At 39.0% G+C, this 72,089-nt stretch overlaps 3 protein-coding genes and 1 non-coding gene across 4 annotated transcripts; 1 reads left to right on the forward strand and 3 right to left on the reverse strand.

Moving 5' to 3' along the window:
* Window positions 1-32,359: 32,359 nt before the first annotated feature.
* On the reverse strand, window positions 32,360-33,111 carry LOC113272165. The gene is made up of 3 exons (XM_026522055.1): window positions 33,073-33,111; window positions 32,742-32,847; window positions 32,360-32,559 (listed from the first exon to the last, which is right to left on the reverse strand). Exons 1-3 carry the CDS (start codon window positions 33,109-33,111, stop codon window positions 32,360-32,362), a joined length of 345 nt encoding a protein of 114 aa, XP_026377840.1.
* Window positions 33,112-55,164: 22,053 nt separating this feature from the next.
* Window positions 55,165-55,686, reverse strand: LOC113272166 (uncharacterized protein DKFZp434B061-like). Its single transcript, XM_026522056.1, has one exon. The coding sequence runs from the start codon at window positions 55,684-55,686 to the stop codon at window positions 55,165-55,167; it is 522 nt and encodes a 173-aa protein (XP_026377841.1).
* Window positions 55,687-57,541: 1,855 nt separating this feature from the next.
* LOC113274931 (probable ascorbate-specific transmembrane electron transporter 1) lies at window positions 57,542-59,261 on the reverse strand. The gene is made up of 4 exons (XM_026524343.1): window positions 58,855-59,261; window positions 58,509-58,557; window positions 58,073-58,272; window positions 57,542-57,972 (listed from the first exon to the last, which is right to left on the reverse strand). Exons 1-4 carry the CDS (start codon window positions 58,996-58,998, stop codon window positions 57,673-57,675), a joined length of 693 nt encoding a protein of 230 aa, XP_026380128.1. The 5' UTR covers window positions 58,999-59,261; the 3' UTR covers window positions 57,542-57,672.
* Window positions 58,362-58,433, forward strand: TRNAQ-CUG. The gene has a single exon. It is a non-coding gene; the product is annotated as a tRNA-Gln (tRNA).
* Window positions 59,262-72,089: the final 12,828 nt, after the last annotated feature.

Raw genomic sequence — 72,089 nt, forward strand, 5'->3', positions numbered from 1 at the left:
GAAGGTTGGAGAAACGTAACCTTTGGGGAGTGGAATCCTCTGCGTAGCGGCGGGATAAGGATGTTGATGACGATGGAAGTGCGATGTTTTGTCTTTTCCAAGGTTCTCCAAAAGGTGCTCCAGATCCTCGCGAGTGATGAAATTCGATGATCCATTCGCTGATGAGTTGTCTGCAGCAGTTTTGTGAACTTCGTCGTCTTCTACTGTATGGATTGAAATTACTTCAGGATCGTCGTCTGAGGATTTCTCCTTCTCCTTTCCTTCTCTTGAGTCTTCTCTGACATCATGTCAGTAAGAGTTTTGAGATAATTACACAGCTCCTTCTGTGTAGCAGCCATGTCAGTCTGATTCTTTGCAAGAGTCTCATGCGCTTTGATAAGATCAGCAATGGTAGGTGGTGGATCTCCTCTGAATTCTTCAGGGTGTCGTCCAGACAGTGGATGACCTTCGGCGTGAGGAGGAGTAATGTTACCACCATCAGTGTTGGAGGTCGGAATTGTCTCCGGGATATTCTGATTGTTGTTGTTGTTGCTAGTGCTAGCACGATTTGTGTTAGGATTCATAACTGAACCCGACCTGAGATCAACCATCTTGTGAAATTGTGAGATTGAAACCGAGAGAATGATCTCCCACTGTGGTCGCCAATCTGTAGATGGGAAAAACGATTTGCTGGTTTTTAAGGAATTAAGGAGACGACCGTACGGAAGACTCCTCGAACCGAGCGAAATGTTAAACCTCACACAGATGCACCGCTGCAAAGGGGGTGCTTTAGATTCGAGAGATCAATCTGTATTACTCCGGCCTAAATCAAGACAATGACCGTTCCAGAGTAAATTCGGTCACAAGAGAGGATGGGTTGATCTGTAGGAGGGAAGCTGAGAAATGTGTGGAATCAATGATAATCAATGATAATCAAAGATTGTGGGTGTGTGAATTCTGAATATGATAAGCTTTGAATGATTGAAATTGCTCAATTGAGAGTAGTTGCTCAATTGATGAGTTGATGATCTCGTGTTGTCAGTTTGACGTGAGATTGATGATACTGATGATGCTGATAATTCAATCATGATTCAGAGACTTATTTATATTGCTGGAATTTTAGACACCATGATTCCAAGAAGTGTGACAGTTGATGGAATCAAGCATTGGGGAAGTGGAGATCGTGTTTGAAACCAGTTGCTCAACGTGTGGAGACTTGGTCGATTTTCCACCCACTACCTCGTGAATTCCTTCAACTGATTGCACGACTTGCTCACATTCCATCGTGTGTTTGAACACACCTTCCATAGACCGCCAGACCAAAACCCTAAGTGATATCCCTCCAAGTGACACGATTGACATCTCGTGGTTTGTTAGTCAATTGATGACTTCGTGGTTTGATGGGAAGATGAGTCCATGTAGTTGCTGAGTTCAACATGATGTTCTGAAAGTCATGAATTGAACATGTCATGAGACAGGGGTATAGTTCTTACGATGAAGTGAGCAAGTATTGCTCATTCGATGGATCGTTGAATATTGATTGTTGAACCAATATTCCTTGGTTTGAGAAAATATTTATCATCTGAGCAAGTGTTGCTCATGTGATGAATTGTTGAATATTTTATCGTCTGAGCATGTGTTGCTGGCTTATTGGAAGCGTACCAAAAATATTAATTAGAACACTGGTGTAGAACCGAGCATAATTAATAAAATTAATGACCATGAGGCCGTCGTAAAATTATTAAGGTTGGAATCTGGAATGATGATCCTTGGATTCAGAAACCCTAATTTGATCAATTGATGATCAATTCATGGTTCATCAGAAGTTTAACCATGGGACGAAGGAGGGAGCGACTACATGGGACCGTGGATCAACCATGTAGTGTCCATATGCTCACGTGAGAAAATACGAAGAACTCCTGAAGAGTTGACGATTTGTTGGTGGAAGAATGATTAAATGCTGGCTTAATCATTTATTCAAAATACTCCTTTGAGCCTTAGGTGAGAAAACCTAATAATTATGACGAGGCGAGGGACCGACCATGGAGTCATGAAACCGACCCTGGGTTATCACCTGACCGCCTGACGATCACTTCATGAGAATCCAAAGTGTTTGGAAGAGTTTTGGACCTAATACGAGCAATTGTGCAAATTAGGTCAAAACTGTGAAAATTGATGGGACCGGCTTCCGTGAGCCAAAGAGCCAATCTTGGTCGGTAAAGATAGCGTGCTCGTGTCCCTAAGGCGTCCGCGTCTCAGTCCTGAGAATTTTGATATTTTCTGGCGTGCAATTGATCATCCATTCGAGAAAATATGTCAAAATTAGGTTTTCGACGAAACTGAGGAAAACACCATGAGATGATGAAAAATAATTATAAAATAAGGAATGAGGAGGCGTGGGACCGCCGTGGTCAAGGCATGATCGTCCGGTCGTGACCACAGTCCCGTGGGCCGGCCGGCTATGGACCGGTCCCACGAGTTTTTCATAATTTTTTAATATTTTTAGGTATTTTTGATGATTTGAGGGAATTTTTCCTAATTTGAGAGAAATACCATAAAATCAAGGAATTTGATGAATTAAAGGAAAATAGGATACATAATAATAAAATAATAAAGCAAAGGGCGTGTGGGACCGGCTAGGGCGTGGCCGGCCGGCTAGTGGCCCGATCCCACAAGTTTTCATTATTTTATTTTATTTATTATTATACGATGATTTGTGCAAAACTACCATGAAATCAAGGAGTTTTTCATGAAATTAGAGAAATAATAATAATAAAAAAAATAATAAGGAACTATGGGGTGTGGGGCCGGTTGGGACCAAGGCATGGCCGGTTGGCCAATGGTCACGCCCACACTTCTTTTCTTAATTTTATATTATTTTTTATGGATTTATGGAAGTACCATGGAACCGAGGAGTTTCCTCGAGACGAAGGAGATTTGATAAAATGAGAGAATTTTCATCAAATCATGGAAAATAATAAAAATGCATTAAAAATATAAAACTGGCGTGGGATTGACCACGACACGGTCGGTCGGTCGTGTGTCCGTGCTCCCAGCACACTGGTCAATATTTTTAATTATTTATTATTTTCTTCTCTATTTTGCATAGGTTCATCGTTTCGTTGTATTTTTGAAATACTCGTTCGTGCGGTGACTGTTAGTGTATCGTCGTTGAATACACCTTGACCATTTGAATCGGGGCTTACTTAGAGGTAGCTCAGACGCCCGGTTGTTGATTATTTATTACTAATTGTGGAATTTGGTGGAGAATAATTCACAAAACTGAGCAATAAGATGTTTATTATTAATTCTTCAGATCAGCTGAGGATTCGACTACGAATTCAGAATAATAAAGTGAGCATTACCATTCCATAGGATCGTAGATTCGACCATATAATCTGAGTAATTAAGATTTATCTATTACCATTTATGAGACCAGTTGTGGATTCGATCATGAAATCGAAGTAATGAGATAATATAGTTATTGTTATTCTTTGAGATCAAGTTGTGGATTCGATTATAGAATCAGAACAATTGTTTATTGCCATTCCATGGGACCAGTCGTGGATTCGACTATGGAATAGGAGCAATTGTTATTGCCATTCCATGGGACTAGTCGTGGATTCGACCATGGAATAGGAGCAATAATAGATTATTCTGGGAGTTCAGTAGTGAATGTCACGACAGAATTAATCTTAATTAGGAATAATTAGCTTTGTGGCTCTATACTAGCAGAGCAAGCTATCTAGGAGCATTAATTATCCCGATATGAGCTTGTCGGTAAGTCATATCCTTTATATAGTCAGGGTAAACTTTTTTTTTGTTCCAGAATACGCTATCGCTCTATACTAGCATAGCAAGCTGTCTAGGAGCCGTCCATCTCGTTATACTATATAGAAATAATCACTGAAAGTATTCAGTATTCATGAGATATGCCGTTGTCCAGTCGTGACACTACATATCTACATGTACTCTGAGAGAAAGTACTCTCCTTTAAGAATTCGATAAGAGACCCGTGTCTCGATACTCACGTCTGATTGCTGAATCAGAGCTTCGTATAATTATGAGTTTACGATTTTAGCCTTTATCGAAAATCCACCATCTACAACCATATAACGCCCAAATGCTCGAATGAGCAAAAATACCAAAGTCTCTTGAGGACCAGTTGGTGAAAGAATGATTAAATGTTGATTTAATCATTTACTGAAATAATGCTCGTGTGAGCGACAAATCATAAAACCTGATGTAGAAAATATGAGGGACCGACCAAGAGGTCATGAGACCGGATCTTGGTGGTCTTGGGACCAGTAGATGGTCGTTTGAGTGAACTTCCAATTGTTTGTAAAGAGTTCGAACCTAATATGAGCAACTGAGCAAATTAGGTTAAAATCATTAAAACATGCGGAACCAGCTTTTTGCAAGCCTCAGGGTCACCCTTGGTCGGTCAAGGGGATGTGCCCGTGTCACCATGATGTTCGTCCTTCATTCCTGAGAATTTTGATATTTTCTGGTGCACGTTTGAGCAACATTTGGAGAAAATATGAAAAATCCATTGTTTTGCTGAAACTGGGAAAAATACATGAGATGATGAAAATAATAAATAAACAAGGAATCACAAGGTGTGGGACCATCCACGGCTAGGGAATGGACGGCCGGATGACACGCGGTCCCACATGCTTTTCCCAATTTTATTTGATTTTATGTATTTTCCCTGATTTAAGGGAAATTCCATGAAACTGGAGAGTTTGGCGAAATTAGGGAACTTCCATGAGATGAGAGACATAAATTAAAATATAAAATAGGGAATGGGAGTGTGGAACCGGCAATGGCCGTAGCATGGCCGTCCGGCCAATGGGCGCGGGTCCCAAGGCACTCTTCCCAATTTTATGTAATTTTGATGATTTTAGATAATTTTCATAAAATCAAAGGGATTTGTTGAAAACCAAGATATTTTGTTGAAATCAGGAAACAAAACACCAAATAATAATAAAATAATGGGCGTGTGGGACCGGCTAGCACCCGGTCCCACAAGTTTTCCTAATTTTTTTAATATTTTCCATGATTTTAGAGAAAAACATGAAATTAGGTAATTTTTGGGAAAATTCATAAAATCAAGGAATTTTCATAATTTGAGAAGGAATAATAAAATAATGGGATGTGAGGTGTGGGACCGGCCACGACCAAGGCATAACCGGTGGTCCCGCGACACCTTTCCCTAATTTTATTATTTTTGATAAAATCATGTGATTTAGATAAAAATACATGAAATTAGGTAATTTTCATGATTTTAGGGAAAATTCATAAAATCAAGGAATTTTCACAATTTGAGAAGGAATAATAAAATAATGGGACGTGAGGTGTGGGACCGGAAACGGCCACGGCCACGGCCAAGGCATGACCGGCCGGCCGGCGGTCCCGCGACACTTTTCCCTAATTTTATTATTTTTGATAAAATCATGTGATTTAGATAAAAATACATGAAATTAGGTAATTTTCATGATTTTAGGGAAAATTCATAAAATCAAGGAATTTTCATAATTGGAGAATGAATAATAAAATAATGGGACGTGAAGTGTGGGACCGGCCACGGCCAAGACATGGCCGGTTGGTGCTCGGTCCCGCGACACCTTTCCCTAATTTTATTATTTTTGATAAAATCATGTGATTTAGATAATTTCTATGAAATAAAGGAAATTTGCTCGAACAAGAGGATTTCATGAGATCGTGAAGATAGTAAAAATATGATAAAATATAAAATTGGGCGCGGGACTAGTCACGGCATGACTGGCCGGCTGGTGATCCTAGTCCCTTGGCGTTTTTGCTTAATATTGTGTTATTATTATTTTCCCTTCCTATTTTGCATAGGTTCCTCGTTCGTTCGTATTTTTGAAATGCTCGTTCGTGCATTCAAAATGCTGGTCTGTGCATTATCTGCTAATTACACTTGCACCATTTTTGTCAGGGATTATTCGATGCTCAGATGCCTGTTTTGTTGAATATTTATTACTAACCTGTGGAATTCTGCTGGGAAGACCCACAGATTGAAGTAACGAAATATAACGAGGAATCGTAGAATATTGTTGGATATTAAGGCGATTAATTGACGACTCGTAGAATATTGCTGGATATTCAGACGATTTAAGATAATTAATTGCTGGCTCTATACTAGAAGGGCTTCCTGTCTAGGAGCATTTATTATCTGAGGGTTGAGCAATATGAACTTGCTGGAGTGTCATATTCCTCTTGCATAGTCGGGGAAAACTTCGTTACATCCCGAAGACGTTGTCGCTCTATACTAGCAGACATGTTGTCTAGGAGCCGACCAATCTTTCGATTCTATACAGTATGAGATGTGTCGTGGCCTCAGCTGAGAGACTACACATCCACTTCTTCTCTGAGAGACTTTCTCCATCATAGGTGGTATGAGCTTTCATGTATAGATACAAGAGTCTCGATACTCATCCGATTGACGGATCCGGAGTAATTACTGAAATTGCTCAGTATTCATGAGATGTGTCGTTGCCTCAGCTGAGAGACTACACATCTACATGTACTCTGAGAGACAACCTTCTCAGTCAGAGATTTTATGGCATGAGCTTTCATGCTTTGATGAGAGACATGAGCCTCAATACTCATCCGGTTGCCGAATCTGGAGTATAGTTTTACAATTCTACCCTTTGTTGAAAATCCACCATCTACACATACGGCTAACTATTTGGTTGACTTGTTGAACCAACAAATGTTAATGTTTGGGTACGGTTCATAAACCCAAAATTGGACATTTCATTTGTGTGTGACAATCTAAGTTTTCGATCTAACGGTTGAGAAATATTAGATTGAATCTAATCAGGTTTTCATCTAACGGTGAATATTAAATACTTTGTTACTAAGCTAACATTGGTTGCAAACCCTGATTTGAAAGTGTATATAAGGGAGAACTCTAGCAACTGGGAATCCTAATCCCCACACCTTACGTATGATACTAGTTGTGCTAAGCTAGAGTCGATTCTCCTTTAACCTTTGGTTTCTTCTTCTAAATCAGGTTAACGACTTAAAGACTTCATTGGGATTGTGAAGCCAGACCGATACTACTTTTCTTGTAGTTGTGTGATCTGATTTGCTGTTTCTATCGTTACAAGTACGATTGTAATAATTGGCTTGAGATTTTATATTTCCGATAGGCAAGATAGAAAAGTAATCACAAACAAACTTCGTCTCATCGTTTGTGATTCCGCAATATATTTTTTCGCTGCGTCGATTAAGATTATTGAGAGGTGATTGATAATATTAAGTTGTTCTTCGGGAATATAAGTCTGGTATTATTGATTGGTTCATGTTCACCTTGATTTATCAAAAGACGGAACAAAACTCGTAGGTATATTCGTGGGAGACGGATTTATCTATTACCGTAGAATTTTCTGTGTGATACAGATTTGTTTATTAAAGTCTTCGACTTTGGGTCGTAGAAACTCTTAGTTGTGGGTGAGATCAGCTAAGGGAATCAAGTGCGCAGTATCCTGCTGGGATCAGAGGCGTACGAGCATAACTGTACCTTGGATCAGTGTGAGATTTATTTGGGTTCAACTACAGTCCAGACCGAAGTTAATTTGGAGTAAGCTAGTGTACGTAGCGGCTTAATACAGTGTATGTTCAATGTCCCGGGGTTTTTCTGCATTTGCGGTTTCCTCGTTAACAAAATTCTGGTTTCTGTGTTATTTCTATTCCGCATTATATTTGTTTATATAATTGAAATAATACAGGTTGTGCGTTGTTCAATCAATTAGAATATCCGACCTTTTGGTTGTTGATTTAAATTGATTGACACTTGGATATTGGTCTTTGGTACCATCCAAGTTATCTCTCTTTGATAAAGACTCGCATATTTCTATTTGCTTGAGTAAAGATCAAATCGAGAGATTGAGATATAAACTCTTTGATGTACTTTTAGTTGATTGAGTCTAACTGTCTAGTTGATTCTCGTAAAAGTATATTGGAGTTTGTCCATACAGATTGCTAAGCGAAATATTGGGTGTGGTTGTTAGACCCCCGCTTTTTCAATTGGTATCATAGCTGGAAAACACGTTCAAGACCTTACAACTCTGTGTTTGTAGCGATCTGAGGATGGACGATAATATCTCTGATAAATGCGTCATCAGAAATAAAAGCTCTGTCTTGTCTAATTCTATTAAAGATAAAGATTCCTCAATCTCGAATATAGACGAACCATGTGTTCTAACAAGACAGACAGGCTCCGACATGAGTATTTCCGATTACCCTTCAAAAGAGTCTATCTCTCTAAATGAACGGTAAACAGCTGAATAGAATGTCTTGATTCTAAATCTTCCTAGAATCCAAGCTGATAGATTTAGTCGGTTAATACACCATGTCGATGTTCTGCTTGGTGTAATAAGATACTGCAAATTCAAAGTAAATACTGAAGATCATTCTTCATGTGTGACTCATAAGGCTCGCCTCAAAATTGAACATCTCTTGAGTAAACTCTCTATTCAAGGATGCTATAAGAAGTCTATACCAAGTACTTCTGCTACGCCTGAAAACCTTCCAGCTCCAGAAGTAAAATTGGAATCCCTTCCTGTTAAAGAGAATGTGGCTGAATTTCCCATTGATCAAGGATGTTCCACATCACATGGAAGGAAGAAATCTCCTAACGAGGTTGTTAAGACTACCTTGCATAATCACACTTGTGATCAGAAAGTATGCCTCTTTTGTGATGCAAAAGGCTCTGCTAAACAAAAAGGAAACTCTAGGTTGAATAAAACCTCATTGGTTCAACTTCAACACACCTTAGACTTAATTCTCAAAGGTGTAACTGACATTCGTATGTCTAAACCAGTTGGTTTTTGTACCTATCCTGTGTACGTTACCAGGAAGGTCAGTTCAATGAGTTCCTCAAATGCTCTAAAGCAGAATAGGAGTCTTAACAAGAATCGTCCAAGGAAAGATCATGTTGTTTCCTCTGGAAATAAAATTTCCCTTAATGTGAACAAAATTCCAGAAGAAAGAAGAAAAATTGATGATATGACAAATTACCTGGTGGAGATGATTGAAGGATATAAAGAAATTGTCGACAGGTTGTCATCCTCCTCAAGTAAAAATTCTTTTGGTAAGAACTCTAACTATGTCTCCTATTTTGATGACAACACATTTTATGATAATTTCTCACATAAAAAGGGATCTCTTTCTAGATTTAGAAGGAAAAAGAGACTTGATCAGAAACACAATTCTCTAAATGAGCTCAGTGCTCATACTTGTGCCAATTAATCACAAGAGTTGAGAACTTGCTCATAAAAATCATGTTGAGCAAGATGTGTAAAATTCAGGTATACTGTGGCGATTTGATGTTCTGTCTAGTTGAGCTATCCTCTTATCGTTTATAGATAAACTAGTGTCTACAGACAATACTTACTAAAAAGTATTTGTGTTTTCTAGCATTGTTTCTCTGTTTTGATGCAAGACTTTTTGTATTTATGGTCTTCTACACTTGTGTTCTAGATTTCTTTCTGTTATGAAATTTATTGAGCCATTTTTGTAGCAAAGGGTTTTTGTTAGTTTTTCTTTGTTGGTCTTGTTGTATTCCTATGTGTACGTGCGTTACCATCATGTGTCAACAGTTTGTAAATCCTAAAGGTCTTCTTCCCTAAGAAAATATATAAATACCAAACCACTGAGTCACGTTTGCATACTCTAGGTTATTTTGGTTTATCAAGAATGTCGTCTTCACAATCGAGTGGTTTTGCTAAAGGCTTTCTTGATAAAGGTATTGGTTTTGAATCCGAAGGGAGGAAGAAAAGAACCCTTGTGGATGAAGATCATCCTAATGCCTCGTGTTTCTATGCATATAATCATGAGAATATTGAGAAGGATGATATAATTTCTGCTGAAGTGGTTCATGACTTTCTTAAGTATTTTGAGGAAGCAAAACTGCAGCTCGTTGATACTCTGAAAAATCTTGATGTGTTGAAAACTGAGTTGAAAAAGGTTTCATCTGACCTTGGTCTCATAAAATCTCACATCAATGATCTTCACAAAGAGAATCTCTTCCCTGAAGATGGAATGGATGTTGCTAATCACAAGCTCAAAGACACCAAGACTCGTGAGGATTCTGAACTGTCTATTTGACCTTAGTTCGTGTTGGGACATGGCACTGGAGTCTGTGTTTGTTCCCTAGATTGTTGATTTCTTTTATTTGTCTAGTAAATCTTCTATTTTCTTGCTTTTATTAAAAGAATAACTAGAGTTTGGAATAGCTGTTATTGTGACTACACATAGCTATGTCCAACGTTTTCATCTTCATGTTTTTTTAGATTTATTGGTTTAAATCCTAAACTTGTTTGGAAGATGATTTTTGCAGTATTAATATTTATGGTTTTATATATTGCAATTGTTTATAGGATACGTGTGTTTGCGTCTGTGAACTTGATTGTCCCATATTTTGTCAAAAGTAAAGTCGTTTATGATCGATATTCATGTATTGGTTAAAGAATGAATGGACTTTTGACATGTACAAAAGTTAAGCCTATACTGTCAATTATTGATAGAAGATAGGTTAAAATCTTTTGTTTGCAAGGATTATGTCTATTAAATGTCGTTATGCGAATAATGATGGAAAATATAATGAATCCTTGTATATTCCGCAATAATTGATCTTCCCTGATCCATATTTTATGTATTACTGTGAGGCTCCGTAAAGTATCTTATGTTGAGCATTAAACATAGGGCTGCACATGGGTCGGGTTGGGTCGGGTTTGGCCTCACCCACCACCCGACCCACTGCTGGTGGGTAATTGAACTTTTCACCCGCAACCGACCCACCATAACAATGGGTCGCTTTTCACCCGACCCACAATAAGGCGGGTTGGGTCGGGTCGGGTGGTGGGTTACCCGTCATATTTTATATCTTCCGGGAAATTGAAATCAATTTCAAATGAATCCATAAATTTATTTAGAAAGTCAAGAACAATCAACAATACACAGAGTTCAACTAGTTGGGAACAAGTTTTAAGTTGATTCATACCTTCAGTTCACTAATCAAGACTCAAGAACAACGAATTGACGAAGGAAGAAGAGTCTCCGTGACTCTGTCTCTGAGAAGGAGAGAAGAAGAGGCCGAAGTGATAGGTGTGGGCTGCGAGTGCGATGCTTAGTTAGGGTTAGGTATTTTATTTTTTCAATCCAATGGCTGAGATTCATTCTAGGATAGAAAATCTAAGGGGTAGCACGCTAGGGAATATTGGGCGGGTTGGTGGGTCGGGTCGGGTGAAGGAAATTCCTACCCGCAACCGACCCAACATACATTGGGTTTTCACGTGCCTCACCCATAGTCGACCCATACCTAGGTGGGTCGGTTCGGGTACGGGTATTTTTCAACGGGTGTGGGTCGGGTCGGCGGGTCGAGTCGGTTATGTGCAGCCCTAATTAAACAACCAAGTTGATTATCTTTATGATTAGCCTTGTTGTTGTTCCGTAAGGTACTTTATGTTGAGCATTTTGAACTAAATTAATCATCTTGTTTGGTTATTTAGTTATGACTCCATAAGTCTTCTTATGTTTGAGCGTTCATGACTGGGTTGATTGTTTAACTTAGTCATTGCTCCATAGACTCTCTTATGTGAGTATGACCAATTAAATTGATTACTTTTGTGGTTAATTTGGTTATGTATTTTGATTAGATTAATTATGAGTTTACTTGTGATTAATCTAATTGAGCTCTTTTAAGTCTCCATAAGTTTACTTGTGTTGAGCATTTTTGGTTAAATTAATCATGAACTTCTTATGGTTAATTTAATATTTTGGATTCAAATTCATACTTGTATGTGATTTGTTATGTCCAAAGAAATCCTTCTTTTCTTTCGAAATTAAGGTCGCTCTTTGATGAGTGCTAAAAAGTGCATATTTCTATATATTTTTCTTGGCATTTAACTCATCTTTTGTGCATTAATTCTACATTTTATCCCATATTCTGTATTTTCATTGTTTTCAAGAATAAATATTTTTCTTACTTAATTTTGCATTTTTAGGTAATAAATAAAGTCTGGATGACTTGCGGAGCGGAAAAGAGCTGAAGAGTGATGAAAATCTGGAAGAAATTACGCAAGGAAGCCGCGAAGAACGTTGTGCACAAAACCAAGAGGCTAGGAATGGTCTTGAAGAAGAAGAATTTTCCTTAAAGAAGATATGGGCTTGGCATACCCAAGGCCCAAAACCCTTACTCAAACACATTTCCACTATCCAAGCCCGTCTCGGATTTCAGCCGTCAGATCGAAGCATTTCAGCATCCTACGGTCGCTCCATCATCGCACATCAAACTCCGAAGCCCCCGCTTTACATCGCAACGCCCATCTCCATCTTGGGTCGTCCGTGTTGCTACATCCCTTCATCCGACGGTCGCTCCACGCTTACCTCCGTATCACCGTTGGATCCACCTACCATCTTCCCATCCATCGCTCCTTGTAGCAGATCATCAAACCTCGCTGAACCCGCTCAACACCTAAGCATCAAACCCATCGACCCAAAACAAACACCCACTCTCTTCTTCCCCAAATACACTTCCCCCAAATTTCTCCTCTTCCCCCGACCATGGCAGACACTGCCATGTCTGCTCCGCCGTCTCCATCTCCACCACGACCACAAGGACACCACCACCATCGCCTACCTCTTCCCTAGTCGTGTCTGTCTTGTTCTTAGCATTGATTTTTGATGCTACCAAGAAGACAAACATAACCAGGGATTCACCACAGTGAAGAGAAGACAAAATTTGGGAGAAATTCGAGTAGAGGATTAGCAGAGGAGGAGAAGTACAAGCATGGGTCGAGTCTATTTGCATCAGAGGGTGAGTTAATTTTATTTATCGAAACCCTAATCCTGCTGATTTGGGGATTTTCAAATTAGGGTTTGTAGAAATTTAGGGTTTTGTAAAAACTATAAATTGATGTTATGGGTGTTGTAGAAATCATCTCTGGGCTAGCCAGTGAACAATATTTGCAATCAATCTTCATTTTCCAAATTCCATTTTAGTTACAGTTGATTGTGTGCAACCTGTGTTCATGTTGTATCTTAATTTAGCTTATTTGATGAATACTGTTGTTATACTCATGTCTAGCATGAGCTAATTCACTGCAGCTAAGGCTCAGTTGAAGCCTTATGCACTGTCAAATGACAAGTTGCTAGGATAGTTAACTCCTTGCCCTGTTTTGCTTGAGCATTGGGAAGAGATTAATGCTCATAGTGCCTGTGATTGATTGTTCTGTCAAAAGACAGTCAATGCTAGGGGCAAACTAGTGAGCAAATTAGTTTTCCTCCCATTCTAGATGTATGCATAGGATTTTCAACTCAACCTAGAAATATGTTGTTTGATTAGGACACAAGGTGGATCCTAAGCCTTGGCTTAACCACAAACCCCTTGCAATCACTTATAATTTCAGTTCTATTTTGTTCCCTGCTAAATTTACCTTCCTTCACTGTTTTTCTTGCATTTTGAAGTTGTTGTGCACTGAAATCAGTGCACAAACTCCCCCTGCCCTTGGCTTACAGCCTTGGTTCCCTGCTATTGTTATTTTATATCCTCTGCCATTTAATCTTTGCTATGCTGCCATCTTGTGTTAACTGCTTTGCTTTGTTAACTGTTTTAGTTCTTTGCATCTGCCACATTACCTTGCTTTGCTCACTGCCATAGTGCTTTGCACCCATTGATAGCTTAGGAAAACTTCTTGTATGCTCCCACTCCCTGTGGACTGATCCCTCTCTTACCTTCTATACTAAAACTTGGCCTTGTATACTTGCAAGTTTTGTGTGCAACCCCATTTTCACACCAAGTTATTGGCGCCGTTGCCGGGGAGTGGTGCTGCCATCTGCTGAGTTCCTTTGCTGTCCTTCCCTGCAATCATTGCACAAGATCATTGCAGAGTTGTCTGAGATCATTGCACTCTTGTTCACTTGCAGGTGCCACTGAGTTGCTGCTGCTGCTGCTGTTGCTGGAGCTGGTGAACCAAGCCTGCTGCTGCCAAGCCAAAGCAACTGGGCTGCCAACTGAAGCTGCTGGGCTCTGCCTTCTACTGGTGGGCTTGTACTTCTCTGAACTGGGCTTCACCAACTTCAACTGAACTGGGCTTGCCAAGTGCTGCTGGGCTCTGCCTTCTTTTGTTGCTGGGCTCGTGGTCTTCTGTGAGCTGGGCTTCGTTGCTGCTGCTGCTGGGCTCTGTTCCACCTGTTGTTGCTGGGCTTGAGCGTGAGCTGCTTAGGACGATCCTAAAGCCCAACTGGGCTGTGCAACTAAAAGGGGACCAAAAGCCTATTTTTGGGCTTCCCTCCAAAAACAAGTAAGCCTAACCCATGAGTTAACCCACTTGGGCCTCATTTAAATTCAAATTCGGGCTTGTAATAATTAATTTAATTATTTATTTGGGATTGTAATAATTTTATTTATTTTCCTTTATTTTCTTTTTTTTTTTTTTTTGGGACTGTAATTATTTTTTTTTTTTTTCTTTTTTTTTTTTCTTTTTCTTTTTCTTTTCTTTTATGGGCTTGTCTTAATTATTATTTTGTTTTTATTTTCTTTTATGGTTGTGCTAATTTATGCTAGGTTTAGTTCAAAATTTTCCAAAGCCCAATTTTAAACCAAAAACCAAAATCCCTTGTTAGTCCAACACCCATTCAAAACCAAATCTTCGTAACCCTTGTGGGCCAAATTGTTTCCGATTGCTCTGTCTGACCAACATGTTAGTTAGGTACCTACAGGACATGATTGTGACCTATAGAGACCAAACAAACAGACTTGTTAGAATTAACAGAAACCTATCGAAATTCTAGTTCTGAGGTAGACAGTCCAGATCAACCGAAACAATGGGAGAACCCCGTACCCTCAAGGATTATATGTACCCAACTAGAGCCAGTCAACCTTCTTGTATTGTGCTACCCGAGGCTAATGGCCATTATGAGCTGAAATCAAGCACAATACAGATGCTTCCTATTTTTAGAGGTGTTGAGAATGAAAACCCGTACCACCACGTGAGAGAATTCGAGGAAATTTGTGGAACTCTGCGTTTCACTCAAATGTCCGACGAAACCCTAAAGTTAAGGCTCTTTCCTTTCTCCCTGAAAGATAAGGCAAAGGCCTGGCTTTATGCTTTACAGCCTCAATCCATCATGACATGGGATGACCTCATAAAGGAGTTTTTCAAAAAGTTTTTCCCGAATCACAAGACTGCGACAATTCGTCAAAGTCTGAATAGCTTTGTGCAATTAGAGGGTGAGACCTTAGCTAGATACCTGGAGAGATTCAATGAATTATTGCTCCAATGTCCCCATCATGGTTTTGAAAAATGGAGACTTGTGCAAATTTTGTATGAAGGTCTAGATGTGTCCACCCGAACAACGGTTGAGTCGATGTGTAATGGTCTATTCGTAGACAAAACTGCTGATGCGTCTTGGGACTTCTTGATTGAAGTAGCTGAAAAGACGCAACAGTGGGAATCCATCCGTGAACCCAGAAAGACTACATCCGAAGCAAGGCTTTTAGGATTGAAGCAGATTTCGAGGGAAGAGCAAACATGGCATCAATAGTTAGGAGATTAGAAGAGTTAGAACTACATAAAAATTCAAAACCTTCCACCACTACTCTCCGAGAACATGTCGCTTCGTCTGTATGTGCCGCTTGTAACGATCCCAACCATCAATTCCAAAATTGTCCCGATTTGCTTGCAGTCCAGGAATCTAGGCTTGAACAGGCACATGCCATGTTTCAAAAACAAGAGCATAACCCTATTCACAGACCTACAATCCAGGATGGAGAAACCACCCTAACTTTTCATGGTCCAAAGGACCCACTCAGGGAGGACCATCTCAACCCAATCAGAGCTATCAAAACAATCAGGGATCAGAACAATCAAGGTTATCAATACCTAGGAACTCTCAACAATCATATCCTCAACACAATACCGACAAGAGATTATCCACCCTAGAGGAATGTTCCAGAGTTGTGCAAAGTCAGAAAAATTGATCAAAAGATGGTCAAATGTGATTCCTGTGAGAGAGAAAAGGGTAAACTTCCTAGCCAACCCCAACAAAATCCAAAGAGGATATTTCAAACAGGCACAACATCCTGCACTGAAACCTCACCCGATCAAGTCCATGCCATTACCACCCTCCGAAGTGGTAAAGTCATCGAGAACAACGTGGGCGAACCTAATGAATCTGATACAAATTCCACGCTGTCTCCACAACCCCAGAAAACCAAAGAATCTGAGCAAGTTGGAAAGCCTGACAATTCTACTGCTGTGAATGTCCCTTTGCCAACTCATTCTCCTGTTGCCCCATTTCCTCAAAGATTGATCTATCAACAGAAAAGTACCCATTATAATGAGATGTTAGATCTGTTCAAGAGAGTCAACATCAACATTCCTTTTCTTGAAGCAATCAAGCAAATCCCTGCTTATGCCAAATTCCTCAAAGACTTGTGTACTCAAAAGCGCAAGCTCAATGTGCACAAACGTGCTTTCTTAGCTGAGCAGGTGAGTTCCATCATTCTGAACAAAACTCCACCCAAGTTTAGGGATCCAGGATGTCCAACAATTTCTTGCACTATAGGAGAACACACGGTCAATAAAGCGTTATTAGACCTAGGTGCAAGTGTTAACCTACTGCCATATTCTGTTTATGAGCAGTTAGGTCTTGGGGAGTTGAAGCCAACATCTATCACTCTACAACTGGCAGACCGATCTGTCAAGATTCCTCGTGGAGTGGTCGAAGACGTTTTGATCAAGGTTGACAAATTCTATTTTCCCGTAGACTTCATTGTCTTAGACACTCAACCTGTACAAAACCCAGACTGTCACATTCCTGTCATCTTAGGACGTCCTTTCTTGGCTACGTCCAACGCGATCATTAATTGTCGTAATGGAGTGTTGAAACTGTCTTTTGGCAACATGACGGTAGAATTGAATGTGTTCGATATTAGTCAACAACCTGTGAATCTTGATGATGATGATGTGCATGAAGTTAATATGATTGAAGGATTAATACAAGATTCGTTGACTAACATTCTATCCGTCGACCCCTTTCAAGCATGTATGGAGAACTTTAACTCAGATTCCTATGATGATGCATACTGTAGTGACGTCCTATCTCTGCTCGAATCTGTACCTCAAATGGACGTCACTGAAAGGAAATATGAAGTGGAACCACCCTTACTCTCTGATTCCAAGCTCATTCCATCCATTGTTGAGCCACCCAAGCTTGAATTGAAAACATTGCCTAGTACGTTGAAGTACGCATTCCTAGGTTCTTCTGATACTTTACCTGTCATTATTTCATCATGTTTAGACACGGAACAGGAAAGTAAGCTTTTAGAAGTACTTAAGGAACACAAAGAGGCCTTAGGATGGACCATCTCAGATCTCAAAGGAATAGCCCCACCATTTGCATGCACCACATTAACCTGAAGAGAATGCCAAACCATCTAGGGAAATGCAAAGGAGACTTAATCCTAACATGAGAGATGTAGTCAAAGGAGAATCCTGAAACTACTTGATGCGGGTATCATATACCCAATACCGATAGCAAATGGGTTAGTCCCATTCAAGTTGTGCCTAAGAAGTCAGGCATTACTGTAGTTCAGAACGACAAGAATGATTAGTCCCTACGTACAACCACAGGATGGCGAGTATGCATCGACTACAGAAGTTGAACACAGTAACAAGGAAGGATCACTTCCCGCTCCCTTTCATGACCAAATGCTAGAACGTGTGTCTGGACACAGTCACTACTGTTTTCTAGATGGCTTTTCCGGTTATAACCAAATTCACATTGCTCCAGAAGATCAGGAAAAAACTACTTCACGTGTCCTTTGGGACGTTTGCTTATAGACGCATGCCCTTGGGTTGTGTAATGCACCTGCTACTTTTCAGCGTTGCATGATGAGCATTTTTTCTGACATGATAGATAGTTTTCTCGAGATCTTATGGATGATTTCTCGTGTTGGTTCTTCGTTTGATGAATGTTTAAGACATCTTACCCTGTGATGTCCAGATGTAAGAAAAGAACCTTGTTCTAAATTGGGAAAATGCCATTTTATGGTGAATTCAGGAATAGTTCTAGGACACATCATCTCGGAAAAAGGAATTGAAGTAGATAAAGCTAAAGTGACCTCATCAACATTACACAACCCCGCTCTGTGAGGAAATCGATCATTTTAGGTCATGCTGGTTTTTACCGGCGATTCATCAAAGATTTAGCAAAATCTCAGACCTCTGTGTAGTCTCTCCAAAGATGTTGCCTTCAATTTCGATGATGCTTGTGTGAAGCATGGGAGGAATTAAAAACCTTCTCACCGCCGCTCCTATAGTCCGACCACCCAACTGGAACTACCGTTTGAACTCATGTGTGATGCCTCTGATTATGCTGTTGGTGCTGTTTTAGGACAGCGTGTTGATAGACTACCATACGTGATATACTATGCTAGCAAAACCCTTAATGACTCAACTCAATTACAACTACCGAGAAGGAATTGCTTGCGTCGTTTTCGCATTAGACAAGTTTAGATCTTATCATAGGATCTAAGATCATCATATACACTGACCATGCGGCTTTGAAGTATCTTCTTTCCAAGAAGGATGCTAAAGCTCGCCTTATTCGATGGATACTCTTATTACAGGAATTCGATCTCGAAATCCGTGATAAGAAAGGTTGTGAGAATGTGGTTGCTGATCATTTGTCTAGATTAACTTTGAGTCTATTGATGTGAGCTGATAGAGAATCATTCCTGATGAGCAATGATGTCTGTATCAGACCTTCCTTGGTTTGCGACATTGTTAACTACCTCGCTACAGGTAGGATGCCCTCACGTTGGTCGAGACAAGACCTCTATAAGTTCTTGGCTGAAGTTAAACATTTCCTTTGGGATGACCCATATTTGTTTAAGTACTGCCCGGACCAAATCATTAGGAGATGTGTCCCCAACACTGAACAGAAAGATGTGATATCTTTCTGTCATGACCAAGCATGTGGAGGCCATTTCAGTGCCAAGAAAACCGCTGCAAAGATCTTGCAGTGTGGATTCTATTGGCCATCATTGTTCAAGGATTGCCATGATTATTGTGTTGCTTGTGAACGCTGTCAAAAGCTAGGAAGCATTTCGAGGAGAAACATGATGCCATTGAACCCCATTTTGATTGTGGAGATTTTTGATGTTTGGGGGATCGACTTCATGGGTCCATTCCCTATTCTGACGGTAGATTGTACATCCTAGTCGCAGTTGATTACGTTTCTAAGTGGGTAGAAGCCATAGCAACCAGAACAAATGACCACAAGGTGGTACTTTCATTTCTAAAGGAAAACATATTTGCACGTTTTGGTACCCCTAGAGCTATCATCAGTGACGGCGGTTCACATTTTCGTAACAAGTACTTTGAGTCTTTAGTACGCAAGTATGGCATAACTCACAAGGTTGCTACTCCGTACCACCCTCAGACGAGTGGACAAGTAGAAGTTTCTAATAGGGAAATTAAGCACATTCTCGAGAAGACGGTTAACCCGTCTAGGAAAGATTGGTCATTAAGATTGAATGATGCTTTGTGGGCCTATAGAACAGCTTATAAGACACCAATTGGCATGTCCCCCTATCGTCTAGTGTATGGAAAGCCGTGCCATCTACCTGTGGAATTAGAACATCGTGCCTACTGGGCAATCAAAGAGCTGAACTTCTCTCTGGACGAAGCTGGAATTCAAAGGAAACTTCAACTCAACGAGTTGGAAGAATTGAGAAATGAGGCTTATGATAGTGCCAAGTTATATAAGCAGAAGATGAAGATGTTTCATGATAAGCGTATTCTGCGCAAATCCTTCACTCCTGGTCAGAAAGTTTGCTGTATGACTCCCGATTACATCTTTTTCCAGGAAAACTGCGTTCCAGATGGAAGGGTCCGTACCTAGTACGCACAGTTTTTCCTCATGGAGCTGTAGAGCTGGAGATGTCCCAAGAAGTTTTCAAAGTCAACGGGCAGAGATTAAAGCCATTCCTTGACCATTCCACCCGACATTGAAACAACCAACCTGGAGGACCCAGTCTATGTGGACTAAACTGGTCCACCTTTCCCTAAAACCGTTTTCTTTCCCTAAAAACCAAAAGTTTTCATTCCCGACAAAACCAAATTTTTCCCAAAAAGTCCAATCCCATTAAAAACCAAATTTTCTTGTAGATAATATGTTAGTAAATTTCCTTTGTATATATTTTGTGCTCATCCATTGTGACTCCTAATATGATGGATTTTTGCCTTGAATAACGGAGTTTTAATCGAGCTTTCGCCGTACAATCGGGTATTCTCTCTCCTTTTACTCTACTCAGCATGTTCCTCTTCATATATTGTTTTATAATTCTTTCCATATTTTGAAACATTGAGGACAATGTTTAGTTTAGGTTTGGGGGTATAGAGTAGATACCACGATAATATGCCATAATTGAAAACAAAACTCCATCTTTTTGAAAAAATTGAAAAATTCCAAAAAAAATAAAATAAAAATAAAAATTAAAAAAAAAAAAAAAATCATAAAAATGGAGCTCATTTACCTTGAAATGTTGACTCTTGTGCAAATATGTATTATTAGGAGTCTTAGTCTAGATATTTAGGCACCCTGATTCTAGCACAATTCACATAGTGATAAGAAATTTGCACGCGCACGATCTACCAATACATGTATGGCCTCGATCTTCAAGGTGTTTGATAGGAAGTACGATTGCCAATCACTTTAGAATACTGAACGAAACTTGACTAGCTTGTTCTTTGGTTGGTTGGGATAGAAGGTGGAGGTTACATTAAGAAAGACAACCATCGAATTTAACTGGGTGCATCAAAAAGGGCTACCTCTTGCAAAGTGTCATGTAATTTTTGTTTCTTTTGTTATGTATCAAAAGGCTACCTTATGTAAAATCAATTTCATTTAAAAAAAAAAAAAAAAAAAAAAAAAAAAACGATGTTATTCAAAAAAAAAAAAAAAAATATCAGAAAAATACAAAAAATCAAGTATTTATCAATTCCATCTCTCTTGTTCCAAAAATAAAAAGAGAGTAGTCATGTAAATAGTCATTTTGTTGTTTCATTGTAATAAGCAAGGAGGGTGTATGCCATTGATGTACAACGCGAGTAATTGTGAAATACCTCCAACTCATTCACAATTCTCGTAAAGTCCGGACAGCTAGCTAGATTTCGACCTCAGTTCTTAGCCTGAGAAACTATCTCTTGGTAATTAGTAGTCATAACTTCAGATCTTTCTTTACACATGTGTAGATACACTTTACACTCTTATCACATGTCTTTTTTTGTTATCAGTGCTAGGATTGTGCCTTCGATAGCTAGATTGACATCTCCATTTTGTTGTGAGCTTAAACTGTTTTGCACATGTCACATTTGATGGAATCTGAGCTTATATTTTGACCTAGAACTTTGTAGGTACGTTCTAAGCAAACCTTCACGAGACTTCAACTCGTCCACTAGGGACACTTAGTGGTTTAAAAGGCTTAGTGCATACGCTAAATGCATTCGAGAGACCAGCGACAGTGGTATAGGTAGGATTTCCTTAGTTTTGTTTTACTTGAGGACAAGTAAAATTCAGGTTTGGTGGTATTTGATGAGTGCTAAAAAGTGCATATTTCTATATATTTTTCTTGGCATTTAACTCATCTTTTGTGCATTAATTCTACATTTTATCCCATATTCTGTATTTTCATTGTTTTCAAGAATAAATATTTTTCTTACTTAATTTTGCATTTTTAGGTAATAAATAAAGTCTGGATGACTTGCGGAGCGGAAAAGAGCTGAAGAGTGATGAAAAGCCGGAAGAAATTACGCAAGGAAGCCGCGAAGAACGTTGTGCACAAAACCAAGAGTCTAGGAATGGTCTTGAAGAAGAAGAATTGTCCTTAAAGAAGATATGGGCTTGGCATACCCAAGGCCCAAAACCCTTACTCAAACACATTTCCACTATCCAAGCCCATCTCGGATTTCAGCCGTCAAATCGAAGCATTTCAGCATCCTACGGTCGCTCCATCATCGCACATCAAACTCCGAAGCCCCCGCTTTACATCGCAACGCCCATCTCCATCTTGGGTCGTCCGTTTTGCTACATCCCTTCATCCGACGGTCGCTCCACGCTTACCTCCGTATCGCCGTTGGATCCACCTACCATCTTCCCATCCATCGCTCCTTGTCGCAGATCATCAAACCTCGCTGAACCCGCTCAACACCTAAGCATCAAACCCATCGACCCAAAACAAACACCCACTCTCTTCTTCCCCAAATACACTTCCCCCAAATTTCTCCTCTTCCCCTGACCATGGCAGACACTGCCATGTCTGCTCCGCCGTCTCCATCTCCACCACGACCACAAGGACACCACCACCATCGCCTACCTCTTCCCTAGTCGTGTCTGTCTTGTTCTTAGCATTGATTTTTGATGCTACCAAGAAGACAAACATAACCAGGGATTCACCACAGTGAAGATAAGACAAAATTTGGGAGAAATTCGAGTAGAGTATTAGCAGAGGAGGAGAAGTACAAGCATGGGTCAAGTCTATTTGCATCAGAGGGTGAGTTAATTTTATTTATCGAAACCCTAATCCTGCTGATTTGGGGATTTTCAAATTAGGGTTTGTAGAAATTTAGGGTTTTGTAAAAACTATAAATTGATGTTATGGGTGTTGTAGAAATCATCTCTGGGCTAGCCAGTGAACAATATTTGCAATCAATCTTCATTTTCCAAATTCCATTTTAGCTACAGTTGATTGTGTGCAACCTGTGTTCATGTTGTATCTTAATTTAGCTTATTTGATGAATACTGTTGTTATACTCATGTCTAGCATGAGCTAATTCACTGCAGCTAAGGCTCAGTTGAAGCCTTATGCACTTTCAAATGACAAGTTGCTAGGATAGTTAACTCCTTGCCCTGTTTTGCTTGAGCATTGGGAAGAGATTAATGCTCATAGTGCCTGTGATTGATTGTTCTGTCAAAAGACAGTCAATGCTAGGGGGAAACTAGTGAGCAAATTAGTTTTCCTCCCATTCTAGATGTATGCATAGGATTTTCAACTCAACCTAAAAATATGTTGTTTGATTAGGACACAAGGTGGATCCTAAGCCTTGGCTTAACCACAAATCCCTTGCAATCACTTATAATTTCAGTTCTATTTTGTTCCCTGCTAAATTTACCTTCCTTTACTGTTTTTTTTGCATTTTGAAGTTGTTGTGCACTGAAATCAGTGCACAAACTCCCCCTGCCCTTGGCTTACAGCGTTGGTTCCCTGCTATTGTTATTTTATATCCTCTGCCATTTAACCTTTGTTGTGCTGCCATCTTGTGTTAACTGCTTTGCTTTGTTAACTGTTTTAGTTCTTTGCATATGCCACATTACCTTGCTTTGCTCACCGCCATAGTGCTTTGCACCCATTGATAACTTAGGAAAACTTCTTGTATGCTCCCACTCCCTGTGGACTGATCCCTCTCTTACCTTCTATACTAAAACTTGGCCTTGTATACTTGCAAGTTTTGTGTGCAACCCCATTTTCACACCACTCTTGTTGTTCCCTTGGGAATGACATTTTATGGGGGAGAGTTCTTTTTGAACTTGCGCTAAATTTCAAAATCTTTGTGGGGAGTGCGGCTGTGGAATATTATAGGGGTTATCTTGTATATTTAAACTCCTTAGTGAATGCATTTATCTTCGGCTTTATGATTGCATATAAATAAGATGATGTGTGTTCTTTCTTTTGGTCATGAAATGTCTCTTTCGGAAATTTCATTAGGATCCCGTTCTTGTACCTTTGCCAATTTTATTGACAAAAAGGGGGAGAATTAATATGTAGTTCACACTACAAATACATATGGTTTTCGGATCATTATGTAAGGGGGAGTGGTTTCCATGTGAGATGGAGTATTGACTAAGGGGGAGTGATACATATCACCATAGTATTGTAGTTGAAGTTGTGATACAATTGGACTTTGACGCTGTACAATGATACTATGACACTATATAACAACGATTGAGAACTTTGTTTTCTTGTTGTTAAGGATATTCAACAACGATGATACTAAACTTACAACCTTTGGGATCATTGGAGTACTTGGAAGTGATGAAGATTTCGAGTAATGTTGAAGATTAGGCATATGGAATAGGAGCTACAAAAGTTAATTTATTTATTGTATTCCATATGTATTAATAGTTTTGCCACTAAAATTGACAAAGGGGGAGATTGTTAGAGCATTGCTCGGTCGAACTCGCATGCTTGCTATATCAAGCATGTTTGTCAATGTTAGTGATCAAAACTATAAGTCTTGATTTGTAGCCTACATAGCTAAAGGTCTCGGACTAGGATAGAAAGTGTAGTTGAGCTCAAGAACTCCATGGAAATCATCATACAAGACGAAGGAATACTCAAGGAACTGGACTAAAAGGTATGTGGAGACTTGAACTTATCTGTCACTCAAAAGTCTATCTATTCTATCTCTTATGCTTGAGAAAAAAGTCGTTTTGATATATAGACTTTCATTATACACATTTGTTATTTCGAGCCGAGTTTATCTCGCCTATTTATTTCTCGAAATATGTGTTGGTAAGCTTTCCCTTTAGCCGAATTCATCTTTACCTAGTGACGAAAGTCATGTTATGTTTCAATCACTTTGAAAATTGCTCTGACGAAAAATGGTATGTGAATAACGGCTATGTCCGTCCTCTGAGAATGTTTCAATGATTGAAATGGGAGTTTAGATTACATAACCATTGGTAGGATATAAGCATTGTTGTGGAAACACATATATGTATAAGTCCTTATTCTTTGAACCAAAGTTTGCGAACTTTGTTGATCAAGATAAATGGAAGTGGTATGAGCCAAGTCCGCGATCTCAGTCCGCGAACTGGCGGAAGTTCTCGACCCGAGAATTTCTGCTGGATTTTGTGAACTCCTTCCATGAGCTTAAGTCCGCGAACTTGAGCAGGTTATATCTAAAACCGGTTGTTCTTGAACTCATGTTTATTTAAACTAAGGGATGCTTTTGCAAACCATGGCTATAAAGTTCATGAACCGATTCGAGTGAATCAAACCGTTTTTGCTTCTATTGTGTCTTGTGTAGTTACATAAGATCTAAGCAATTGAACAACTCTCTAACTAGTTCATTTGAGTCATTTGAACTAGTTATGGTGAAGAAGAATATGGTTGATATGAAAGTAATCATATGGATAACCATTTGGTTGACTTGTTGAACCAACAAATGTTAATGTTTGGGTACGGTTCATAAACCCAAAATTGGACATTTCATTTGTGTGTGACAAGCTAATTTTTCGATCTAACGGTTGAGAAATATTAGCTTGAATCTAATCAGGTTTTAATCTAACGGTGAATATTGAATGCTTTGTTACTAAGCTAACATTGATTGCAAACCCTGATTTGAAAGTGTATATAAGGGAGAACTCTAGCAACTGGGAAACCTAATCCCCACACCTTACGTGTGATACTAGTTGTGCTAAGCTAGAGTCTATTCTCCTTTAACCTTTGGTTTCTTCTTCTAAACCAGGTTAACGACTTAAAGACTTCATTGGGATTGTGAATCCAGACCGATACTACTTTTCTTGTAGTTGTGTGATATGATTTGCTGTTTCTATCGTTACAAGTACGATTGTAATAATTGGCTCGAGATTTTATATTTCCGATAGGCAAGATAGAAAAGTAATCACAAACAAACTTCGTCTCATCGTTTGTGATTCCACAATATCTTTTTTCGCTGCGTCGATTAAGATTATTGTGAGGTGATTGATAATACTAAGTTGTTCTTCGGGAATATAAGTCTGGTATTATTGATTGGTTCCTGTTCACCTTGATTTATCAAAAGACGGAACAAAACTCGTAGGTATATTCGTGGGAGACGGATTTATCTATTACCGTAGACTTTTCTGTGTGATACATATTTGTTTATTAAAGTCTTCGACTTTGGGTCGTAGCAACTCTTAGTTGTGGGTGAGATCAGCTAAGGGAATCAAGTGCGCAGTATCCTGCTGGGATCAGAGGCGTAGGAGCATAACTGTACCTTGGATCAGTGTGAGATTGAGTGGGGTTCAACTACAGTCCAGACCGAAGTTTATTTGGAGTATGCTAGTGTATGTAGCGGCTTAATACAGTGTGTGCTCAATCTGGACTAGGTCCCGGGGTTTTTCTGCATTTGCGGTTTCCTCGTTAACAAAATTCTGGTGTCTGTGTTATTTCTATTCCGCATTATATTTGTTTATATAATTGAAATAATACAGGTTGTGCGTTGTTCAATCAATTAGAATATCCGACCTTTTGGTTGTTGATTTAAATTGATTGACACTTGGATATTGGTCTTTGGTACCATCCAAGTTATCTCTATTTGATAAAGACTCGCAGATTTCTATTTGCTTGAGTAAAGATCAAATCGAGAGATTGAGATATAAACTCTTTGATATACTTTTCATTGATTGAGTCTAACTGTCTAGTCGATTCTCATAAAAGTATATTGGAGTTTGTCCATACAAATTGCTAAGCGAAATATTATGTGTGGTTATTAGACCCCCTCTTTTTCAATATGGTATCTAACTTATATGTGTTGCACATGTCCATAGGACCGGTTCCCTTTTTCCTAAAAACGTGTTGCACATGTTCATAGGATCGGTTCCCCTTTCTGCTATAAACCTTGTTGCACCTCATACAAGGATCGGTTCCCCTTTGTGATGTTGCACATCTTACTAGGATCGGTTCCCCTTTCCCATATTTGGTCAGACATAAAATCACAAAACCCGATCATACCATCTCAGGTGATTACTTAAGATCAGTTTCACTAATAAAAGTTGAAAAAGCGGGGGTCTAACAACACCACCCAATATTTCACTTAGCAATCTGTATGGACTAACTCTGAAATACTTTGCTAGAGAATTAACTAGACAGTCAGACTCAATCGAGATAAAAGTATCTCAAGGAGTTAATATCTCTCTCTTGATTTGATTTTTACTCAAGCTAAAAACAATAGCGAGTCTTTATCAAATACAAGGAATACTTGGACGGTACCAAGGACCAATGTCCAAGGATCAATCAATATCAATCAACAACCAAAGGTTGGATTTCCAATTGATGATCACGAACGCACAACCTGTATTATTTCAATTATATAAAATATAATGCGGAAAAGAAATAACACATACACCCGAAATTTTGTTAACGAGGAAACCGCAAATGCAGAAAACCCCCGGGACCTAGTCCAGATTGAATACACACTGTATTAAGCCGCTACAGACACTAATCTACTGCAAACTAACTTCGGACTGGACTATAGTTGAACCCCAATCAGTCTCCCACCGATCCAAGGTACAGTTGTACTCCTACGTCTCTGATCCTATCAGGATACTGCGCACTTGATTCCCTTAGCTGATCTCACCCACAACCAAGAGTTGCTGCAACCCAAAATCACAGACTTGATAATAAACAAATCTGTCTCACACAGAAAAGTCTATCGAAGGATAAATCTGTCTCTCACAGATAAACCATAGGTTTTGTTCCGTCTTTTGATATAAAATCAAGGTGAATAGGAACCAATTGATAATCCGGTCTTATATTCCCGAAGAACAGCCTAGGTTAATCAATCACCTCCCTACAATCCTTCCTGACTACACAAGCGGATTGTCGAGGATCACAAACAGTGAGACGAAGATGTTTGTGACTTCTTTATCTTTTCTATCGGAGTACTCTCACGATCTCAAGCCAATCAATCGATTGTACTCGTACGATAGAAGATGCAAGTTCAGATCACACAACTACGATAAAGTAGTATCGGTCTGGCTTCACAATCCCAATGAAGTCTTTAAGTCGTTAACCTGATTTTAGAGAAGAAAATCAAAGGTTAATGGAGATCGACTCTAGCGGGTGCACTAGTAGCACACATACGTGTGGGGATTCTTTTTGCACAATGTTAGATGTCTCCTTTATATAGCCTTCAAATCAGGGTTTTTCCTTAGTTACAAAGCAATCCTTATTCACCGTTATATGAAAACCTGATTTAGATTCAAGCTACTATTTCTCAACCATTAGATCGAAAACTTAGCTTGTCACACATAATTGGGTAGACGTTTACTGGGTTCGTGAAAACCATGCCCAAACGTGTACGTGTATGTTGGTTCAACATAGTAACCCAAAAGGTTAACCATATGAGCATTTCATATTAACCTTGTTCTTCTTCACCATAACTAGTTCAATTGACTCAAATGAACTAGTTAAAGAGTTGTTCAATTGCTATGAAATCTTATGTAACTACACAAGACACAATTGAAACAAAGATGATTCGATTTGATTGAATCGGCTCATGAACATTATAGCCACGGTTTGCATAAAGCATTCCTTAGTAATTTAATGTTTCATGTTCAGAGCACATCTTTATATCATAACCTCTTAAGTTCACAAACAAGTTCGCGGACTTAAGTTAATCGGTTGAGTTTTCCAAACTCAGCAGAAATTCTCGGAAAGAGAACTTCCGCCAGTTCACGGACTGGGTTCGCAGACTTAGCACACAAACGAGTTTTGGAAAATCCAGCAGAAATGCTCGGTCGAGAACTTCCGACAGTTCGCGGACTAAGTCTGCGGACTGGGTTCGCGGACTTGGCAAGCCAATTCCACAATCCTCCCGATTTTTCTTGATCAACAAAGTTCGAAAACTTCGGTTCAAGGAATACATGATTATGTAATCTAAACTCTCATTTCAATCATTGAGACATTCTCAGAGGACGCTATGTAGCCGTTATTCACAGACCGATTCACGTCAGAGCAATTCTCAAAGTGATTGAAACTTTTCATGACTTTCATCACTATGTGAAGATAAACGTGATCAAAGTGAAACGCTTTACCAACACACGATTTCGAGATAAAAGATAAGCAATAAATGCTCAGCTCGAAATGTCAAATGTGTATGATCTAGTCTATATAGCATACGACTTTTGTCTCATAAGAAGTAGGAGAAGAGATACACTTTTGAGTGATAGATAAGTTCAAGTCTCCACATACCTTTTTGTTGATGAAGTTCCACGGTTTCTTGTATAGATCTTCGTCGTTGTATGATGAATCGCCATGAAGTCCTTGAGCTCAACTACACTTTTCTATCCTAGTCCGAGACTTAGCTATGTAGGCTAGAAATCAAGACTTATAGTTTTGATCACTAACATTGACAAACATGCTTGAGATAGAAACGCATGCGAGGTTGACCGAGCTATGCTCTAACAATCTCCACCTTTGTCAATTTTAGTGACAAAACTATTAATACATATGGAATACAAAAAAGATAAACTTTAGTGGCTCCTATTCCATACTCTAATCTTCAACGTTCCTTGAAATCTTTGTCCTTCCAAGTACTCCAATGATCCCAAAGGTCGTAAGTTTAGCACCATTGTTGTTGAAGATCCGTAGCTATAACAATGAGAGAAATCGAGATTCTCGATCATTAATATACAGTGTCATAGTATTATTATATAACATCAAAGTCCAATTGTATCACGACTTTAACAATAATACTATGGTGATATGTATCACTCCCCCTTAGTCAATACTCTATCTCGATCATGGAAACCACTCCCCCTTACACAATGATCCGAAAACCATATGTATTTTTAGTGTGAACTACAATATTTCTCCCCCTTTTTGTCAATAAAATTGGCAAAGGTACAAGAATGGGATCATAATGAAATTTCCACAAGAGACATTTCATGACCAAAAGAAAAATACATACCAACTTAATTTAGATGCAATTTAATAAACGAAGCTAACAACATTCATCAAGGAGTTTTAAGATACAAGATAACCCCTATAAAATTCCACAGCCGCACTCCCCGCAAGATATTACCATTAAGCACAAGTTCAAAAGAACTCTCCCCCATTTGATATCATTCCCGAGAGAACAACAAGAGCGACCTTAATTTCGAAAGAAAGGAAAAAAAAATTATTGGACACCAGAAACCATAGGAATGATTTTCTATATCCAAAGCTCAACCAAATTAACCACAAGTAAACCCATGATTAATTCAATTGGAATACGCAACTAAATCAAACCACAAAAGTGCTTAATATAAGTAAATTCACGGAGCTACGACTAAGTCAATCACACGGAGATGACTTACTGAACCGTTCAAATACTCAACATAAGGAAAACCTTACGGAATATATGACTACATTAACCAAAGAACATGATAGTGTAGCCTTTCATATACTCAACACAAGAACTTGTGGAATATATGAAAACTCAACTAGATTAATAATAAGAGAACCTATAATTAATCTAATTGGAATACAAACAACCAAACTAATCACCGAAGTAATCAATTTAATTATTTTGGGCTCAACATAAGAGAACTTATGGAACCCCGACTAAGTTCATCATAGAATATGACAACCTTAACCGTACATGTACTCAACATAAGAAAGAAGACTTATGGAGTACTAACTAAATAACCAAACTAGTTGATTAATTTAGTTCCTAATGTTCGACATATAGCATCTTATGGAACAACCAACAAACCCAAGGTAAATCGACTTAGTTGTAAGGTGCTCAACATAAGACACACAATGGAGCCTTCACGGTAAAACATAATAAAATGGATCAATGAAGATCAATACCGTGGATAACATACAAGGATCTATTCTATTTTCCATCATAATGACATAATAGACTTTATCCTTGTTGAACAAAAGATTTTATCCTATTTTCCATCAAATACATGACTGCATAGGCATAACTTTTGTAAATGTCAAAAATCCAGTCGTCCTTTCATCAATACGAATACCGATTCATGAACGACTTTACTTTTGACTGCAATACCGGACATTCAAGTTCTCGACTTTTCTTTTCGAGATCTGCTTGTTAATTTGTTCCTACACGTGGCGAAGATACATCCACAAAACTAGCTTTAACTTCAGGGTAGATCAAGACGGAAGAGAGAGCAATTAGTGAGCCACAAGAAGAGGTGAAGTGGGGGATTCTAAATCAGATGTCGAGGATGTAGCTTGTGCAAGCAAAATACGAATGCCTTATTGCACAAAGGCTGTCCTCCATAAATGTCGGACAAAAACTTATTCTTAACATATCTGAAATTGTCATGACAGTATATTGTATTATTAGATATTTAGTAGCTTCATGTGAATCTTATCTAAACATTCATTTCTTAACTCTTATTATTATTTTATTTTATTTTCATTTTTAATGATGAAAACTTCATTTTTTTTCTAGTCAGTTGTTTTTTTCGGTTTTTATCGCTCGGCAATTATTTTGGTCCCGCACTGCTGAATCATTTTTGGCAAATGATTTGCAAAACAGTGCTTCTTCCTCATGGCATGAAAGCTGACCCACACCTCGGCAAGACAAACGAACTACTGGGAATTAACATTGTTGATGTAGTCTTTGTTTGTATACGGTATCTTGAAGGTTTAGAGTGATGTGACGCTGATGCTGTCCCTAACAAATGAAAGTGATGAGGCCACTTTATAACTGGGCTAACTAATGTGACAATGGAAGTTTTGCTGATTTTGTTAAGCCCACGACAGGTACTTGCTATAGAACTTCATGCACGTTGGTATGGTTGGTTGTGAAAGAACACTAGTTATCTAATTCAGCTGTTTAAATATCACCATCGGATTCTAGTGTTTTGATTGTGGAGGGCAGAGGGTAGTTTGTTCATAAATTATATGCATCCGCTGATTAGTAAGTAGTAGCCACGGCGAAGCCACAAGAAGGTTACATGAAAGCAGTGGCCAAAACTAGCTCCATTTTGTGTTTCCTTTGCTCGCCTAAGGACATTTCTAGGAAAGTCATCCCCAAAAGTTACAGCCAAGAGTTAGAAGAGATGGTAGGGTTACAGGACATTAACTATGAAAACAACAAAGGCCACATCGTACATACGCAATTTGTCATCAAACAATACATTATTACATGGGAAGGACGGTGGTGGCGACTTGAGACAAGAAAGAAAATAGACGAGCTGCAAGAGACCTCTAGCGTAAAGCCAACTGTGGGATCAGGACATCTCTCTCTCTCTCTGCAACAAATTCAAATACAAATAATCAGATGAGCAGCAAAACAGTTAAAAACCCAGCAGAAGCCATGATTACTTGCGGCGTTCATTCCCACAGACCACACAAACATCATGGTACACACAACTTGGGCTACTGTTTGTTTCCTTTAGTTTTGCTGTTTCTTTAGTTTATTCATCTGCGCAATCTTAAATTGTATATGGTTGGATCTTATGCAGGTAGAACAAGATAATGTAAGAGATAATTAATTCACTAAGCTAAGGATCAAAGACAGACCAAGAGAGGATGATTATATGGAATAAGGAGTACTTAATTATGTTCGTTTTGATCATTTTTATCTTGAAATCCTACGGATGATCCACAACTGGCCGGTGAGGAAGCAGATGACTCGGACAGCATTTTTTGGATCTTTCGGGTAGTTTCTGATTCAGACATTCGGTCTCCTCTGTTGTTTCTTGCATAATAGGCCTCAAAGAAATCCTTGTTTTCTTTCTCCAGTTCCTTCCACACTGCAGAATGTTATTATTGAATGCAAGTTACGTAACAAGAATACAAAGAGACAATATGGTCAGGCAGTAGTGAACTAAGTATAGTGTTTTACGGTGCTTTCTAGAGAGATGATATGCATAAAATAATATAGAGACAAAGCGAGAGATACAAGCAAGCAGGCAGGCAGGGAGATAGTACGCACCAGTTGAAGTAATGACAGGTTTGATATTTGCATGCTTAAAGAGAGCTTCCATACACTCTTCCTTTGTCATGTGGAACAGTAGACACTTCTCAATCAATTGATGCACCTACAAAGCATCATTATCATGTGTAATAACTAAGGTTACATACTGTTAAAACAATATCATCATCATTACTCTACAAATTAAAGCCATTTCTTAAAAAACATTTATCAGTCACTCAACTAGAAAAAAAAACAGCCATCACTACTAATGTTACATGCATGCATAATTTTCTTCACATTTACTTTATCTATCTCTTCCGCATCAGGAAAAGTTAGGCACATTACGTACCATGTGGATGTAAGAAGCAAAAGAAGAAGAGTCCACCATGATTCGATCTGTTGGGTAAAGCGGCACCCCGCGCGCAGGGGAGCACAGATTGCTTGTCTCTAAAACACAATTTCGGCTCGTTTCTCTTGTCTCTAACTGTATAAATTAAAGATACTTCAGGTGTCTTAGCCTGTGAGTATGTAAATAGTTACAGAGATACTGAAAGGTGCTGTTAAAGCAAATGCATGCTTTCTTAGGATCACAATATTTGGAAGTAGAAGGAGAAGGTTTCTGTTTTTGGTTAGTACTGTATATATATGTATTAGGATTTTGAGGGGGTGGGGGGATGACGTGGGAGATGGATGATCATTGGTTGAGAATGGAAAGGATTACAAAGAATATCTGTTCTTTGCATAAAATGTCAATCCCTCCTTACTCGTGGGTCCTGCCATTTCTAATTCAGACTCAGCAGACTCACTTTACTTGCCCTTCAATCAAATTCACCCAACGGTTCTCCGAGAAGCAGCCGTATACTTTCTCTTTGAATGATTCCTTTCGTGCCATCTCTTTGATATTCTCGGCCCTGCTAGAAACTGGTCATTCACTTGATCAATAACATGCTCTGTGCTGAATAATTTGGCCTTCTCTTCTTTTCTCTCCTCTCATTCAGTCATTCTTGATAAGTTTGATCTCTTCTTATCTTTCTACCCTGTGTTAGTTTAGTTACTACATTGGTAGCCTAGTACTTTTCTCGAAGACTATCTGATAAATAATAATAACAAAACTACACTATTTGCAAGGCCTACTATGATATGATCTGCCTCAAAGTGGTGACGCTACGGAGTTTACCAGTACCTTTCTTCTCCAAAGCAAACCCGTTTGTGATAAAACCAGCGTCAACTGAGCCAACAACAACCAAGAGTAAAAACAAAACACCATCAAAGAGGACAATACAAAGAGCAATTTCAAGCGCGGCCTGAGATTTCCATGCCCCCATCCCATGCCGTCTATAGTATCTGGACTTATTTCTACACCCAATGGCGTTTCCTCTAAAAATATTTACTTAAACTTGAGTATCAGTATTTGAGTTTTCCATGGCGCGAGTGCTGCTCTTTTGTTAAAGATTCCCACTAACTACACGATAACAACTTCTTATCTCTAAGTCATTTCCTAACTCTTTTTATGAAAACTTCATTGCTCGACTCAATGTGGGACTTGGTTGTACTTTACATCACTTCATTTACAAATAAAAAATGCTTTGAATTAGTAATTAGTTGAGTTGATGCAAATCATATATATTCTGAGTTATAATGCAAATTCAGTCTCGCGATAGATTTTTCCTTGCAATGGTCAATTAACAAACTTTCAGTCACATGACAAATTTTGAACAAAATAGTTGCTTTCGAGTCACTTAATAGATATTTTGAATCATGAAACAAATTTGAGCTCACGGTGATAGTTTTGATTTCTCAGATTATTTGCGTCATTTTACTGTGCATTATACATTTACCTCCTTAGAAGTTAGAATTCTGGTATGTGGTAATTTAGGGGATTCACGTAATGACGTAAAGATCAAATGGTTAATTAACATATCCAACAACGTCGAGGAAAGAAAAAATTCTTATAACAAAATCATTGTACCATAAAATACTATACCAAGGTACAATAATTGAAGTTCTGAAAATGTATGGTACAATAATTGTCACGCATGACTGTCTACAGTTTGGAGCATATGGGCATAAAATGCCAAGATGAAAGAAACCTTGTAGTTGTAGATCAAAAATCTGAAACTAAGTTGCCTAAACTATGCGCCACTAAAACTTAAAGAAAGGAAAATCAAGTGATCAAAATGAAAGATATGGAAGCTGTTGGAAGATATATTAAGACATCTGAGTTTGTTTGGTTGTTGATAAATTAAAGGTACTGGTCATACGTAAGAATAATTGGTATGAAATGGAACAGTATGAAGAAGGCTGAAGGCCCATGGCCATCACCATCCTTTAATCTTCTGAAATGTCCTCTTTATCAACTTCTTTATCGTCCGGGCGTTCATGTGTCCCCTTCCATGTACACCTCCTCAAATTTTCTCGAATTCTTTAATTTCACTCTTCCTAACCATCTCAGCAACATAGTATTCCTAAATGACCTTCGGTATGAGAATGAGAGGACTCGGAAATGGAGTTTCAAAGACGAGTTTCGGTTTACGGAAGTGCTGTATCTAGTAGATCTTGCATTGGATAGTAGGTTTGTAAGTTGTTTTTGTATACACATAGTTCATCATCCACCACGTGTCAAGAAAATCACACGTGGACGACATGTGATCCAGACGCATCAAGATATGATGTCACATCCCAACACCCAAGGGGCATCTATCATCTACACGTGTACATCATCAGACTGATCCAACGACGAATAATCAAGGAGCACCCTAGGGGTAAGCTATCGAGAAGCATCGAAGAATAGCCAGAGAACTACTTTATCCCATCCCAAGAAAGATCCAAGATCAAGGGCTGAGAAGAGTCTCGCCGACAAGGACGTGATAGGGGCATCAAACATCTGTATGACGCGTGCAGACCACCCCAACCACCCGCATTAAACACTCTAGGCATAGGTTACGTGTCAAACATCCCGTGGAGAAGGAGGAGCTTCGTCTTCGTTCATGCATAATATTGTTGGAAGATGTTGGGGCAGAAACGAAAATAGCAGCGGGATGACACAATAATCAAGACGATGAGGATATAGTTGTCTCTGATAGCGGACCCATGTTCAGTCCCTATAAATACCCCTCTCCACTTAGAGAGAGGGGGTCGACCAATTGAGGATTAGAGTGAGATATAGGAGCATAAGTGAGAGAAGTAGTAAAGAGTAAGTGGTAGATTTATCTTCGTTCTAGCTTCGTTATTCATTCCAAAGTCATTCGACTATCATTGTAACCCCCAAATGCATAGTGAAACAACTACCCCCGTGGACGTAGGCCTTAGTGCTGAACCATGTAAATCATTGTCTCATTTACATTCAGCACTTTATCTTCTATTTTATATGCTTTACCTAGATTCGTCGTGATATATATATGATTGTATGAATAACTTGATTTACTCTACATTGACCAGACTATGACGAGCCCGAAGGCTCAGAGTCTGATGGGCATCGAACTTGCATCATTTTATATATGTTTTACTCCCTTTAATGATTTTGTATATAAGGCGAATGTTGTTTGCGAACACTTTGATACCATCGTTATTTCTGTGTTCACAATCTGGCGCTAGAATTAGGGACTCTGTCCCGGTAAAAGATTTATCTTATCCTGTGATTTTACCCGTTTTTTGGTTCTCAGCGCTATTCTCTGAATAATGGTGTTCTGAGTAACTAAACACTTTATCTACCTTTCAAAAGTTTTTTTGTCTATCACTAAAACTCCTTAGATCTGTGCTCATTTTTTGAAATTATCTTCGGATCCAAGGTTTCTTATACAACAAAACCTCCATACGTAGCGGATCTACCTTCAAAAATCGGTTTTAAAATGTATATTTCGTGTGCTTGCTGACAAACGAACACCAGATCTACGTTGTCGGGCCTTCATATTTAAAAACCCGTGGATCTGGGGTCTATCCGACAACTTTTTAGATCCGCAGGTAGATCTATGTCTTTGATTATTGGATCTGGCTTTTAAAGAATTTCTTTCTTTAAAATAACCTCCCCAAAAACCTTTAGACGAACGTTTTATTTTTCTACCTTTATATAATGATTGCATTTAAAAAAAAAAAGAACTTTGTGCAAATCTATGCTTGCAAGGACCGGATCTGCACTTTGTTAACAGAGTTTTCCCCGAAGCCTCGTTTTCCTTGAGCATCTTTGAGTGTACGTTGAAATTTATGTTTATCTTTTAACCTTGCTAACAAAACCAATGTGGATTTTGTTTCTCCGACGACGTTTCGTTTTTGCAGAGAATCAAAGATGGAGAAAACAAAGGATGTGGGAAAAACCAAGTCGTCCAAAGAGATACCGAGGACGACAGCAGTTATGACACGCAGTAAACAAAAGGGTGAAAAGAAGAAGGCACCAAAACAGAAGCCAGATGCAACGGAAATCACTTCACTCCTAGATGTCAACGTTGTAGCAGCGGCAGCACTCAAAGCTATGGCGGCTAAATCTAAAGCAGCAAAGGCAGCCGCGGCTTCCCGTGCTCACCAATAACGAGAAGGATTTGCAGAATCAACAATGCAACAACCAGCCCTTGGAATGCCGACAACGAACGATCAGAACCAGACTATGCCGACTACACAACCGACGCCCCCACGGGTGGAGTTGCAGTTGTTGATTTCCGAACCACCCCACCCCGTAATCCAAACAGTTGATGAAGATCATATTGTGGCCATTGGGGGGAAAGGGCGGATCGGAACTCCGAACCAAGGATCGAATCATTCCCCCCAGTTGATAGTAGAGCTTGAAGAATTAACGAAGAACCAGAAGATATATGCAGAGGCTGTGGCATTATTAGCTCGAGAAAATCAGGAGTTCAAGGACAAGATTTCCCAAAGCATTGGAGCAGCGCATCAGCACGATGAAGCAAATTCTAAAGCACCAGAGCCGAACCATGACCGAAGGCTCGTCGTGACAAATCCTGAGCCATTAAACCGAGGAGCAACCAGAGGAAATAGGTCACCCGACCCAGATTACGCGCCAGAGAATTCAGATTATTTTGATAGTGAGAACCGAAGATCAGAGCGATCAGCAACCCGAGAATACCACCAGCGGGAAATGGAGGACCTTCGTGCTGAAATGATGGTTGAAATCAAGCAACTGAAATCAAGACAAGGGGGAGGAAGACTAGAAGAGGTGATGAAAAAAGTTAACACCACCCCACTGGTACCGCATTTGGCCAGAGCTCTCATTCCTCAGAAGTGCCATATCCCAGCGTTAGAGTGTTACAATGGATCCAGTGATCCCGCGGCACACCTTCGGTATTACAATCGCATGCTGGCACGATGGGATCAAGATGACGCAGTCCTCTGCAGATATTTCCCTTCAAGTTTGAAAGGATCGGCCCTATCCTGGTTCGATAACCTTCCACCCAACTCCATCGACTCCTACGATCAGCAAACTGAGAAGTTCTTAGGAACATATATGTACAACAAGGCTGTTAACGCAGGGATGGACAAGTTATTCTCGTTGGAGATCGCCTACAAAGAAACAACCAGGGAATATACTGACAGATGGCACAAGATTTTCCAGGCAATAGGGAACGTATATCCGGTGGTCAGCATTAACTGCTACAAGTGGGGATTAGATAGGATGAGCCCGCTATTTGTCGAGATTCATGGAAGTGTTCCCACGACCGAAGGAGACCTTCGAGTAATCATCGAAAAGCACGCCAGGCTAGAAGAGATCCAGCGGGAAAACTCCAGAGTCCAGATTCAAAGATCTCATCGGACACATTCGATAGAGCAAGCCAGCGGGTCAAAAATAAGCGGTTCAACTGAACGTCCTAACGAATATAGGAGAGGACGAAGAGACGATCGTCGGCGTGATGACCGAAAGTTCGAAGACCAAGTTTACACAAAGCTGAACACCAACTACACTCGCATCTTAAGGGAGATCAAGGATCGAAAAAAACTGGAATGGCCATGATCCAAAGGAAAACAGCCCCCAAGGACCAAGAAGTCGAGGGATTACTGTGAATACCACTGCTTCAACGGACACCAAACCGAGAAATGTAAGAATCTCAAGATAATGATCCAGAAGTTGATTGACGCTGGTGACCTCAAGCAGTACATACAGAAGGCAGAAACTGAAGAGAGGGCTAAGCGAAGCAAGCAAGTCCAACTATCCGAAAGAAATCTAAGCATCAACACCATCTCATGTTCCGAAGCTACTGGACCATCGCTGACTTCCCAGATAGGGAAAAGGCAAAGAAAACAATTCGAGGATTATTGCGAGCTGTATAAGATCGATGGAGTAGAAGTGGACGAACACGATCAATGGATGAACACACCTATGACTTTCGATGCCGAAGATATCGACGAAGACATGGAAGACCACAACGATCCCTTGGTCCTCACATTACCAGTGGCAGGGTGCAATATCAGGAAGATCCTCATCGACGGAGGGAGTTCGGTTAATGTTCTGTTCTATGACACGTTCAAGCGGATGAAGTTGAACGACGAGCAACTGATGTCTTCTTATTACACCATTTACGGATTCAATGGGGCACCGACAACACCCTCAGGAGATATTGTTTTACAAGTCGATGCAGGACCAATGAAGGTTGATACTCGATTCAGTGTAGTGGACGCTCCTTCCCCCTACAACGCCATCATCGGACGAAGATGGGTGCACAAGCTCAAAGGAGTAGCAGCGACCTATCATCAATACCTTATATTTCCAACACCCGAAGGGGTAATGGAAATAAAGGGAGATCAGGTCACCGCTCGAGAATGCCAGGCTATATAAAATCAGCTCAATAACGAACAAGATGAGCAGCGTAAATCCCGAAGAAACCGAAACAAAGAGGCTTCCAAGGAAAAAGCAATTGACCTTTATCTCGAGGAAATCTCCGGAAAAAGTGTGACGAAGGAAAGCGTCGTTCTAAAAACCGAAGCAGGTACCTCAACAGCTAAGGGGGCTGAAGAGCCTACCAAATAGCAATTAAAGAACGTCCCTCTCCTAGGGGAACCGAAGCCTATATTCACATCTGTGGAACCCGTGAAAGAGATCAATATATGGACCGAAGAGAACCCGAATATGATCAAGATAAGGACTTTAATGGATAAAGAAATAGAGATAGATCTAATCAAGCTACTCATAGAGTACGCAGACATTTTCGTGTGGAAATTAGGAGACATGCCAGGAATCGATCCGAAGATAATCCAGTACGAACTTCGTATAAATCCAGGCACCACACCCTTCAGAAAAAAAGTACGAAAGGTAGCACCAGAGTATCACCAAGCCATTGAAAAGGAGCTCCGCAAATTTTTAGAAGCACGATTCGTCAAGGAAGACAAATATCCAACGTGGATATCGAACATGGTCATAGTGCCAAAGAATAACTGAGGAGTAAGAATATGCATCGATTTCACCAACCTCAATAAGGAATGTCCGAAGGAAAGTTACCCGCTCCCAAGCATCGATCAACTGGTGGAAGCCGTCGAAGTATACGAAGAACTATCATTCATGGATGAATATTCTGGTTACAACCAAGTAGCCCTTGCAGAAGAAGATCAACAACATACAACATTTTATACCCCGCACGGCCTCTATTTTTACACAAGGATGCCCTTCAAACTTAGAAATGCAGGGGCAACATACCAGAGGATGGTTGATGTTATCTTCAACCCTTGGATTGAGAACACCCTAGAAGATTTTGTTGATGATATGCTTGTCAAAAGTAAGTTGCGCAAGGACCACCATCAATACCTGAGGGATATCTTTGAAGCAATGAGGAAACACAACATGAAAGTAAATCCGGAAAAATGCATATTCGGCGTCACTTCAGGGAAGTTCCTCGGATACCTAGTAACGAAGAGGGGCATCGAAGTAGATCCCTCCAAGATCCAGGCCATCGTAGAGATGCCATCCCCGAAGAACCTGAAAGAAGTCCAAAAACTCAACGGATCCTTAGAGGCTATGGGTAGATTCATCCAGGTCATCAAACAAATGCAAACATTTCTTCAACATCCTCAAAAAGGGGAGAAAGTTTGAATGGACCGCAGAATGCGAAGAAGCTTTCCAAAAGATCAAAGAATATCTAGCCACGATCCGGATCCTACAAAAGCCCGATCCCGATGAGGTATTGGCTCTCTACATAGGAGCAATGGAGGATGCAGTCAGGCGTAGTATTGGTCAAGACGAACACGAATATAGAACATCCAATTTATTACGCCAGCAAGACTCTCAACACGGCAGAAAGAAAATTATACGAAGATCGAGCAGCTCATCTTGGCACTAGTATAGGCAACCCAAAAGCTAAGAACCTATTTTTTAACTCACTACATTCGCGTTCCTTGCAAAGCACCATTGGAGGTTTTTCTCAAGAGCGCTGGGAAAGTAGGAAGGATAGCAAAATGGACTATTCATCTCGATCAGTTCAACATCATCCATGAGATCCGACATTCCCAAAAATCGCAAGTCCTGGCGGATTTTCTAGCAGATTTATCCCTGGACAATGATGAGGAAGTGAGGGGCATACCAGAAGCAGAGGACGGGAAAGATACAGTCGATGTTCTCGAACCCTCAATCCAAAGACGATGGGAGGTCTTCGTTGACGAATCAAGGAATAGGGAAGGTGCGGGCATAGGCATCGTAATCACCATCTCCACTGGAGAAAGGATCGTACACGCGATGAGGTTGGAATTAAAGGGGCATACCAGCAACATCGTAGAATACGAAGCCGTGGTATATGCATGCTCTTCATTTAATAACAGAAATGGGAATAACCGATGTACGCCTGACAAGCGATTCACAACTATTCATACGACAAATAGTACTAGAATACAATGTCTACGACGAGACCCTTTCGGCGTACATAACCCTGGTCCAGACTCTCGCGTCCCAAATACCTAGCATCAAGTTCGGGCACTTATGCAGGAGAGACCTCAGGCATGCTAATGCTTTAGCATACATATCATCCATGTTGAAAGATGAAAGCGTCAAGGCAATCAAGATAACGAGAGTATATGAGCCTTTGATCACTCCACATAAATCCTTCGCTACAAATCGTGAAGACGATGTAGGGGAGGATATCGCTGACGACGATGTAGGGGAGGATATCGCCGATGACTTTCACGAAGATGACATTATGACAAGATCTAACGAAGATGAAGACTTCACAGACGAAGAAGATTGGAGAATCGAAATTCATCTTTTTCTTAAAGAAGGAACGCTGCCTGCGGACTTGAAGCAGGCTAGAAAGGTGCAATCAAAGGCGGGGAGGTACGACCTCCGGGACGAAATATTGTATAAAAGGTCTGTTCTCAGACCGTTGTTGCGCTGCCTATCAAGAGAAGAAGGACATCGGGTTTTGAAAGACATACAATATGGAGATGCGGGCAACCATAGTGGAATGAGATCACTAGCGGACAAAGCAAAAATGCAGGGATATTATTGGCCACAAATAATACGAGATGCCGCAAGGATGTCTAGAAGGTGTGAGGAATGCCAGCGGTTTGCTAAAATGATCCAAGCTCATGCAAAAAAGCTGAACTCGGTTGATAGTCCTTGGCCCTTCTCAAAATGGGGCATAGACATCGTTGGACCCCTGATCGAAGGATCAGGGAAAAGACGATTGTTGATTGTAGCTACATATTACTTTAGCAAATGGGTCGAAGCTAAGGCCCTGGATAGAATCCGAGACTCGGACGTATTCACATTCATCTTCCAGAACATCATTTGCAGGTTCGACATCCCTGCAGAGATCGTCTCTGACAATGGAAAGCAGATGCAGGGAAAGAACATAGATATGCTCTTTGACACCTTCAAAATCAGGAAGAATAAATCGACTCCCATCTATCCCCAAAGTAACGTCCAGGCTAAAGCTACAAATAAGACCCTCGCTCTTATCCTCAAGAAACAGCTGGACGAACACAAGGGATGGTGGTGTGAACAACTACACAACGTGTTATGGGCATACCGAACAACACGAAGGTCCGCTACAGGAGAATCACTGTTACTCCTCACTTACGGGGCCGAAGCAGTCATCCCAACAGAAATTATCATGCCAAACACAAAGACCGAAGCATGGGAAAAGAACCTCACAGCGGACATGATGTGAGAAAGGCTCGATGATCTGGAAGAAAGGAGGGAGACAGCGAGAATTATCATCTAAGATTAGCAAGGGAATACAACAAAAATGTTAAGCTTAGAAATTTTGTAGAAGGACAGTATGTGCTGAGAACTATACCCCAATACCAACGAGAGAAAAAGTGGGGCAAGTTAGCACCAACATGGGGAGGACCATTTGTAATACATGATACCGCGGGAAATGGATCTTATTACCTGCGCAACCTAAAAGGAGAAGCCTCAGACACCTGTGGAATGCGAAATATCTCAAGCCATACTATCCATAGAGCAACGTAGTTCTGCATATGCGTGAAGAACACCAGAAGAAGAAGGCAGCGTACCCGCTCGATATGTTTCTATCTCTGGAAGAGGAATAGCAGACCTCACCTTATCAATCAAACAAACTTTTTGCAAAATTTATATTGGGGAAAGTAATCATATACAATCTCTCGGGACTCCCCTATCAGTGTCTATGAGTGTAGGACCATGGGAAAGGCTTCCAACAGAAAGAGATACCCAACCAATCCAAAAGGCAGCGGTTCACCAGAATGAATGCATGTAAATATTTCAGTAACGCATTACATATCTGGGAACGCTGCATCAACCCCCACCGCTTGGTAACCCTATGGCCAAGGGTTAGCCAGCAGGGTGACAGGTCTAAAGTCAGTAACGAAGGTGCATATCTTCGTTATTTCCATCAAACACTTCCTAACACTTAATTTATTTATTCTTTCAATTAGATTTGCTCACCATCTAAAAAGTAATTGAATTAACCATGCAGATAAAACAGAGTTGTACATATCCAAACAAACGGTGATCCAGAGTTGTACATATCCAAACAAACGATGATCCATTCCATAAAAGTTGATTACAAGATCGGAGAATTAAGAAGGAAGTAAACCAGAGCTAACACAAGATATACAAAAAATGGCCCAAAGCCAAGTAATCAACGAAGATCAACTTTTTATAACATGCATGGAAACCTACTTCTCCTTAGAAGATCCTACGTGATCAGCGGGATTCATTTTCTGAGACGAGGGGACACTTCCTCCCGAAGAAGGATCGGAGATACAAGTCAGGGGCACATGAATAGGACGACATGGGTATATCTTGGAAATGTTATAGTCCTTCAGAAGGCCCTGCTCGACCTTTGATAAGGTATTGTTAATCTCTTCGGCCAGTTGAAAACGAGCCTTATGTGCAACAACGGTGTCCCTGAGCTCAGACTGCGACAACGAAGACTTCAACAGTGGCCCTGAGCCAGGATCCTGCCAACCCTTCATAATACTTATCCTGACCCTCCTGGTGCACTAAGAAAGATTGAGCCTCTTTAAGCTTCTCATTTGCAAGGTTAAGCTGTCCCTCGAGTTCTGAAAAGGAAGGCACAAACAAGGTCAGAAAAGTAGAATCATAAAGTCACCCACGACCAAACAAATATATACCTTCGACATTAGCCGAAGCTATTTCATATTCATTAACTACAGCGTCCCGGGCTTCGTTAAGAAAGTCATACTCATCGGAAATTTTCTTGTAATCTAATCGAAGATTCGTAAGAGCAAACTGACACTCATCCAACTCTACCTGTGATGAGTGCCAAATACTGTATATATTTGCACCTTTTTATTGGCATTTAACTCATTATTTGTGCACTAACGCTCCATTTTATCTCATATTCTGTGTTTTCGTTGTTTTCAAGACTAAATACTTTTCTCAATTAATTTTGCATTTTTAGGTACTAAATAAAGCCTGGTTAACTCACAGAGCGAAAAGAGCAAAGAAACGGCAAAGACTCTCGCAGAAAGGCAGCGAAGAATGATGTTTGCAAGAGTCGACTCAAGGATAAAAATGGTCTTAACAAGGAAGAATTTGTTCTTAAAGAAGAAGTGGGCTCAGAATAGTCCAAGCCCAAACCCATTTCCCAAACTCAAACCCATTTCCATATCCTAAAATCCAAGCCCAAACCCGCTTCTCTCTTTAGCCGTCAGATTGGATCCATTTCATCATCCAACGGTCGCTTCATCAGAGTACATCGAACTCTGAAGTCCTTGTCTAACATCATAGCACCTAACCCCGATCTTTGCCGTCAATTTTGATGTATCTCATCATCCAATGGTCGCTCCACATCCATCCCATCGCGTCGTTGGATCACTCCATCACCTTTTCATCCTACGCTTTTCATCACCGATCATCAAATTTTGATACACCCGCTCAACACCCTAGCACCAAATATCTTCTCCCAAAACCATCGACTTCTTCTCTCCTTCTTCTCCTCGTCTTTCCAAATTTCTCCTTCTTCCCCGACCAACAGACCTGCAACACCATTCTTCCCCTTCTTCTCGAGCTTCACCATCACTACCTTCACCCGACACCACAGCAGACTAACCCTAAACACTAGACTCTCTCTATCTTAGTTTTAGCTTCTCGCAAAGACGCTACAACCAAGAAAGAGAGAACTAGGGTTTGTAGCAGAGGCGATGTAAGAGACAATCGGAGCAGGAGGAGTAGCAGAGAAGGAAGACAAGACATGGGTCGAGGGGGAGACAACAAAAGCAGAGACGCGTGAGCTTTAATTTTAATTTTCAATGTAAACCCTAATTTGGGAATTTTGGGGGAAACGTTTAAGAACCCTAATTTTGGGTATAAATAGAACATGGTATTGTGTGTGTTTGGGTATGCCCGTATTAGCCGGTGCACCAAGCTGTAGTAATTTATGTTTATTTTCAGTAGTGTTATTATGTTATAATTCAATAACTAGGGTTTAGATGAAACCTTAGCTTTCTGTTGTGTTATTCATACTAATTGTGTTGCTATTGAATGCTTAAACTGTTAGGATAGTTTCAATCTTAGTACGTCAATGCTTTTCTTTCACAGTGTATGCCATGTATCCATTGTAGTCAGGATAAAACAGTGTTGATTATGCTGCTGCTCATGCTTTAGAGACTATTGTTAATCCCTTGACTAGTTGTGCTTAATTAGACAGTTAGTGCTCCGGATTGATAGTATAGTTGTGATTTAATCATCCATTGGTGAAACACCTTAGGTAGGTAATAGACTTGACACCTCTACCTTATATGTTAAAAGGACAAGAGTATCATAATCAGTTGAATACATAGTATGAGTTAATGGTGGATTCGACAATCCTAGTACCTTCATCCTCAGTGTTTACTCCCTGTGTTATTTGCATCTTTTACTTTTATTTATTTTCTGTTGTAATCCTCACCAACACCTTGTCGTATCGACACATCAAAACAACCCCTATTTTGGTTACTCTTTCTTGTTTAGAATCAGTTTAAGTGAGACCATAGTTTCAGCTTTAGCACCCACCTTGTCCCTGAGGATCGACATGTGCTTGCCCTGTGTTGCATATCGACACTGTGCACTTGCTGTTTTTCCTGTAACTGCATTTTAGTTTCTCATCTGTAGCTGCACCTGCATCTCATATTCTTAGCTGCATAGTCTTGTAGTTTTGCATCACTTGTTGATAAAAATCCTTGAGTCTTCCTACAAGGAGAAGCTGGTGCTCTGACAATCCTTGTTTTTCACTTACAGGTACCACTGGTGCTCTGTTGTGAGCTGATTGAAGACTTTGAAGATGCTGGGCTGGGCTTGTCACCAAGCTGATGTTGCTGGTGAAGCTATGACTGTTGGTGATGCCCCTCTGCTGCTGGGTTTCTACTTCTCTTCTGTTAGGCTGTGCAATGTGAAACAAAAGAACTACCAAGCCCAACTGGGCTGCACAAGTTGGAGTAAAGATTGAACCAAGCTCAACTGGGCTTCAATAAAAGCTTAGGAAGATCCAAATCCCAACTGGGCTTTTGCAAAAAACACAAAGGGACCAAAGCCCAACTGGGCTTCCCTCCAAAAAAATAGGTAAGCCTAAACCCATTAAGAGAACCCAACTTGTGGGCTTCCATTTTCTGTTGGGTTTGTAATTTAATTTCTTGAGGGATTGTAATCTCAATTATTTGTGGGCTTGTTTGTTTTTAAACATTTCTGTTTGGGCTTATAACTTTGACAATCTTTAAAAATTTTCAAATTTTCAAAACCCAACAGCTGGGCTTCATAACAAAATCAAACTGCTGGGCTTGGCTCAAGCTTCAAAAGTTAAAAAAAATTCTAACCAACTTTCAACCAAACAGTTGGGCCTGTTCAAAACTTCCTTTTGGGCTGCACAATTCTCCCACCAATGTGGGCTTGCTCCTAACAACAAAACCAAATTTTTCTCCCGGCTCAAAATCAAATTCTTGCTCCACCGATGTGGGCTTGCTCCCAATTTTAAAACCAAAGTTTTTCTCCCAATATTAAAAACCAAATTTTTCTTTTTATCTCCCAATTAAAACCAAAAGTTTTCTCCCATTCAAAAACCAAAAATTTTCTCCCTCTTTTTAACCAAAAATCCCAAATAGGCTTTACCTTTAAAGCCTAAAAACCAAATTTTTGAAACCCATAACTGAAAAGTGTGGGCCTTATTTCTCTTTTTGAATTGTGTGATTGTTTGATAAACATAACATGTCTGGATTTTGGTATCCTACTGGGAATAAATCTATTAGAGAAGCTTACGGGCAAGATTCTCCTTATGAGCCTCCCACAGACCATGATATCAATAGTTATAGGGATTATTATTATGGACCTTATGTAGGTCATGAACCTCAATATGCAAACCCTAATGACTATTCACACATGTATCATCCACCATTGAGTGAAAATGAACATCTAGACAATATCCAACTCACACATTCGTCACTTGTGAATCAGTTAGAGGCTCGGATCACTGCTTTAGAAATGCAAACACATGAGAAATCTGTAGCATCTAGTTCACATAGACGACCTGAAATCTATGCATGTACCTTATGTGGTGGTTTAGACCACCCTGATAAATATTTCTATATTTTGCATGATTATAGGCAATTTAGAGAATCCCATGAAAATCCAAATTATGAAATGCACACAAATTGTGAGGCTGGTAGTCATTGGGACCATAATCAATCCTTTGAGGGTTGCGATCAATCTTTTATAAACCCTAATGAACATGCACACATGTACCATTCACCACAATTTGAACATGAAGAATTTTGTACTCCCATGAATTTAGACTCCACCACAGAAGCTTTCAGACTCAGTGAGCAAAACTTTGCTAGATCTACATCATGAATTCAGGCATATTTAGATCAGATTTTGCTTCACCTACAAAAGGAGGAAATTCATGAGGAAATGTATGTTGTCCCTAATGAAGTGTCTAGTCCCATTCATGTAAATGATGTTGAATATGAACCTAATTTAGAGGAACATGAATCGACTAATGACACCACCACTGTTAATGAGGACCAATATGCATGTTACCATGATGATGATTATGAAGATTATGATGATAATGATGTTATGTTAGAAGAACATGAAAATATTGTGGAAGCTTTTGGTTCAATAACATATGGCTTCTTGCCCTCGACCTTCATGAATATTGTTTCTTCTAATACTCATAGCAAATCATATGATTTTGATATTGATATGGTACTTTTATAATTGTTCTTCGAAGATGAGCATGACATAGGAATAATTGAATCTTCTGTAGACACTAATGTTAATATGCATGAAAACAAATTTGATGTGTATGATTCCTTTCCTAAGTCACAAAATTTTATTTCTTCCGATGTTGATTTGAGTACTACGGACAATCATGATACCGATTTAGGTCTTGATGTTTTGTTCGATGAATGTGAGCATGATTTACCAATTTCTGATTTAGGGGAAGTATGTGTTGGTACTATTGATCTTATCCATGAAAATAACTTAGAAGTACCAACTTTCTTACCTAAATCGCATATTGAGATTATTCCACCCAACCTAGATTTGGTTTGTAACAAAACTTTTAAACCAACTTTTCTGAAAATTCCAAACCTAGGATTGGAACTGTGTGCCTTCCAAGTCCTTTTGGACTATTTTGCATCAAAATACAATACTTTTAAGGAGCCACAATTGGAATACATTTCTTTTCCATCCCGCAAAAAGTCCATTTTGAGTTAGACCTGGTGAATCCCGAACCCCCAAAATTGCTAGATTTTGTGCTTAAAAATAAATCTGTTGAAAAATTCAGGTTTAGGGGTGATTCATTCGGTTTTTCACTCTCACTCCCATTTAAGTCCAATTTTAGTGTTTTGAAACTGTCTATGTTTCAACACTTTGTCTTTTGGGTTGATCCTCAACTCTTTAGACTTTATGTATATAGTGAATTTTTTGTATATAATCCGGTAGGTAGTTTTAGTGAAATTTTGTTTCTTATATTTGCTACTCCCATGGTGATCGCGGCTGAAACTTGGATTCTAACCATGAATAATGGAGTTCGTTTCTTTTTTCGTCAAATCGGGTATCTCTTTCCTTTCTCTCAAAACTCAACATGTTCTCTGATATGTCCAAGTTATAAATATGTTTATCTTTAGAAACATTGAGGACAATGTTTAGTTTAGGTTTAGGGGTGAAAAGTAGATACCGTGATATCATGCTATAATTGAAAACAAAACTCCTCCCTCTTTTTGAAAAATAAAAAATTGAAAAATTGAAAAACCATAATAAAAAAGTGGAGCTCATTTACCTTGAAATGTTGACTCTTGTGCATGTATGTAATTTTTAGGATTCTTAGTCTAGATATTTAGGCACCCATTCTAGCACAATTCACATAGTGATAAGAAACTTGCACGCGCACGATTTACCAATACATGTATAGCCTCATCCTTGAGGTGTTCTATCGGAAGTCACGATTACCAATCACTTTAGAATGTTGAACGAAACTTGACTAGATTGTTCTTTGGTTGGTTGGGATAGAAGGTGGAGGTTACATTAAGAAAGACAACCATCGAATTTAACTGGGTGCGTCAAAAAGGGCTACCTCTTGCAAAGTGTCATGTAATTTTTTGTTTCTTTTTGCTTATGTATCAAAAGAGTTACCATGTTGTAAATAATTTTTTAAAAAAAAAAAAAAAACGATGTATATATTCAGAAAAATATCAAAAAAATCAAAAAAAAAAAAAGTCAAGTATTTATCAATTCCATCCTCTCTTGTTCAAAAAATAAAAGAGAGTAGTCAATGTAAATAAGAGTCATGTAAAGAGTCATCTTTTGTGTTTTTGTGTTATAAGCAAGGAAGGGTCTATGCCATTGATGTACAACGCGAGTAATTGTGAAATACCTCCAACTCATTCACAATTCTCGTAAAGTCCGGACAGCTAGCTAGATTTCGACCTCGGTTCTTAGCCTGAGAAACTATCTCTTGGTGATTAGTAGTCATAACATCCGATCTTTCTTTACACATGTGTAGATACACTTTACACTCTTATCACATGTCTTTATTTGTTATCAGTGCTAGGATTGTGCCTTTGATAGCTAGATTGACATCTCCATTTTGCTGTGAGCTTCTACTGTCTTGCACATGTCACATTTCATGGAATCTGAGCTTATATTTTGTCCTAGAACTTTGTAGGTACGTTCTAAGCAAACCTTCACGAGACTTCAACTCGTCCACTAGGGACACTTAGTGGTTTAAAAGGCTTATTGCATTCGCTAAATGCAATCGAGAGACCAGCGACAGTGGTATAGGTAGGATTTCCTTAGTTTTGTTTTACTTGAGGACAAGTAAAATTAAGGTTTGGGGGTATTTGATGAGTGCCAAATATTGTATATATTTGCACCTTTTTATTGGCATTTAACTCATCATTTGTGCACTAACGCTCCATTTTATCCCATATTCTGTGTTTTCGTTGTTTTCAAGACTAAATACTTTTCTCAATTAATTTTGCATTTTTAGGTACTAAATAAAGCCTGGTTAACTCACGGAGCGAAAAGAGCAAAGAAACGGCAAAGACTCTCGCAGAAAGGCAGCGAAGAATGATGTTTGCAAGAGCCGACTCAAGGATAAAAATGGGCTTAACAAGGAAGAATTTGTTCTTAAAGAAGAAGTGGGCTCAGAATAGTCCAAGCCCAAACCCATTTCCCAAACTCAAACCCATTTCCATATCCTAAAATCCAAGCCCAAACCCGCTTCTCTCTTTAGCCGTCAGATTGGATCAAATCCATCATCCAACGGTCGCTTCATCAGAGTACATCGAACTCTGAAGTCCCTGTCTAACATCATAGCACCTAACCCCGATCTTCGCCGTCAATTTTGATGTATCTCATCATCCAACGGTCGCTCCACATCCATCACATCGCGCCGTTGGATCACTCCATCACCTTTTCATCCTACGCTTTTCATCACCGATCATAAAATTTTGATACACCCGCTCAACACCCTAGCACCAAATATCTTCTCCCAAAACCATCGAATTCTTCTCTCCTTCTTCTCCTCGTCTTCCCAAATTTCTCCTTCTTCCCCGACCAATAGACCTGCAACACCATTCTTCCCCTTCTTCTCGAGCTTCACCATCACTACCTTCACCCGACACCACAGCAGACTAACCCTAAACCCTAGACTCTCTCTAGCTTAGTTTTAGCTTCTCTCAAAGACGCTACAACCAAGAAAGAGAGAACTAGGGTTTGTAGCAGAGGCGATGTAAGAGACAATTGGAGCAGGAGGAGTAGCAGAGAAGGAAGACAAGACATGGGTCGAGGAGGAGACAACAAAAGCAGAGACGGGTGAGCTTTAATTTTAATTTTCAATGTAAACTCTAATTTGGGAAATTTTGGGGAAACTGTTAAGAACCCTAATTTTGGGTATAAATAGAACATGGTATTGTGTGTGTGTGGGTATGCCCGGATTAGCCGGTGTACCAAGCTGTAGTAATTTATGTTTGTTTTCAGTAGTGTTATTATGCTATAATTCAATAACTAGGGTTTAGATGAAACCTTAGCTTTCTGTTGTGTTATTCATACTAATTGTGTTGCTCTTGAATGCTTAAACTGTTAGGATAGTTTCAATCTTAGTACGTTAATGCTTTTCTTTCACAGTGTATGCCATGTATCCATTGTAGTCAGGATAAAACAGTGTTGATTATGCTGCATCTCATGCTTTAGAGACTATTGTTAATCCCTTGACTAGTTGTGCTTAATTAGACAGTTAGTGCTCCGGATTGATATTTTAGTTGTGATTGAATCATCCATTGGTGAAACACCTTAGGTAGGTAATAGACTTGACACCTCTACCTTATCTGTTAAAAGGACAAGAGTATCATAATCATTTGAATACATAGTACGAGTTAATGGTGGTTCGACAATCCTAGTACCTTCATTCTCAGTGTTTACTCCCTGTGTTATTTGCATCTTTTACTTTTATTTATTTTCTGTTGTAATCCTCACCAACACCTTGTCGTATCTACACATCAAAACAACCCCCATTTTGGTTACTCTTTCTTGTTTAAAATCAGTTTAAGTGAGACCATAGTTTCAGCTTTAGCACCCACCTTGTCCCTGAGGATCAACCTGTGCTTGCCATGTGTTGCATATCGACACTGTGCACTTGCAGTTACACATAGTCGTAGGTACTCTTTCAAGTCCTACCAACCTGCTTCATGGAGTCTAAAAGTGAAGACGATTGACTTTGTTGCTCATTTCTTCTATCCCTTTAGTCATCCTGTACAAATTAACTTCAAGGTCCTTCTCAGATTCGACTAAACGAGCAACATCATCTCGATAAGCACTTAATGCATTACTAAGAGCATGGGCCTCAGCCCTAGCATCGTCTCTTTCCCAAACAAGACGCTGTATATAATCCTTAACTTCAGGGTCATGAGATGAACGAGCTTGACGCAACTCTTCTTCCAAGTTTATTACCTTGGTCTCTAAACGAAAAATATCCTCACGAGCCTCACGCAGATTCTCACGAGTCCACAGTAGAGCACCATTGAACTGGCGACGATCGGTATTATACTTATTCTGCATATCAACCATTTGGATGCGTCTCTCTCGCCACTCAGCCACCTGGACATTATTCTCATCGGTCCGGGAATTCCATTTTTCAGCTTCTCCCTTAATTCTCTCCACCAGCTCTTTGATCCGAGAAGCTTGTCGAGTCCTCTCACTTCGAAGCCATATTAACTCTCTGACATCACCTGCTGAAGATAGGGCCGGGAGACCCAGACAACACACTAAGAAGACGAAAATGAGAGAAAAGGGAGAGCTATGAAAGAATATGAACCTTTGGAAGACAAAGACTCGCTACGGGCCTTCTCCAATTCATTACGAACATAGGCAACTTCAAGAAGAATCTTATCCTCAGAGGCACCGAGCTGCTCTTTATACTTCAGCTGATTCTTCAGTTCTAACATCTCCTTGTCCTTAGCAGTAATGAGCGCATCAACAACGTTCAACTCCTCTTCCCTATGACGAAGCTTCGCCTCCAGTTTAAGGGACTTAGCCTTAAAAAACTGGTACAGAGTATGGTTTGCAGTGTTCGCTCCTCATCATCTGCATTAATAACAAACAAATAATGATTAATTAGTAAAAAACTTAACAGCATTCAGCTTAGAGGGATTTCCGACGACCTACCTCAAGGACACGCTGCTGAGGGAAACCATACTGATACCCGTCTGCTATCGCCATCATATCAGCAATGGAGGATGGCGGATTGATTAGAAGACTAGTGGAAGTAGCCCCCAAATCCTTCTTCCGGATCTCTGCAACCTCATCATGAGATGATAATTGCATTCTCTGACGGGTAAAAGCGTCAGAACTCTTTTCACCAGCGATCACGGGAGCAGGGTTTGGCACGAACATCAGATTTTTCTTCATCAACCAATAAAGTTTGGCACATCACCATCATGCATAACATCCCTCTCAAAACTCTCCGAAGATGCATCAGCGGAAGTCCCACCACCAGCAGCGTTCCTCCGACCATCGAAATCCTTCTTGGCTTCGGTCTCCTTGTTAGCAAGAGCCTCGACGTCCTCACCATCATAACTCTCCTCCATCTCAGTTGATTTCTCACCACCGGTCTCACCAAGGACATCCCACTCATCATTTGGAGAAACCAGCGAGAAGTCCGAAGTTATCCCCATGGAAGCGCCAATATCAATGTGTCCCTCAGAGGAATAGATCTTGCCAAAAGAGAACTCTTGATCTGACCCAGCACGGATGGTTGGTTGAAGATTAACATCTTCGTTCCTCTGATTCGGGGAGGGGGAGAGTTTAGGATCATCAGGAGGAATATCCCCTTGACCCCTAGGGCCAATCTCCTCTTCAGTAGCTCTGCCACCAATATTCTCATCATCCTCATGATTTTGTGGAGAAGTCTATGTGCGTTCCTCATCATCGCTAACTTCTTCTTCTTCCTCGATGTACTCATCGTTCACTAGGCTGGTAACCTCATCGGGAACTTCTATCTTCTCAACAGCAGCGGTAGAAGACTGAACTGGGCCTATCTTTTTCTTCTTCGTTACCTGAAGACATAACATCGTGTTACCACGAAGACAATTTTCTCCATACTTTTATTAGTCTCAAACTAAGAATATTAGGGGCAAGTATACACATTAGAATCTCATAAAAAGTCATACCTTGACAGCGGCGGCACCCTTAGGAGGAAGGGTAGCGTCGGAACTTTCTTCTTCATCTACATCAGCAGCATCGAAGGCGTACTCGAAGTTCATACCAGAAAAATTCAACTTCCAAGGACATAAGTCACCATAACGAGCGGGAGCACTAGCACGAGGTTGAATACCATCAATGGGGAGTCATCCATGCTGACCAGGTACCCAACCATAAGCCCAAGGACCAACAAATTCGATAACAGTGGCATGTCATTCATAATCATGATCACGTTTGAGCCGATCAGAGCAGGAAAAAGTTTTCGCTGAGGAGTCCCTTTGATACCAGGGACATATTGGAGCTTAGAATCACTCACTTCATCTATAAGACAAATTTCACCCTGAGGAGCAGCAATAGTACGAAGGGCGACACTCCAGGGTTTACGGTTCCTACCGTTGACATAATCTCTGAAGGAGGCATTGAAGTTTTCAGGGGTATACCAATCTTTCTCACCCGGGTTGGGAACATAGAAAGTCATCATCGTCTCCCCATTACTCCGAAGGTAGCACTCCTTAAGCGCTCGAAGATAGTTCTTAGACAGCTGTACCACCGAGCGGCAGAGAGTATGTGGAGTAGAACCTTCACGGCGAGCCAAGGCATCGTAGTAAAAAAAATCACCCGATTTATACAGGGGCAACATGAGGTCAGATTCGAAGGCCCCCACGGCCGTCAGCAAGTGAAAATCATCGTATTTATAGTTCGTAGTCAGATCATAAGTAAGATCATCATCGGGAGCATAAAATTAACGTCAAAAGCCTCGAGTTCATGCTTTACCTTAAACGCTTCAATATCTACGTGCTTATAAGTAACCTTCTTCTTACCAACCGAGACGCTTCATATAATTGGGGCATCGTCAGAACCAGCATATTTACTCGACGATGTTTTCTTCGGAGGACTCATATCCGAAGCTTTTCTATTGGTCGATAGATTCCTCGACGGGTCTGTCCTCGGCGCAGCACCTTTAGCAGATTTTCCTCTCAGGGGAGCAGTAGATGATGGAACCGTAGGTTTCTGAGAAGGCATCGTATCTGGGGCAACAGAACGAAGAGGTTGTACATTTAGCGGCTCAACACGATGAGGAGAAGAAGGCGGCACATTCGTCGGCTCAGCACGTTGAGAGGAAGGATTAGTTGAGCGACGGTTAACCGCGTATCGGGAACCCTTCGGGGGATCCCCCTTCTTCGTAGATGAAACCCTAAGACCTGACGATGACGAAGTCTTGTGAGTACAAAGGTATGGTTGAGAAGACTTAGGTGGACCACCCTTCGGCGGAGATCTATCAGGGCTTCTAGATTGAGGAGACCTATAAGGACTCGATGGTAGAGTTTGATATGGAACCCGATGACGATCAGCCATACCTACAAGGGGCATAGAAGTAAGACGAAGATCAAATAGAGAAGATGATGATCATAAAACGAAAGTTTTTCGACTTTCACAGTTCATCAGAAATACCATCACATTTCATCAGAAACATATAGTTTGATAAAAAACCCACAGAAAACTAGAAACCCTAATTCAGCCGTAGCCATTAAAAACAAGCTTCAATAATCAACAAAGAAGCCATAGATTTTGTGATAAAGAACAGGGGAAAGTATATAGACTTTTGTATATTTTGTTCTTCATCAAAAAACCTAGATACAGCAGCAAAGATGATTATCAACCAAAATCAAGATAAGGATAACACCATACCTGAATCAGAAGCGTTACGAAGAGACAAAGACGATCTGCAAACACCTGATGAACAGCGACAGCAGTGACTTCTGAAGATTCGATCAGGTTTTGACTCCAATCAGCACCAGCCGAAATTAAGAACTAAAGAACAAAAAAGAAGAATGAAAAGGTTCAGAGAAGAGAATGAAGAATGAAAGAGAAGAATAAAAATTTAATGGGAGATTCTTTCACCTATTTATAACCGCCACAAACGTAACCATCCCGAAAAACGAGAAGGAGTAATTGCAAGGAGTGGGAAACGTGCTCTGAATTCTAGCGGGAGTTATTGTAAGAAGAATAAGAGACTATGAAGACAGTTTTCTTCAAACTTTGACCAAATTCAAACTTGAAGAAAATGGGCAAATTGTATACACATAGTTCATCATCCACCACGTGTCAAGAAAATCACACGTGGACGGCATGCGATCCAGACGCATCAAGATATGATGTCACATCCCAACACCCAAGGGGCATCTATCATCTACACGTGTACATCATCAGATTGATCCAATGGCGAAGAATCAAGGAGCACCCTAGGGTAAGCTATCGAGAAGCATGGAAGAATAGCCAGAGAAGTACTTTATCCCATCCCAAGAAAGATCCAAGATCAAGGGCTGAGAAGAGTCTCGCCGACAAGGACGTGACAGGGGGAATCATACATCTGTCTGACGCGTGCATACCACCCCAACCACCCACATTAAACACTCTAGGCATAGGGTACCTGTCAAACATCCCGTGAAGAAGGAGGAGGTTCTTCTTCGTTCATGCATAATACTGTTGGAAGACGCTGGGGAAGAAACGAAGATAGCAGCGGGATGCCACAATAATCAAGACGATAAGGATACATCTGTCTCTGATGGCGGATCCCATGTTCAGTCCTTATAAATACCCCTCTCCACTTAGAGAGAGGGGGTCGACCAATTGAGGATTAGAGTGAGATATAGGAGCATAAGAGAGAGAAGTAGTAAAGAGTAAATGGTAGATTTATCTTCGTTCTAGCTTCGTTATTCACTCCAAAGTCATTCGACTATCATTGTAACCCCCAAATGCATAGTGAAACAACTACTCCGTGGACGTAGGCCTTAGTGCTGAACCACGTAAATCATTGTCTCATTTACATTCATCACTTTATCTTCTGTTTTATATGCTTTACCTAGATTCGTCGTGATCTATATATGATCGTATGAATAACTTGATTTACTCTCCATTGACCGGACGATGACGAGTCGAAGGCTCAGAGTCTGATGGGAATCGAACTTGCATCATTTTACATATGTTTTACTCCCTTTAATGATTTTGTATATAAGGCAAATATTGTTTGCGAACACTTTGATACCATCGTTATTTATGTGTTCACAGTTTTTAATTGATTGCTTAAGCTTTGTGTGTTGCTTGTTTTGATCATGGTTGTGTCAATAATTACTTGCTCGCTAAACTGATTGGTTGCTAATGTGCTATTCTTATTGCTGCATTTTCACATAATTGCTGTCGCGAATATATCTAATAGAAATTCAGGAATTATTTCTAGAATTAATGATGCAACATGGCAATACATTATCCTGTATTACAATTAACAACTTCAATCATGTTCATAATCACAAATCAATAATAAAGCAAATGTACATTAATCGGTCATATTGCTGCATAACTGAAATCATCTACGGCTTCGTGTGGGGAAACAGCAGATAAAATCACAAAAGTACCATATAATACAGTAACAATGGCCGTGAAATTGACAAGGAATGCTTCGGATCCGTACTTGTCAATGCCTGCATTTTCAAGGAACGTGAGTTTTTCTAAAAAGCCTAATGCAGCTGTGCACAATGCCAATACGTAGACGAACATTCCAAACAATGCGTGCCATGGAACCGAATCAGCCCTTACAGTGCTTGACCCTCCGGGATAGAAGAACACCACAAACCCAAATATCCACTGCAGAAGTTTATTACAATTCATCCATCATAAACATGTATATCTGACACAAAATTATACTTATTACTTTCTGTAGGATTGACTCAAGAAGCATACATACCTGAATTCCATATAGGCAAATAACACCGATACCAATCCACGAATGCAAACTATACAAATTGGCGATTCCGCTCTCGTTATGAAACTTGAATGCAGCATAGATACCAATGATGCCAAGAACTAAGGCGACGGCGTGAAGAACTAAATGAATTTTTTTCTTCACTTCTTTTCTCCATGGTAGAGCTTTGTAACTTATTATTGCTGCATATTTCACATAGATTTTTGGTCAATAACTATACTTAATTGAATTTAAGAAACATTTGTGAATTTAGTTTGACATCAACACAAATGGTTCTATGGTCTAGTGGTCAGGACATTGGACTCTGAATCCAGTAACCCGAGTTCAAGTCTCGGTAGAACCTCACTTTTTACTATTTTTTTCCTCTTTTCCAATCAATTTTTTTTTTGTAATCAAACTCAGATAGTTGTTGATTTACCTTCTCCTCCTAAGATTATGAACCCAATTAGCATCAAAACTGGATGAATCTGCAAATTTTAGAACACAAAACAGTCAATATTAGAAGAAAAAGTCAAACCAAAACAGAGCAAATGTCTTGAACAAGCAAAAACAGACTAGATTCCTAACCGAATCACAAAATATTAGGATAAAATAGAGGAAAATTGAGTCTAAAATTAGTTAATTTCAATATAAATTAATCATTAAAATTAAAGTCAAACAGCATAATCACAAGAACTACAAAACAAAATTAGCCCCACAAAATCAACAACTCCAATTTGGTAGTTCAAGAACCCTTTAAAACAGAGTAACCATGAAATACTTACATTGAAGATGAGATTTTTGTTGGAGGAAGAAAAAGCTAAACCACCTCTGAAATGAATACACCAAACCAATACCATAACCGCTGCTATGACTCCCAATACATGGGATACAAACGTAAAGGGTTTAGCTTTTACTGTCAAAGCCATCTCTCCAGAAATTCAGGCCAGGTTCTTTGAAATAATATGAAATGAAATTGGTTACTCTGTTTTTGCTTTCCTTATATGTTAGGTTGTTGCATCAAATCGTTTTCAACTGATTTCCAAATCAGGAATTTAAGATGTATCACGTGGCAGCTTCCGATTTACGACTCGCTACAATATAAAATTATCTTTGGCATCGTGTTTTCATATGCGCCACTCTCTCGTACGAAGAGATAAGTGTTGAGAGTTTGTTTACCCGCTTAATCACAGTGTACGTTACCACTGATTGTTATTCAAGTCCAACTGCCAACAACCAGTATGTACTTTCACTTGTATGGGCAAATGTGTTTTGACAATACCACAACAAGTAGGTACTAACAACTTTTCCCCCAAACAATAGTGAAAAGGGATCCGTAGTGAAAATCTTACCTTGAAAATGGTCCACATCCATGAGACGTTGTTTATGAGTGGTCGTGATCTCAGCTATAAAAAAAATGTACACCAAATTGATGATACTATATGTCGATCTTATCTGTTTTTTATTTCACTTTTTTTTTTGGTACAACCACATTAATGTACTCAAGGAATTGTGTCAACACAATTTTTTTTCTTTTTTTTTTTTTTTTTTTTTTTGATAAACACTTTTTTTTGATAAACAAGGATCATTAATGTACTTAAGGAATTTTAGTTAAGGAATTGGGTCAACACTTTTTTGATAAACAAGGCACCTTTTCATTAATGAAAATTCGAAGTTACAATGAGTTTAAGATCGAAAATAAGAGAATACAAAGTAACAAGAACATACCGTAAAAGTATAATACCGAGAAATCCGACAAGAGAAAAATAAGGATTACCGGAGTAAGACAAATACAAGTATGAATAAGATCCGATTAAATCGGAAGAAGGATGGTTTTTCTCGGAATTAACTTCCAACCATTTAGTTTGTTTTTCTTCTATAGAAAGATGTGCTCCCAAAGTAGGAGTGATTTGCTCAAATCTCTTGCAACTATTGATGAAGTTTCCGTCGTCAAAAAGACCACCTATGGAGATTCCGTATAAGTTGATGATGAAGATTCCGATGAAGATTCTGTCGCCGGAGACAACCAAGATGAAGATTTCATCTTTGGAGAGCATGGAAAGCATCACTATTGATCTTAAAACCCAACCAAATAACCAGGAATCGTCATTAAAGCGAAAATAAACCTCAAAAGAGTATACAAAACCACCATAATGGTGTAGATAAGTAGGGAATATAATAAACACTACACTAAACCACTAACTAACCTAAAAAAACAAGAAATAATGAAGAAATCTGCTCAGATCTAGTGGATTAGATCTGATCAGAGAAAGGTTGTTCTTGATGGTGTTATTGGAGAAGAATGAGTGAGAGAAAGAGGAAGAGAGAGAAAAGGAGATATTTTTGAGACTCTTATTGTTCTTAATTGTGTCAACACTTAAAGCATCTATTATGGACTCTCTCAAACTTCAAAAAGGTGGCAATGGCAAACTGCAAGGAGCTTTCCAGTATATTATATTGATCTGGCTTTCTTTTAAGTTAATTGTGTTGAGTTATTTGTCCATGACGGTCACGGAAGGTTAACAAATCCCGCCGGAATTATATGAATTGAGTGGTGAAGTTTTCTTTTTATATATGGATTTGATAATCTCCCGTGGAATTCGGAAATTCGCTTAGCAGCATAGGTATTGTCGATAGGAGTCAGAAACAAAATTATTTTGTTCCAAAAAGAATTAACTTTTTTATTTCTAGAAATCGTTTTGAAATTATACTTAAACTAATTTCTTGTTTTTTAATTTCTAGAAATTAAAAAGTAACTTCTAATTGTACATCCAATCAAGTTAAAGAGGCTTGAAAAGCTACTAAGTTAGCGACAAATTGAATTATAGATCCGGTGCTTAGTGCCCTCAAAAGTATATATTGTTATTATGCTCATCCAGTCACGGCCATGGTCTAGTTGGTATATTTATTTTCGTCATTAGCATTAGTTAGCCTCTTTTTCTTTTTATGGAAAAAGTAATTTATTAAAGCAGAGAAATTGCATCAGCAAAAATGGGACACCGTTTTGCGTCTGTGGAATACATATAGAAATTTAGGCCACTTTCATATTTTCCAAGAACAGATAAAAAGACAACTAAAGCGCGAATTCTAGATTAGTAAGAAACAATAGTCGAATCTCAATCATGTTGGTTAGTAAATCACGGGAAGCTCGTGGAATAGGGGAATGCCAAACGTGCTCTTTTCTATACTGTCCATTCTTGATTTCAAAACCAAACCTCCTTTTTTTGTGATTTTGCTTTCTGGTCTCCAACTCAGTCTTAGAGGACCGTAATTAGTACGTAGGGTCTAGTAACCTCAACGTTAAGCTAGGAGGTTGGAGTGGTTGGACTACTTTTTTTTATGAGTGGTTCTTCACATACGTCTGGGAAAGAAAAAATCATGCAAAAACTGTATTTTTGAGCCCCATCATATAAAAAACCTAGTTTAATTGGGTCATCCGAATTAATTGGGGGCCATGCATTAGAAGACAAAAAAAGGTCACCAGAATCTAATTTGGGTCACCCCTTATAAAAATATTTTTTAAGTGATTAAAATGCCCCTAAATGATTAGAGTTAAAATTTAATTAATTAGTGATAATTTTAATTAATTAGAGTTTAATATTTTTTCCAGATTTTTTTTTGCAATTTTTAGTCTAACTACCCTCAACAGTCGCTAATATTTAGACTGTTTAAGTGACGACTCTAAACTGTCGAAGATTCATTAGTGGCGGAAATGTACGACAGTTTTGGGTCGTCATAAAAATGATCAATTCCCTGACGACCCTTTGGAAGGATCGTTATTGTTTTGGTTACGCATTTGACGACTTAAACAGTCGTTAATGTTTTAGAAATGTCGTTATAGACTGCCGTTAATCTCTAAAAAGAGTCGTTAGTGTATGACAGTTTAGAGTCGTTATTGTTTTGATCATGATGTATATGACGACCCTAAACTGTCGTTAATGTCGGTGAAGGGTCGCTAATGAGGGTCGTTACTTGAAAAAAAATATTAATCAAGGGTAAAAATAGTATATTCATTTTCCAATTTTTACACCCCTGAAAAATTTGGGGGAAAAATAAAATTCTATGACCCCCCAATTAGAAATTATGGCCCCCAATTAAACTAGGATAAAAAACCGTGTGAAGACGATTTTCATGTGGTTTGTTTCAACGGGCCGTGAAGAACTTTTGCTTTTTTTATTAGTTTTATTCCAAAAAGAGAACAGTCCAGTAGATCTCCTTATTAGCTAAGTGGATAATATTCTTAAGATCATCTTAAAATTGTTAGCAAACAGATTCAAAAGGGTTTTACGAAAACTAATATTTGCGCATCATGGGTCTATTATCAGGCTTATTTGTGCATGTCAAACACCGTAATTTGTCATTTTTGCATCCATTATGGGTATGTCAAAGTGGCAAATATATGTGTTAATGTGCCAAATATACCACATTGGCATGCACGATGGAGTTTTCAGCGAGAGATAGAATATCCATCGATATGGTCTTGTTAATGCTCGCTGGTCATAATAGCGTGACTATCGTTCGCTATTAGATCATCGCTCAGATGTTTTCCATCCAACAGTCAGGAATTCCCCCTCGTATAAATACGCAAGTTCAAATTCATTGCAACTCACACCAAAATTTCTAAATCTCTATAGAATTTCTCAATCTTAAACATGTCTGGTTCATTGAAAACCAACATGCTACCGAAAATCAAAGAGTTTAACCAATCCAACCCAATAAGAAGGCGATTACCAAAATTTACTACTGCGGAAGATGATTGTATTTGCAGGAATTATGTTTTTTTTACTGATCATCCTATTATTGGTGGTGCACTCCATGCCCAACCACTGGCAAAACATATTTGAGAGATTTCAAGAAGAATCAATGAACCTCAACAATCGCGATGCCACTTATTGAGTCATCGCTTCTGTTAGATCATTGCTCGGTCGAACTCACAATGTTTCTATCTCAAGCTTGTTCTCAAATTTAGTTGTCAGAACTATATCTTGATTTATAGTCTACACATACTCAAGTCTCGGATTAGGATAGAAATGTGTAATTGAGATTCGGATATCACCGCGTTCTACCGTTTGAAGGCGAAGATCAACAGGAACTATGGAGAATTTCTTCAACAAAGGTAAGTGAAGACTGGAGCACCTATTTCTCAAATCTTCACCTTTCTATATATGAGACATTGTCGCGTACTAAATTAGACAGTACATGTAGAACAGAAATTTCGAGTCAAGTTTATCTTGAATATCGTTCTCGAAATATGTTAAGCTTAAGAACATTTGTTCATACTTGGTGAATTTGGTTAAGAACAATTTATTGCTCATGACCTAATTGTGATTCAAGATTTAATCATTTGGAAATAGCTTGGAACAGTGATATGTGTCATTGATGTTATTCGGGAATGTTTCATATTGATTACTAAAGAGATATAAAACTACTGTATACAGGACAGTATGCATCCCAGTTCACATACTGGGAGAACTATTATAAGTCCGGAGCCGAAGTACATGTACCCATTTTACATACCGGCGTAGCTATAGTTCAGTAGAGGCTTTTTGGTATGCATACCCGGTATCCATACCATAAAAAGTCTGTAACTCGTGAACCAGGAAAGGTACGCATACCTAGTATGCAAACAGGAAAATATCTGTTGGTTTCAAAACCGGAAAGGTACGCATACCCAGTACGCATACAATAAAAGATCTGTGAGTTCTTGAACTTGTTTTTGTCTTAAGGGTACACATGCTAAGTTTAATTCTAATTTTAATGTAAGTGAGTTTTCATAGACAAGTGAGTGTTTTTTTTTTTTTGATGAACTTCGAATTAATCATTTTACAAGACATAAAACTAGACAATAACAGTTTAAAATATACACTTTAAAAATAAAAACATGGGACAACGTTCTTCGTCTTGCTTATCTTCTTCATTTCACATAACTTCCAATAAATGCGCTTATGAACGAAGTTTCCTTTGTTTATCTTCTTCTTTGCCTTCAAATTTGTTTTGCCTTGAATTCTTCTTTGCCTTTTATTAGTTGCGGGTTTGAATTGGTTAATATCCAAAACTTGAAGACTTCTTTGTTTTTTACTTATTTTTTTATAACTATCACATATCTTCTTGACAACACCTTCAAGTACTACTCCAGAAAATTCAAGTTGCGTTGCCAAATTAAGTTGCGTGAAACTTTGTCATTTGAAAAAAAAAATAGATTGAGAAAGAGAGAAACAGAGAAAAAAATTTCATAAAAATTTTGGTGTAAAATTTTAATTTCAAAATTGCATATTTGTAGGCGAGACCGAACTAGCCATTAGCGCTGGTCATTAAATCGGCGAATGCTATCATTATACCTGGCGATAATGTTTTCATTGCTGGCGCTATTGACAATATCGCTCGGTAGTAATTCAATCGCTTAACTGATTTACCATAATGGCACAACTCATTTGCCATGCCACCTGGTATGCATAATACAAAAAATTTCCATGGTGCATAAGAATAGGCCTCAAAGGAAAACATATACAAAGTGGAATTGGAATCGTCGGGGAGATACTTGACTAAACTGAAAGCTAAGATATTAGGGGTGTTGTGAAAATTGGATATTGAAAAAATATATTTGTCAGTGTGAATTTTCATTGTATGGATAGGTTACTGCAGTTCTGGGCAATTTTCCTCCGACCATGGACTCAACAAATAAGAAAAACGGATGGGAAAACCCCAAATTTCAGGATTTGGATATTGCGGTAGAAAGAGAGAAACACATTTCTACTTAAGCCGAGCGTCTCAAATTCAACCGCCAATGATTTTCATCTCGCGGTTGATGTGAAGACATGAGATACATAACGCCAGCCACATGGCTTAAAGGCTAATCCAATTTGAATTCCTAAAAATACTCCATATTCATCCGATTCAAATCACATCTTCTCCAAAACTTATCTAATCACTCCTAAAAGTTTCCTAAAATCATGATTTCTAGGTAAAATGGTAGGGGGGCCGCAAAAGAAATCTAATAAGGTTTGTGGTCTGAAGTTTATAATGGATGAAGATAAATCTATTTGTAGGAATTATGTATTCTTTTAAAAAGTTCTTATCAGTGGTTACCAGCAAATAGGGGCTACATTTTATCAGAAGTTTTCTGAAAAATTTAAAGAAGAAAACAGTAACATATATCCATAATCGTGATAGTGACGAGCCGTCTCATCGTTTTCATTCTATCGTCAAAGAAGTTGGTGAATATATAGTTTTAATCATGCAAATACAACGATGCAAAAGAAGCGATGATAGTGAACCAAATGCGGTAAGAACAAATATGTATTTCACTTTGGTAACTTTTTTAATTTTGTACTCTTTTATATTTATATTATTTTTCATGTGTTGGAAATTGCCAGAACGAAAATGTCGAGAAGTGTGGCAAAAAACCCACAAAAGTGGATTCCACTACGAAAGTTATTTCAATATTCCGAGGGTGCTTAAAAGATTTAACCCAGGCATGTTGGAAGGTAATCAAGTGCCAACAAGATCCATATAAGGTAATATTTCACAAGAATTTAAGAATGGTACACCAGTTTCCTCACCAGACACAACTTCAACCCCACCTAATAGTGGATCTCCAAGTAGTCAGGACATCACAATTCCAAGTAGTGAGGAATATTATAATTTTAATCTTTATGTTCATAATGATACCACAATAAGAATAGATGGAAAAAACTGCAAAACAACAAGATAAGAATCCCGAAAAACATCATTTGGTTCAACAATTGGGTAATTATGCCGAGTACATGGAGAATGACCGCCATGCAGAACTATATAGATCAACAGTGTGGGGCTTGGTGATAAGGAAACTTCGAAAATCCGCCTTTCATGAGGACAACATTACATGGATTTTAACAAGAACAAAACTCTTTCCATGAAAAGTTCAATGATGACTCTGGAAAAGGGAAGCCGATAAGATGGAAAACTGAGTGAACAAAAAACCCACAATTTTCCTAGTATGAGGATGACAATGCCTCTGAAGAAGAAGGAGAGGAATATCACCTGAATATTAGTTAGTTTTAATTTTGATGTCCTAGTTTAGTTTTAATTTTGATGTCCTAGTTTAGTTTTAATTTAAAATTAATAGGTAGGTTTAATGTAATCCTTAAAATAAATATACTAGTACTTATTACTCAATTTATATAGCCCAACGTTATTAAATTTCCTTTTAAATATATCAATCCGTTAAGATACTTAAAATATAGAGATATTTTGTAAAAGGATCTTAAATTTTATGCTTAATTAGGATCTGGGTCGTAAACTACCGAGGACCGTTATGAAACTATTAGCTGAATTTTCTTATTTTACAAAGCACCTTGACTATCAGTTGACCGTCATTGAATGTCCAAGTATGATAAAAACTTATTGCACTTTCATCCTTTTCCATCTTCTTCCCTCTATTAATACCAATTCAGCTCCGCCATTGCTAAACCAAAAACTCCAAAACCCAATTAGCTATGGAACTTCTAATAATCACCACCAACAATTTCTTTCAAGAGAGTTTCTGGGTGCTGGGTTTGCTAGCTCTTGTAGTTGCTATTGACCAGAGCGTCTCTGCTGTGGAATTCCCTTATGTAATGATACTTTTTCATCTCAGAAATTGAATGAACCTCATAATGCCGATTCTCTTCCAACTTAGTCTATTCGTGTTGAGCGGAAACCCTCTTTGTATTTATATATTCTTGAATCAGTAGTGCAATTGTTTGTTGGTTATTAAATCCGAAAAATTATTGTCTTTTTTGAAAAAGATAACATCAATCATTTTGTTCAGAAGATCACTTATGCTAGAACGATAAAAATAGATCCACATCAAACCCCTTGTAATTATATCGTTTATTTTTTGTTTTCAATGGCCAGTTGGTATGAATGTTGGTTGAAGAAAATGGTGAACCATTGATACTTGAGAGATTGATTTCGTGGCTGTAGAACAGATCAAAACATATGAATTTTTGAGATTTATGGTGGTGGGTTAACTAAGCTGAAGGTTTTAACAATCTTCTTATAGATTTGGTGAAAAAAGATGCGTATGAATATGCAGGTTAAATGTTCAAGGAAATGCCGCTATCACTGTTTATACTCGTTAAGTTTTTAATTGTGGTTAGAACGTGATGTAACTTAACTATTTCTTAAGGATATTTTAGTAAACAATTAGACGGTCAAAGTCGGTCTCCAACCCTAATGCATCAGGTGCAACTTCTACGACCCAGACCCTAATTAGGCACAAAATATAGAACCCGTTTACGAAATATCTCTAAAATATATAATAATATTTAATCTAACTTATCACTTAATTTCCCATTGCCTTGGTTTTTACCAGCGCGTAACTTTGTTTTAATCCCAAAAATTTACAGTCAGATCCTACCTGAGTTGTCCATAAAGGTACAAGTTTTGAATTACGTCAGTTTCAATAGAGGTATAAGTTTTGAATTACGTCAGTTTCAATTCTATATTCTCTTGCATGACGTTCATGGAATACTTTAAGATTAGGCCACAATTCTTAGTTAGTCCATACAGGATCACGCCGAGTTTTCCTCGATGACCATGTTGTATAGAATTATGCAAGTGAGCATAATTTTGTTCATTTCTTGAAGACCAAAAAAATAACACTGCTCATAAATGATGGCGAATTTCCTTTTCAAAATTCTAAATGTACGTTCACATCATTCCTCAAAGCCATTCTTTATGTTTATCATTTGAAGCAGGCCCCAAGCCGGTCTGATGGTAGGCTTGAACTAAAGTAGATTATTGTGGATAGATCTTGTCTGCCATATAATACCTCTGATAGTTATGATATTCGTTGATGGTAAAATTACAGTGTGACGCGAGCCCATGTTTAAGATCTTCAAACAACGGTGATTTATGCAAAATATTGATGTTATCTTGTGAAACTTCTAAAACAACCATTGGTCTCGGGGTAATGAACCTTATATTGACCTGCCGATTCAACATGACATGTATGCACACCTAATGCCTTCAATTAAGACTACCTAGCATTCTTGGAAAACACATAGTTGTGTTTTCAGAAACAATTGTATCAATATATATCTGAGTAGGTTTTCATAGAAAAGTTAAACCAAAATGGTCGACTGTTATGTCATAAAACATTTTGGAATACCTAAATGCATTTGTTATTCCCATACATGTGTACTCATCTGCGGAATCCTCTAGTAACCCATAACATAATATACGGGGGGCTGCAATTTTCATTTGTTCGGGACTAAAACCTCGTACATGTCTTCCATCATACTGATAATTGAATAAAGTTTGTACCTTACAAAGCTCAGTAAATCCCTTGAGTTAAGGTTGGGTTCATGCGAAAGACGCTGCAAATATTGATTATAATACATATCCATCATTGACATAATTATATCATGCATCATTTTGTCGTGGTAAAAATATCTCTCTCGCCACATCTATCTTCTAGTGAAAACTAGTTTTGGCTCTAAAGGCTTGGGTATTTTCTAGTGAAATCTTCTAGTAGATGTAATTAAAACATAACCTCAATTGACTTTTCACTAAATTGACGCAAAACCTATAAATACGTATCTTGTTCTTCTTCGTACAAAGTATCATCCATTTCCATATCCTTTTCTGAAGAATCAAAATCAGATTCATGGTTAAAAAAAATTAAATTGCATGAAATCGAGAGATTATATATATATATATATATATATATATATGTACAAAGAGAGATGTGATTTTTGGAAGAGAATATCGGGTAATTTATATGTAGAAAAATAAATAATTGTAGGTGGCTGAACCCTCACTGGACGGAGAAACAACCCAATCCACTATTGTATCGAACACTTGAAAGGCCTCATGAATCTCACCTTTACCACATAACCCTTTTACTAATGTACCATAAGTAACGACATTAGGATCATTACCTCTCTTAATCATCACACCGAGTAAACAAAACCCATAATGTACTCTTCGTCATAGATAACACCAATTAACCAAAATTTATATATATATAATCATGGTCTCACCCTTGATGGTGGATTTTCGACAATGACTAAAATCGTAAAATCATGATACTGCATGTTTCTGGCCCGGCTTCAGGAATGTATGTGATAATTCATATTTATGATCCGTGAACCATTTCATGGTCTCTGACTGAGAGAACATCCTCTCACAGCTATGATGAATATGTTTCTCGAAAGGCCTCTCAGCTGAGCTTACGATGCTTCACACATTTCATCATCACCTACATACAATCAAAATGATTGGGCGGATCCAAGTCTTATTGCATGCTAGTATAGAGCCTAACTCCTTCAGGACGTCACGCTATTCATTGTTCCCTGACTACCTAGAGAGAACGTGTATAGAATCTCCTAACAATTGGGCGCCTCCTAGACATATTGCATGCTAGTATAGAGCCTAACGCCTTCAGGACGTCACGCTATTCGTTGTTCCCTGACTATACACCCCCTCAGAACGAGTATGGTACTTCCATTATCTCATATCTCGATTATGTAACTCATAGATTAATTTTAGCGTGTCATTCATCAATTAAATTCCTAGAAGATAATCTATTTATCTCATTACTCTGTTCCATGGCTGATCCTCAGCAGGATTCTATGGATTAGTAATAGATAATCATTTATCTCATTAATCTGTTCCATGATTGATCCTCAACTGGATTCCATGGATTAGTAATAAATAATCATTTTATTTTATTACTTCGTTTCGTGGCTGATTCTCAGCTGAATTCCATGAATTAGTAATAAATATTCATTGATCGGGCATCTGGGCTACCACCGAGTAAGCCCGGAGAAAATGGTGCGAGTGTACTTAGAAAATGATGCACATACGAGCACCCAAACGCATGAACGAGCATTCAAAAATATGGACGAACGAGGAAACCTATGCAAAATAGGGAATACAAATAATATTAATAAAATAATAAAAGAAGCGCCTAGGGGTTCGAGTCCACTGGCCAGCCGGTCATGTCGTCGTGGACGGCTCCACTCCTCTTCCATTATTTTACCTTATTTTATTATTTTCCCTAATCTCATAAAAACTCCTTCATTTGAGCAAATTTCCTTGTTTGAGCACAACTCTTAGTTTCTCCATATTCTCCTTCAGACGATGAAAAAATAATAAAAATAGGGAAGGGTGTCACGGGACCGGGCCTACTAGCCGGCCGTCCATTCCCTAGACGTGGCCGGTCCCACACCCTCTAATCCCTTATTTTCTTCTTATTATTATTTCCTTCATCTCATGAAACTCCTTCGTTTGAGCAAAAAAACCTAGTTTTTCATATTTTCTCAAATATTGCTCAAACCATCAAAAAGCCAAAAAGTCAAATGGTCACATGACCGACTAGGCTACTCACGCTAAATATTAAAATATTATTATTTTAATATTCTCGAAATATTGGTCACACGAGCAAAGTTCTACTTTCTCATTCGAGCAAAATCGAGAGTTTCAGTCAAGATCAAACTCTTTAGAAAATCCAAAATATTGCTCAAACGCGCACCATAAAATACCAAAATTCTCAGGACTTAGACATGGAAAATATGGTGACACGGGAATGCAACCTTTACCGACCAAGGTTGGCCCTTAGGCTTGCAAGGAGCCGCACACTCTTTCACAATTTTGACCTAATTAGCTTTCAACAATTCATATTCGGTTCGAACTCTTTCCAATCAACTTGGAATTTGCTCAATTGACCACCAGCTGGTCCCATGACCACCAAGTGCCGGTTTCACACCCCTTGACCGGTCCCTCATCTCTCCATAATTAGGTTTTATTACCTAACGCTCAGACGAGCACTATTTTTAGTTAATGATTAAACAAGCATTTAATCATGCTTTCGCCAACTGGTCAACAAAGGAATTTGGTGCATTCTCACTCGAGAACCTGGGCGCTACATGGTCAGGCATCATCCCATGTAGCTAGTTCCTCCTTCACTCAGTGATTGATTTTCAATAAATCATCAATTGATCAACAATCGATCAAAATTAGGGTTTCGAACTGAATGCTCTACAAATCATAATTCTGAGCAAGTTTAGACACTAATAATTTTATGTTGATCCAGTAATAAACATCCTGATTAATTAATTATATAATATTCGGTCCAACTACCAATATTTTAATTAATATTTTATTTGGTCGTGCCACAAATAATCGTTCAGACGAGCAATATTTGTTCAGACTATGATTCAACTATCAGTATTTATTGATCCATCGAACGATCAATACTTTCTCAGACAAGACTAAAAATATTATTCAACTATCAATATTCAACAATTCAGTAACTGAGCAATATTTGCTCGGACGAGCAATATTTGCTCAGACTATCAATATTCATCATGTCGATTCAATTATCAACATTTATTCGAGAACTATACGTCCCAGCAGACATGTTCAATCCATGAATCATAGAGCATTCAACAATCATGCTTGAAAAATATTTAGACTCATCGTCTAATCAAGTCAACAACTGACTAATTAAATACATGTCTGCCCTGCAGACTCCACAAACAATGAGACATCAATCATGTCACATGGGGGGATATTAAATAGGATTTTGGTATGGCGACCTACAACACGTCTGTTCATCCACGATGAGAAATGTGAGTAAGTCGTGCAAGCAGTTGAGGGAGTTACCAAAGTAGTGGGTGGACAATCAACCAAGTCTCCGCATGTTCTGGAACTGGTTTAATCACGATTTCCCACTTTCCTACTCTTTCACTCGAGCAACCGTCACACTTACTGGAGATCAATGTGTCTACATTCTTGCAATATAAATAAGTCCCTGAATCCACGATTGAAAAAAGAACAGAAACACTCGTCTAACCAAGAATCATCGTGTGGACAATCTCTCTCAACTGAGCAAAATTCAAACTTATTCGAACTCAATAGTTTATCAATTTGCAGAAACCTACACCACATTCACAATCCTTGATCACCATTGATCTCACACACTTCTCAGCTTCCCTCCTGCAGATCGACCCTATTCCCTATTTGTGACCGAATTGACTCTGAAACGGTCATT

Source organism: Papaver somniferum, chromosome 4 (assembly GCF_003573695.1).
Source record: "Papaver somniferum cultivar HN1 chromosome 4, ASM357369v1, whole genome shotgun sequence".
In the NCBI taxonomy this organism is placed as follows: domain Eukaryota; kingdom Viridiplantae; phylum Streptophyta; class Magnoliopsida; order Ranunculales; family Papaveraceae; genus Papaver; species Papaver somniferum.

Excerpts from the sequence above, each read along its gene's own strand:
- LOC113272166 (XM_026522056.1), bottom strand. The coding sequence starts at position 55,686 with ATGGCTGATCGTCATCGGGTTCCATATCAAACTCTACCATCGAGTCCT.
- LOC113274931 (XM_026524343.1), bottom strand. The coding sequence starts at position 58,998 with ATGGCTTTGACAGTAAAAGCTAAACCCTTTACGTTTGTATCCCATGTA. Across the intron at positions 58,273-58,508 it reads CATAATCTTAGGAGGAGAAG|CAATAATAAGTTACAAAGCT; the intron begins GTAAATCAACAA and ends TGAAATATGCAG. Across the intron at positions 57,973-58,072 it reads TTTGCCTATATGGAATTCAG|TGGATATTTGGGTTTGTGGT; the intron begins GTATGTATGCTT and ends AAACTTCTGCAG.
- LOC113272165 (XM_026522055.1), bottom strand. The coding sequence starts at position 33,111 with ATGGTGGACTCTTCTTCTTTTGCTTCTTACATCCACATG. Across the intron at positions 32,848-33,072 it reads TTGCTTCTTACATCCACATG|GTGCATCAATTGATTGAGAA; the intron begins GTACGTAATGTG and ends GATGCTTTGTAG. Across the intron at positions 32,560-32,741 it reads ACCTGTCATTACTTCAACTG|TGTGGAAGGAACTGGAGAAA; the intron begins GTGCGTACTATC and ends AACATTCTGCAG.